The sequence below is a fragment of the Terrapene carolina genome, unplaced genomic scaffold (assembly GCF_002925995.2).
Source record: "Terrapene carolina triunguis isolate 2854851 unplaced genomic scaffold, T_m_triunguis-2.0 Scaffold102, whole genome shotgun sequence".
Classification (NCBI taxonomy): Eukaryota; Metazoa; Chordata; order Testudines; family Emydidae; genus Terrapene; species Terrapene triunguis.
Window position 1 is genome coordinate 591,625 of NW_020664453.1, and position 72,089 is coordinate 663,713.

Below are 72,089 nucleotides of genomic sequence, written 5' to 3' on the forward strand. Positions count from 1 at the left end.
ATATTCTGTTACCATAAGCAGGGAAGTTTTTCCAAAATTAGGTGCTCAAATTGTATTTCCCAGCATTTCCTGCAACCATTGCACATGCAGAATAAGTAAGTGCACAAGTAGCCCACTTGCACGTGTAATGTTTTGCACACAAATGTGTGCAAAACATGCTCATAAGTTCCTCAGGTGCAAATTTGCCCATTGTGTCATCCCTTAATATAAACATAATATTGCAATGTGAAGATAGGTCCTCTGAAGACTGTATTTGGGCATTCTCTGTTAATAATACACACATTTTCACAATATTTACTCTATGCACCTTCTCATTTCACCCTTCACGCCAAAGGCAGAAAGGGAAAAAAATCTTATTTTGGTGAAATTTTGCTTACCCAACCACAGTCTGTTTTCTGTTACTACACACAACCACATGCATGCATAACCAACAGTATCACACTTGGCATGCTCAGCCATGTGGACTTCAGGTGAGTTAAGGTACCTGGATACTTTTTGTGGTGAACAAATATTTAATGCCTTGAATCAATTGTCTTCTTGATTGGTCTGAAAGTGTTTAGAGCTTAGGAAATAGAACTAATTGGAATATGTAATAGCTTACTGCATGATGAAGTAGGAGCATAAATGAGTCTGTCAAACTTAGACTTCTACGTCGTCATCCATCATTAAGGCAAATCCTAAAGGGACATAGCCTTCTTACAGATTGAACACCTAGTATCAATCTCTAGCTAGGTTCTAGAGATAGTTTGGCTGGATGTTCAGTTTGTGCCCATCATTGCTGACATTGTGCTACTGAAGCTTTAGGTGATCACATGATTGCCCAGTATTCCTTGTTAAATATGCTTTTTATTTCATTGGTCTCCCATCCTAATAACATGTTTTTACCAAGAAAGCCACCAAACCCGAACCATTGTTGATGGAGGCAGTTGCTGGGTTCAGCTATGAATATCCTCATTGCTGATCTTGTCTTGCCTCTTGATATGGAGCAGTTGACAAATGATGAGAATTGAAAAGGTCAATCCTGTGTTCTTCAGCCTTCCTCAGTGCTCACGTTTCACTGCCGTGCAATAAAGTTGGTATGGTTCTGTAGATCTGCAGCTTTATTGAAAGCTTTTTGCCACATCGGCTCTACAGAGGCCATTGATGGATCTGGAACATGGAGATGACTGCTACCATACAAGCATCCACATTTTTTGAGCATCCTCCAGCACCGTCTATGATGCTTCCCAAGTATTTGACACTAGCCACCTGCTCAATATCCCATCTGGACAGGTTAATACTGAGCTGGTTGTAATGCAGAGGTCGAGGCCGCTTGATGTAAACTGCTAGCAACTTAGTTTTGTCTAATTTTAATCAAATCAGCGTTCGCTGCTTCTTGCCTGACCAGATCAGTTAGCAGCAGCAGCAGTGATTCCAAACTGATCCAGCAGGGTAGTCTCATTGGTGTATTCAAGGTCTTTGTGCAAAATGGCACTCAGCTCGATGCCACTGACAGCTGCCTTTTCAAGCTCATCTGTCAGCCAGTCAATGCCGATCAGACAACCTGGGTGACAAGGAGCAGCTGGGTCCAACTCTATGGAAACGGAAAACCATGCCATAGATTTATACTCAAAACTCAGCAAATTTGGGGCCTGATCCAAAGCCTGTGGAAATCAATGGGAGGCTTTCCTTTGACTGACCGACTTGAGTATTGGATCAGGTCCCTGATTGGGTATCCTTGCTGAGGAGCAAGATAAATCATCTGCAAGGCAGGAGAGTGAATTAGGTGGACCATTGATTGTGTCCAGCCAGCAAGTCCTTACTTATAGATTTATAAGTAATTGCATATGAAATAACACTTTTAGGGGTGTGTGGTATAGCAAGCGTGTTCTATACCTACCAGTTGCACATACAGGGCGTGTACAGTAGATTGTGCCTGCTAGATGCACACCTTGGCTTTTTTCATACAGCTAAGAGGGGTACAGCAATGCAATGGAAATCTTAAAAAGTAAAATTTCCATGTAGGCCTGCGAAGCGGGATTTGCAGAGTTTACAGTAAGTACCATGCAAGAAGACTCTGTATCTTAGTGCTTTGTCTCCTGCAGGAAGGCTGGACTGAACAGAAGTGGAAAGAGGAGAAAGGAGAGCATTGGGTAAATTTTTAGGACAGTCATGGTACTACATTAATTTATTTTGTCAATACAAATATGTAATATGGAGCTAAATAAACTATTTGGCTAAATAGTACTGGTATTGATGAGGGAAGAAATACAAATAAATTTGTTAGTCTCTAAGGTGCCACAAGGACCCCTCGTTCTTTTTGCTGATACGGACTAACACGGCTACCACTCTGAAACGTGGCTCCCTACTTACATAGTCTGGTGAGCTGCTACATGTCCAACTTTGCCAGTCCCTGACTGAAAGGGTCCAGTGTTCTGGTCAGTGTTCTTGTCTTAGAGAGCAGTGCACAGTCAGAGAATTTGCCCCCCGCCACCTGGAGAAATGGTAGCTCTTGGCTCCCCTTTACATCTCACTGGACTTTCATGTTTCTACTCTTAGTACAATTTGTTTCAGGACATGTTCCCTCTGTGGGAAGGTGGCAGCAGGTAGCAACGTGAGACCTGTTAATGATTCTAAGTACATTCAGGAAATCTGCCAGCCTGAGAGTCCTCCTTCCCTTGTCATTTGTGAGGAATTCATAAGGTAAAGAATATTTGTAGTGGAGGGATTCATCCCATCTGGCATAATAGCATGTTAATGGGGGGAACTGGTTGTTTGAATACCACTCACTGTCTTGAGCAACTTGTGACTTCTCTTTTTACCCTGAGAGTACACACAACCCTTCCTTTTTAAACTATTGGCTTTCATTCCCAGAGCTTATGCTATCACGAACACACACACCCTTGATTCTATACAATAAAACTTTTTTGCAGGTTGAAGAATATAACACACTTTTCTTGCCATTTCTTTGCCTTTTTGGACACATCTTTGCTCTATTAGGTCAGATCTTTTTGTGCCAGTGTCCAGTAAGATGCAATGGGTTTTATAAGTCACTACAAGTGCCAGTAGCTAGAAGTTGCACAGACCTATGATGTGCTTGGCATTTTGTAATATACAGCAGGACAATGGACGCTATTTCAGAAATAATGGCAACATTAATCGCTTATCTACAAGATGCATTAAAAATACATAAATCCATAGGAAAAAAAGGATTTGGGAAGTTAATAAATCAAGCCCCTTGGATAAATTGTCCTGGTATGATTGGATCTGAATTTGTAGAGTAAGAGTCTAGTTCCAACTCAGGCATTTTGGCATGAACTGCATTTCACATGCATTTTGGCATGATATTTTGCTGTGTTTTAAAAGTTTAATTCAATAAAAATATTGCAGATAAGAACTACTGTTTTTTGTTTTTTAATTTGCCTGATATTTGAAGTGGCGGATAACTTTACCCTGGTTTTACCCTGATGTTTGTGTTACAATCAGTCAAAACCAACAAAAATACCCCAAGTTGTTTTTATCCTGATGAAAGGGAAGGGAGGCAGAGACCTCAGGAAGACCACTAGGGGCTTCGCTGTTGTTTTTCCATGGAAGGCGCTCCGATGCGACAGTGATGGGTGGCAGTATAAAATTCTAAGGTGGGTAGATTTGCTTGAGTGGCGGTTATGTAATATCATGTATAGGGGGAAATCTTTTTTTATTGTATTTTTTAAAAGGAAATCTTTCCGGTAACTCAGTTTGCTTTCTTTTCTGAATTAATGGAGATGGTGTGTTTTGCAGTTATTTTATGCTCTATGAATGTGTGACACACAAAGGATGGCTATTGATGATAACCTGGTAAAGATTAGAATTCCGCTCTTTAAAAGGAATACAATAGAGCCTTTCTAATCCACATAGTTCATAAATCAGACAGTCTTTCCTCTCTTTTCAGCAAAGATTTAAGAGCAGATGAATTTAGTGAGCCCTCATATTACTGAGCTTTCATAACTTATAAAATATACTGTAGAACATGTGACAACAATAATAATAGTACTTCCTACTCTCCTAGCACTTTACAAGTACTTATGAATTTACCCTCACAACAGCCCTGCCAGATAGGTGGTGGTATCCCCTTTTTACAGATGGGGATACCCACTAAGGTTAAGGGACTTGCCCAAATGTTGCAAGACATCTCCGGTATGGCTGGGAATAAAACCCAGGTTCCCTGTCTTCCAGTCTCTCTGTAAGGTCATCCCCAACCCTCTTTTCTTCAAAATCATCATTCTTCCCCTACCTGTTTACTGTGAAGTATTAACTGAACTACACTTGTCAAATAAGTGAATGAAATAAGCTTTGTGGTGCATTATCATTGAGGTTTTTATTGTTTATTTGGTAACTTGCAAAATTCAGTAATACACCCGGGGGAGGCTCCCAGTCACTAGTGTGTATTAATGAAGGTCTGTTGTATCAGGTGTCTGCCTGCAAACCATACGATTTACTCCAGCTTTATTGTGAAACGATATGGGATGCTAATAGGTTACAAAGCAAACTATTTGGTTTCCCTTTATGATAAAAGAAATTACAAGGCAATGGCAAAATCTTTTTCTCTTTTGAAATCCCATAGTTCCTAATACACCATTGGCCACCTTCCTCATCAGTATCATAAGGGTGATATCTAGGGAATCCTTGTCCACGAGCATGAGGGAAACAGCCGATGAAGGAGGGATTCTTGAGTTCCCACCCTTTCTATTAGCCTGGAATGTGGTCACATAATAGTGGGGTTCCTGATTGTGGAGCTGACCCCATCTAGCTTTTCCTGTTGATGCCTTTCTCCAGGGAGCTGCTTGCCTTTTCAGAAGAGGGAGGAGAAGAAATTGGAGATGCTGAGAACATGGAGTAGAGGGTGCCAAAATGTTTGGTGACTGATGTGATTCTATTGCCTGTCCCTCTTCAGAAGGAGGAGGTTGTCCCCTCATATGTTCTTTTCTGTAACAGTTAAGAGAGAAAAATTATTTTTGCATTGAGAGCACTTCTCTGGATTGTCTGGCTCATACAGCAAAGAAAAGAGGAGGCCTGTTCTTTCTGTAGACAGTGACTCATGGCAGTTTGAGCAGAACTGATAGAAAATGGAAGGTTCCAAATAACCTCAGTGAGGACAGAGAAAAAAGACAAATGAATCCAGGTTAAAAATGTGGGAAGGAAATAACAAACCAATATTCATTTTGGTATAATGCAAGCTAATAATTCTGGAGAAACATAATTTGAAAATTCAGGTGGAGGCGATATTTGTAAAGCGGCCGTGCCTGCAGAGACCTTTGAGTGAGAGTGGATACCATACAAATGATGACCACCTCTTCTACCTTAACACACACATCACCGTGACATCTGAGCCCACAAGTCAATGTGATTTCAAGAAAAGCCAATGCAATGCAACATGTGCGGAGGCATCATGTCAAGAAGCCAGAGGTGTAATATTTCCCCCCCCCACACACACTTTGAATACAGTATTCAATATGCACCATTCGATAACAAAAAGGGGGGGGATTCATAAAAGAAGGAAAAATGACTAAGGCTCTGAAGGGGAAGTATTGAAAGACCATATATTCTATCGTGGTTAAATGACAGCAGGCCTGAGGGGAGGATATTTTAACAGTGTACACGTTTTTGAAGGGTATTTATGATATATGCAGGGCTTTTTTATTACAGCCAGATGCCTGTTAACCAGGAAAGGGAATAAAGGTTAAGTGTATTCTATAAAAGCCTGGATCTAGAACGTATCTGTCATTGTTGGCAATATCCTCAGTGGAGGCGGTAGAAGAATAGGGATGTATGGTGATCTGCCCCAGGGATTGCCCTGTCTGTCCAGGCAAAAGGCTGGTTTCTAAACTCGAAAAGATCTTCTGCATGGCTTGTGTGAATGCTTAAGGTAAAAAAAAAAAAAAAATCCTATGACATTCTGTCGGTTCCCCCTGGTGCCTCCACTCCTGACAATCCCCTCCCTGTATTTCCTCACTAAGTGCTTCCTTTTCTCTCTCAGTGCTTCCTTTTGAAAAAGAGCTCCTGCCAACTTTCCTTCACAATGGTTCCCATTGTGCTCTTCCTTCTGTTGTCTCCTTGCATCCTTTGCTAGAAAACACTCCCCTCTCTTTCCCTGCATGCTGGATAGCCTCTTTTCACTTAGGAAAACAAGGTGAAATCCTGGCTCCAATGCGGTAAAGGGGAGCTTTGCTATTGACTTCAATGAGGGTAGAATTTCACCCCTAGTATCTGCTTAGAATGGCCATTAGCTACAAGAGACAAACCGGGCCTTACCAGCTGCGTCCATCTTGTGTGTCTTGCACTGTAACAAACACAATTAAAAGCACAAGAGCAACTTTGGTGCCATTGAAAACACACATGCAAAATTATTTGATTGAATATGGACATGATTATAGAAAGGTGTTTTTTAAGCTTCTACCACTAAGCGGTACTAAGAGGATATTCCAGACAATTGAGAGGCATAAGAATTAGAACTTGAACTACACCGCTACCTGGATATAACGCGACCCGATATAACACAAATTCGGATATAACGCAGTAAAGCAGTGCTCCAGGGGTGCGGGGCTGCGCACTCCGGTGGATCAAAGCAAGTTCAATATAACGCGGTTTCACCTATAACAAGATAAGATTTTTTTGGCTCCCGAGGACAGCATTATATCGAGGTAGAAGTGTATTGAAAATCTCTCTTTGACATTGTCTCTTTAATTAGAAAGAATGAGTCTAACCAAGACGAATATTATCATTGATTTCTGTAAGCTTTTAGAGCAAACGTGCTGTGTCACCACACTATTTAAATGGTTATCACCTATATTATAATTCTGTTGTACAACAATTCACCAGTGCATGTATTTTCTCATTTTTCTGTATAATAAAAATAAAGATGAATCAATATCTATTATATGACACAGTTTCAAGGTTAAAAAGTACTAAATCTTTGGGGTAACATCTTTCCTTGTATGCATTAATTTAGGAGTAATATAGATTCAGTTCAAATGCATTCTCTACCTAAAATGATTAACACTAGTCCCTAAATCTAACAAATATTCTAACCATTCTGAAGCCAATATGAAGAACATCGGCAGTAGCCAGTGTATGTTAATAGTTTCTTTTAATTTGCCAGAAACCAAACTGTGGAAAAACTTTAAAACTGCTGCATGAACCAATTACATTGGAGCATAAGGTGCAAGAGTTTTGTGGCTCTGGGTATAGCTTTCAATCCAATAGAAACTAATGTGGCCTGAAGGCCCCATGCCAATTAGATGGTTTTATAAGGTCAAAATAAAAGTTGAGTCATTTTCCTTGGCTCTGTCGCTGGGAGTCGTTTAACAAAAATTACAGAGTAGAGTTGCTTTAATGATGAGACGCATCAGAACTGGGAAAGTGAAAATGGAAGTGTCAGAGCCATCAGAAGACTCATCTGTAACTAGGTTATGGCTGAATTATTTGAATGCCTGAGTGGTGGGAAGCAGCATGACAATATTACAGTCTATTACTTTACCCGTTGCCAGTGCTTCAAGATGACTAGGAGCATAAAAAAATTGCAGCTATCTCTTCTTATTAGGATTTAATCCTAGTTTTAACATGATTGCAATGGTATTTTTAAAAAATGGTCGCCCCCCCCCCTTTATTAAAAGAGTTAAGCTTTTGGATATCTGATGTAATAATCAGTAAGTGGCAGATGTAAAGCCAAGTGCTATTTGTTACTGATGTACACATACGAGTGTACTTAATATGTGTCTCACACAGTATTAAAATGAAAATGAATCCTATTCATTATTGCTATTTCACCATACAGCAATTAATTGCCAGTTGAGGTACTTATGCATATGCAATTATTCCTTCCTGCCTCTAAGCAGTCTATGTATGCATGTGAAGCAGTTGTAAAGCATAGTTAACTAAGTGATAGCCGAAACTCCCCATATATAACAACATCCATAACATGCAAAATGCAGCTGTTATGCTAGTGAAACGGCTTGTGGTTACTGGACAAAATTCTGCTCCTGGGCTATAACCATTGAAGTCTGTGATCCTACAGGATGCATCCCTAGGGAAGAATTCAGCCTATTGTCTTCTACTGTTCATGGTAAATGAAATAGTAAAGTCAGCATTGCACATATACATTATAAGGTTTTTGTATGGGTGTGTGTGTGTATACCTGCAGTGTGGCGTTAAACGATAAGATCTAGTAAATACTGAATTGAGGATGTCATTCTCCCTGAACACATTCTGTTAGAGATAAAAATACCCGGATGTCAGTGGGTACCTACAATTTTAAGATCCCTCTATGCTTGGAACTCCCTTTGACTTCAGTGGGTGCTTGCCTGAGGAAAGTTTGCAGCATCTGGCCCAAAGTGTTTTCAAACCATCCTTTCCATTTGGCTTCATATTGGTTTGCAAAAGCTTACAGTAACAGCAGCAACCTGCAAGTTTGACCTAGTTTTGGGTCAAAACTTTGTTAATGTGTGTGTGCTTTCCCCTAATATTTGGCCCTGCTTAGGGTTACCATACGTCCTCTTTTTCCCGGACATGTCCGGCTTTTCGGCACTCAAACCCCCGTCCGGGGGGAATTGCCAAAAAGCCGAACATGTCCGGGAAAATGGCGGCTCTGCTCCTCCCCTGACTCTTCGGCTCTGTTTAAGAGCCGAGCTGCCCGAGCGCTATGGGCTTCAGGCAGCCCCCTTGCCTCCGGACTCCAGCCGCTGGCCGGGCACTTCCCCTCCCGGGCTCCGGCTGCGCTGGGCAAGCGCCGGCCGGGGGCGCAGGGTCTGGGGGCTGCCCGGCAAACCGTGAAGCCGGTAGCGCTCGGGTAGCCCTTTCCCCGTGGCTGGGAATGGGAGGGAGGAGGGGGCGGAGTTAGGGCGGGGAAGGGGCGGAGTTGGGCGGGGCTGGGGTGGGGAAATGGGCGGGGCCAGGGCCCGTGGAGGGTCCTCTTTTTTTATTTTGTAGATATGGTAACCCCAGCCCTGCTCCACTTGAAATACTGCTCAGTTACACTGAATGTTTGCCTGCATTTGCTAAAATGTTTGTGAGCCACAGCAAACCTTCTAGCAAGCAATGCTTGAGTTTTGTGTGTGTTACCAATTCAGTGATTCTGCAAATTCTTTGTATTGTTTGGACAAAATAGTTGAAGACTTCCATTTTCTAGTGGAATGGAACTTTCGTTTGGGATCCCAGTACCAGGCTATCAGTTTCATAGTTCTTGTTGGGTTTCTTCAAACCATTCACTTAGCATTAAGTGAATTTTTATTGCCTGAAGAAGGAAGGAAAATCTTGCTGCTGTCAGGAAGTTTTGAACGGACTATTTTATATGTGTGTGAGTTATTTGTCAGCTATTGTTCAGTAATTTAAAATATAACTTATTAGAATTGCTGCTTTTTTTATTACTTTCAAGCTATTTTCACATTTCATTAGGAAAGTTTTTTGCTTAGCCCTACTTTAAATCATAACAGAATCTTGACGGAATTCAGCTCAGATGCCAGTAATTTGATACCAAACAAATGGTTTGATTTTTTTATTTTTATTTTTTTTTTAAACAGTTTGATTTAGAAAAAAATGTTTAGCTCCCAGGCTAAGGTCTTATGTGCCAAGTATAAGTCTAGAGAGAGATTTTACAAACAAATTATAAGCCCCTGGAAATAAAGAATTATAATGGAAGTGCTCACACAACCTTAATAATGTTGCAAACAGCAATGCTACAATGGAAGAAGGGTCTCATTGCAGTGATCTAAAGCCACTGCTGTTTTCTTTAAGGCAAACATTGTTTTTATGCCCTACAGATAAATCCCATTATAAGCTTTGATCAAAGCAAATACTTTCACTTTGAGGCTTTGGGCACATCTAAATTGCTTTGTTATACACAGGTATTTGCATATATTTGCAAGGAGACTCGGTCGTCCTGTGATGGTGGCTTTTATTTTTGTTGGTGTATCGAATTTAAAATATCTCGAATAGTTTTCTGCCAATGAGGCGGTAAAAATTCCTCTACCAAGAAGATCTATACCACAAGTAAACCTATGTAGTGTTGTATACAAAGCTCAGTTATTAACAGAAGCTGTGCAAAAGGGCCACTCTGGGGGCACCTAAGTATTTATTTGCTGTTCTTTGCACTGTCAAATGAAACATTTGTTGTATGGGGATGGCATCACTGTTCAGACACTCTTGGAATTATTGTGCATACCATATATAAAATTCACAGCTTGACAAATTATGGGATGTCTGTCCTGGTTGTATTCTTCCATTATTGTGTTCATATATATGCCTAGTTTTGGGAATTAAATTGGATTAACTTTCTCTCTTTCCCAATTAATGTCATTGACGATAATAACAATGTGTGAACATCTGGCATTTTAACAGACAGAAGACTTTAGAAATACCAGATATGAACGAACAAAATCTGTCTCTATAGTGATTATTTTTCAGTGTATAGATGAGACCGCGAATTTCTCTTTCCTTTCTCACTTCCCTTCATTATCAAGGCTTGTTAATTCTTCAGATGCCTGGGCTAGATAATTATGGTCTTATTTATTAAATACCCCTTTGTAATTAATGTGGCACCTGTGGGCTTGAGCCCTCTAGCTCATTAGGCAAGTATCCTGTACTTCTAAGATATTGAGGAAAATATTTTTTATCCCATCAAAGATCTCAATGGCAAATTAAGGTCACTGCTATCTCTTTGACTGGCTAACAGTGTAAGTAGGTTTTTCATTAGTTACCTTAAGAGCAGCTGATTTCAGAAACAGCTTTTTAGTTCCCAACTGTTACTCAGCAAATTGTTTAAAACTTCCTGTAACTATATAGGGTTTGTGTATTTAAAACAAATGTTGCATTTGATTTAGCTATGTTAAATCAAATCACTCTGAGGGTATGTCTACACTACGAAATTAGGTCGAATTTATAGAAGTCAATTTTTTTAGGAAGCGATTTTATACAGTCGATTGTGTGTGTCCCCACTAAGCGCATTAAGTTGCATTACGTCGGCGGAGTGCGTACACAGTACCGAGGCTAGCATAGACTTTCGGAGCGTTGCACTGTGGGTCGCTATCCCACAGTTCCCGCAGTCTCCGCCACCCATTGGAATTCTGGGTTGAGCTCCCACTGCCTGATGGGGCAAAAACATTGTCGCCGGTGGTTTTGGGTACATGCCATCAGTCGCCCCTCCCTCCATGAGAGCAATGTCAGACAATCGATTTGTGCCTTTTTTCCACGCAGACGCCATACCATGGCAAGTGTGCAGCCTGCCCAGCTCAGCCGTCGCTGTTGTGTCCTGGGTGCTGCTGGCAGCAGATGGTACAATAGGGCTGCAAACCATCATCACGCTTCCGCTGCCCCTCTGCTCTCCTGAAGACGCCATACCATGGCAAGCATGGAGCCCGCTCAGATCACCGCGGCAGTTATGAGCACTGAGAAGAGTGGGGGGGATTTGATAGCAGCCTGGAAGGGGGGGTTACAAAGAGGATGGAGCTAGGATGTTCTCAGTGGTGGCAGATGCCAGAACAAGGAGCAATGGTCTCAAGTTGCAGTGGGGGAGGTCTAGGTTGGGTATTAGGAAAAACTATTTCACTAGAAGGGTGGTGAAGCACTGGAATGGGTTAACTAGGGAGGTGGTGGAATCTCCATCCTTAGAGGTTTTTAAGGCCTGGCTTGACAGAGCCCAGGCTGGGATGATTTAGTTGGGGTTGGTCCTGCTTTGAGCAGGGGGTTGGACTAGATGACCTCCTGAGGTCTCTTCCAACCTTAATCTTCTATGAGTCTATGTTTTCTGTAATATGATGAATAGAGAGATTTTACAGGGTATTTCCATTCTTGTGCAAGCCATAGTCAATGGAAACATCTCCTCCTTTATCTACACAGTATTAGGGAAGGCCTACTATGTCTCCCTATTCTTCCATGAGCTAAAGAAAGGACTACAATGCCCCCCTTCTCCTCATCCCCTTACCCTTCTACTCAGCTTCTTAACAATGCCAGTGGGGAGAACTTAGCCAGCTTTCTAGATCCCTTCACATACCAAGAAGAAAGAGTGCATCAGGCTCACAATCAGCCACCCTCCATCAAAAGAGAGAGCTAGTTTTCAACCACAGGTGAATGACATGTAGCTTAGAATTGGGTGTATTGGTTATCCCTAGTGTATCTAATAGTTATTTCCAGACTCCTGTTCCTCTGCCTAATCTGTCTGTTTAGGTTTTCATACGGTACCCCTCTTCACTTTAATAGAGAGAGGTTAACGCACTACTGTCTTTATGGTTAAGGCATTACTAGTCTGGAACGTATGAGGCCAGGCTTCAGTTACCAACTCTGCCACAGACTTCTTTTGTGATCTCAGGTAAGTCACTAAAATCTCTCTATGCCTCAGTTAGGTGTGGGGAGAAAACACACTGAGTGTGGGGAGAAAAATATTTCCCTACCTCACTGGAGTGTTGTGTGCTACAGGGATGAGTGACTTGGAAAGGCTTGTGCTTTAAAATAAAGAAACACAAAGAAATGACTTAATACTAACATGGACCCCCGTGCACCCCTCCCCCCCCACCTACTTAAAAATTTAAATCAGCTGGTGTAATAGTGAGGAAATCTATTGCCGATTTTAGGAAGAGCACATACCCGGGTGAAGATGTAGCCTCTCCTGCTCTCTGCATTTCAGATGAGGATGATAGGAGTCAGTAAAAATTACATCAACAGACTGCCACAATAGTTGAGGGACTAGGGTGAGTGAAGAGCTATCAGAGCTACAGGATTAGATTTGGGATGGAAACGGGCATAATCTGAAATGCAGACAGACAGAAAAGCCTCTTCAGAATGCAGTGATGTGATGGGCGAGGATGACGGGCATATTAATGATGTCCGAATGATCAAATGTACTCCAGCTCTACGTAAAGCACTCCTCTGAAGTTACTGGGAAGAATTAAGAAGTTAAATTTAGATGTAGAGTGGATCCAAGACCTCTAGAGTAAAGCTGTGTTGAGGCTTGTTGTAAAAAGCTTTAGTGGCACAGTTAATGTACATGCGAGGCAGAAACCATGCTAACTGGCCTCCAGAAAGAGAACCCCAATATCTTTCCTTCCCCTTCAAACGTTAAGAGGGAATAGCAGTTTGCTAGTCCATTGTCTTGGGGCAAGTACTGGTAGGAATGGAGTTGGGAGCAGGTTACTATTCTAAATCTAGCAGCGCACAGTGGCAGAAGGGTGTCAACATAGATCTGCCAGATGGAGCATGCTAAAGGACAGCCTGCTGAGCAGACAGAGCAACAATCTTGCAAAGCCAAGCACACTGAGTGCACCAACTCCCTCAGGAAAAATGGAACAGCAAAGAGTATTATAGAATCATAGAAATGTAGGGCTAGAAGAGACCTCGAGAGGTCATCAAGTCCAGCCCTTGCGCTGAGGCAGGACCAAGTAAACTCTGATAGGTGTGTGCACAACCTGTTCTTAAAAACATCCAAGGATGTGGATTCCACAACCTCCCTTAGACGTCTATGTGACAGTGTACCCATAAGGCTTTATGGGGAGGGGGTGCTTATAAATGTATGTATGACATAACTGGAATATGTTTTGTGCTGCCTGTGCCATGTAATATATCTCCGTAAAGGTTATGGTCTACTACATCTGTTCATCCTATTTGTACATATATATATATCATTTTCTACTTGAGGTTAAGAATATGGGCTGTATGCTTGCTTGGTTTCTAAGTAAGCTTTGGGAGGCATTTGGTCAGCTTCTTTAGGAAGGAATTCGCCCGGTTAAGTACCTGATCAGGAAACACTTGGGGAACAATGCATCTTGGAATGCTCCAATCCACATAAGAAGTCTTCCTGGAGACATGCAAGATACCATGTGGACAATGGCTTCGGCCTGTAAAGACTGAGTCATGCAGGGACATGTGACTTGCCCAGGTGACTCCAGAACTCCATCTCGGAGCTGGACTTTGCATAAGAGGGAGGAGGGGGGTCTCCACCCACAAGAGAGAGTCTATTTAAACCCATGGGAGACCCCTCCATTTTGCCTTCAGCTGGCTAAAGAAGGAGCCTCTCCACCACCCCAGGATACTTGAAGGAAACTGAAACAAACGACAGTAACTACAGGGGGTGTGAGTGATTGCTGGACCCAGGCTAAAAGGAGATTGGCCTGTAAAAGGGAGCATTCGGGAACTGGTGAGGAACTTATCTGTATTTAGTTTGATTAGACATAGATTTGCGCATTTTATTTTATTTTACTTGGTGACTTACTTTGTTCTGTCTGTTACTACTTGGAACCACTTAAATCCTATTTTCTGTATTTAATAAAATCACTTTTTATTTAGTAATTTACTCAGAGTATGTATTAACACCTGGGGGAGCAAACAACTGTGCATATCTCTCTATCAGTGTTATAGAGGGCGAACAATTTATGAGTTTGCCCTGCATAAGCTTTATGCAGGGTAAAACGGATTTATCTGGGTTTAGACCCCATTGGGAGTTGGGCATCTGAGTGCTAAGGACAAGCACACTTCTGTGAGCTGTTTTCAGGTAAACTTGCAGCTTTGGGACAAGTGATTCAGACCCTGGGTCTGTGTTGGAGCAGACAGGAGTGTCTGGCTCAGCAAGACAGGGTGCTGGAGTCCTGAGCTGGCAGGGAAAACAGGAGCAGGGGTAGTCTTTGCACATCGGGTGGCAGTTCCCAAGGGGGTTTCTGTGATCCAACCCGTCACAGTCTATTCCAGGATTTAACGACACTTAGGCCTGATCTACACTGGGGGGGTGGGAGGCTCGATCTAAGTTGCACAACTTCAGCTATGTGAATAATGTAGCTGAAGTCGACATACTTAGATCGACTTACCGTGGCGTCTTCACCGTGGTGAGTCGATTGCTGTTGCTCCCCCGTCAACTCTGCCTGCGCCTCTCACCGAGCTGGAGAACAGGAGTCAATGGGAGAGTGCTCGGGGATCGATGTATTGCGTCTAGATCTGGATGGTAGTGAAGACATACTCTTATAGTTAGAAAGTTTTTCCTAATATCTAACCTAAACCTCCCTCACTGGAGATTAAGCCTATTATGTCTTGTCCTACCTTCAGTGAACACGGAGAATAATTGATCCCCCTCCTCTTTATAACAACCCTTAACATATTTGAAAGCTGTTATCAAGTTCTCAAGACTAACACACCCTGTTGTTTTTAACCTTTCCTCATTGGCCAAGTTTTCTAAACTTTTTATCTTTTTCCCCCCCTCTCCTCTGGACTCTCTCTCCAATTTTTCCACATTTTTCCTAATGTATCGTGCCCAGAATTGGACCCAGTACTCCATCTGAGGCTTCACCAATGCCAAGTAGAGTGGGACAATTGCTTCCTGTGTCTTACATGCAACACTCCTGCTAATACATCCCAAAATATTAGCCTTTTTCACAACTACCGTAACTCCTATTCAGTTTGTGATCCACTATAACCCTCAGATCCTTTTCAGCAGTACTACTGCCTAGTCATTTATTCCCCATTTTGTAATTTATCTATTTGATTTTTCCATCCTAAGTGTAGTACTTTGTATTAGTCTTTGATTAATTTTGTCTTGTTTATTTCAGACCAAATATCCAATTTATCAAGGTCATTTTGAATTCTAATCCTGTCCTCCAAAGTGCTTGCAACCTCTTACAGCTTGGTGTCATCTGTAGATTTTACAAGCATAGTCTCCACTCCATTAACCAAGTCAAAATATTGAACAGAACCAGATCCAGGACTGATTCCTGCAGGATCCCACTAGATAAGCCCTCCCAGTTTGACAGCAAACCATTGATAATTACTCCTTGAGTATGGTCTTTCGACCAGTTGTGCACCCACCTTTTGGTGGGTGCACATCTAGACCACATTTCTCTAGTTTACTTATGAGAATGTCATGTTCATAATTATAGTAAATTGATTCATCAAGGCAGTGCCTGGGGGTGCATATTCAGATTATTTGGCAGTATCAGTATGTAGCTGCATTTGATAAAGACCCAAACCAAAATTCCAGAATCTTCGGTGGATATGAATTGAAACCCCTCTTTAGAGACAATATTTGAAATCCTGGTCCCATTAAAGTTGATGGTAAATCTCCCAATGGCTTCGATGGAAGTAGAATTCCATCCAAGATGTTTCAATGGACAAGGCACCTAACAAGATACTAGAGAGCTATTGGTAGCATGGGCAATATAGCATAACAAAGTATGCCAACAATAAAGTAATAGTAATGGACAAAATTGCATAAGATCAGATATTTTATAATGGGCACAACATTCGCTTTTCTTTTCATGTTCTCCCTGATTTTCTTTTCTTCCTGTGACTCACAAGCCATTAGCGGTAGAAAGAGGCAAATTTGTGGCTATATTTCTATCTCAGTATTTTTCAGGGTCTTGGGTGGTCATCTTAGAGACTAATGCTGGTCATGGTTTGTGGTACTTTGCTTCCAGGAGTCTTAAAAGAACAGGTTCAGGAGCTTTTGCTGATACGGGAATTCGAGGACATAAATAATGCCGCTAAATTGCAAACTTTAAAGTTTTTATAGCTCCATGCACTATGGCATTATGAAGTCAATTTTAATAAATCTTCTCCTTTTATCTTCTGCATGACGACTTTCCTTTAAGCTCTTACCCTGATGGCAATTTTCCACTTTGCCAGCCAAAGGAGTGTATGCGGACAGAACGTCCATGGCCACGGAAAGGTCAATGGTAGGAAAATGTAGTGACATCGATGTAATTTTATTAGGTTGAAACTCAGAGATCTTCTCCTTTATTGACTCTTTTATATAACAAAAGTTAACAAATTTAAGTACAAAGTAAACTACATGAGTGCATGCAGCTCATTAAAAAATGAAGAGAAAGTGGAAAGGGCTACAGCAAGGAATGCTAATTTGTTGCACTTCTAAAGTGCCTTCTCTATAAGGATCTCAAAGTACTTTAACATTAATTAATTGAGTCTCAAGTATCCCTAGAGTTTAGGTGAGGATTAAATATCACTAGTTTACAAATAGGAAACTGAAGTACAGAAGGATAACGTTACTTATCCAAGGCTGATAGGAAGTCTAGAGTAAAACTCAGGTGCCTTGATTCCCAATCTTGTGCTCTAACTACAAGGCATTCTTTTTCTTTTAGACTGGACACTTTTTAAGACAGGGATTGTCTTCATTTTTTGCATTGTACTGAGCACATTGTCAGCACTAAGTAAACAAGTTAATAATAATCGGAGAGATTTATAGTCACACACAATTTATTTTAGAAAAGTCCTACCCCAGTCAAATACAGATTTCTTGGCTGAATGCCAACTGTGGGATAACTACCTTTTAGGGATATGGGGAGAGAGCCCATTGTTCTCAGAAAATCACGCACCTGAAAGAGGTCAACTTCCATTCCAGTAGGACAACTTCAGTTATCTTGACAGCTGCATAAACATAAAAAGAATGAAAGAAAGATCCTATAATGGTCTAAATTACAATTTCACCCATGTCTAATAACCTATATTAGCTGCTGTGGGTTCTGAAAATTCTTGGTAACGTTTGATTTCTTTATATATAAAAGCATATTTAGAGGAAGACAATTTACATCATGCTGGCACTGCTGTGCATTCCATTTTACAGACACACAGAAAGACCAAGATCCTTGCCCAGTGGAATTTACTGTCCAAATCAGACAGAAAACCAATAGTAACAGCTGATGGTAGGAAGAGGGATTGAGGAGTGAAAAGACAACGGCAATAAAGGAGATGGGAAAATAGATATTGGGAGTGTGTTTCGCCCTACCCCAAAGGAAAACGGGTCAGATTGGTAATAGAAGTGGTTGAAATTTTTCACACAAAGTGGTTCTTGTTTTGTTTTGTTTTTTGTTTTTGTTAGACTATGGCCATTTTTTCAAAATTAATACTTAAGAGTGAAAAATTGTGGACTGTATGGACATTTTCCATTTTTTGTGACTTTTTTTTTATGGATAACTTTTATCAAAATATTTGTTCACATTATTGAAATTTTAGTTTTCCTATAAGAAAGCATCATTTCTGGCAATATTAATTGGAACTTTTGATTTAAATTTTTGGTTAAAAATGTTGTGGACCCATTTTCTATTATTCATTTTAAATCCTGTGAAATACAAACCACTATTTTTAAAAAATAAATAAATTGCAATTATTATTCCTTTTATGTTTTTTGACCAGCTTTAATAGTAGTTTTAATTTGTATACAATAGGCACAATTTTCAAAAGTGCCTCTTTGACTTATGCCTGACCTACAGACAGTTTTCGTACTGGTATAATTATATTGGGTAAGACTGATTTTTTTTTTTGGTTAGTTTGTTTTTGTAGCCAGTATAATTATACTGATACAAATTATTAGTATGGATTCAATTATGTTGGATGTACTCACTCTGTCTTCTCTATTTATATGGTGCCTTATACCAGTATAGCTTATTCCTCTTAGCTTGTGGGAATAAGCTATATGAGTATAAGCACAATTACGCTGTTATAACTGTGTCTACACTAGGATGGTTGTACCACCTTAACTATACCAATATAGTGTAAATGTTACCCAATATTTCTTGTATATTGTTTTGTTTATGGCCAGGACCTTGTGTGCAGATTAGGAAGCTAGCTGAGCATAGCAAGTCTTAAGTGGGTCATTTGGCAGAGGATAACAAGACCACTATGGGGACATAAGAAAATGGAAGTTGCCCCGGGCACGAGGGAATGGTGTTAAAAGAGTGATGGAAATAAAGAAAAATAAAAGTGGGCAGAGGATAGGGCTCAAGGGAAGGGAGAGATGTGGAAGAGCACAGGAGGAAGAGAGTGTTGGTAGGAGTGACTGGAGGTCTGCAGGCTTCTGTGGTACAGAACTTCCATTGACTCTGTCAGCAGAGCAGTGACAGGGATATGCCCTTGGGATCTATCCAGACTGCGGGTTATGTTGGAAACCATTTTCAAAAACAATCCAGCAAAGTTTTAACATGGTTGGGATCCACAGCTTCCATATCTAAAGACTGTTATAGCCATCTTTAGAAGCAGTGCTGTTGACTACTTTGTGGCGAAGCAGAGTTCCAGCTATCCTATTTTCTTTTTTGTTAGAAATGAAATAAAACCACCACCACCCTATCCACAATGCAAATGGAAACTGACTTAGCAACAGCCATGTTGGGAAATAGTGGTTGAAAGCATAATTCATGCTGTAGTGTACACTAGGTCAAAAGGTCACTGAACCTAAGTTGCCTGGGGATGTTATCATCATAGGCTGGTAGAAATACTTCATATTGTCAGTGTTCAAAATGGATATTCCACAAACTCGTCCTATGAATGTTGTTTCCTTTGAAATTAAGGCAGTTTTTCTGGAAACAGGATGAAAGGAAAAATAATATGGAAATGCCTCCAATACACCACAGATATTGACTGGCAAAAATGCCCTATGATTGGCCTAGCCTATGATTTTATTTAAATTATTACTTCACTTTTACAATTTGTTTACTATCTTACTGTGAAAAGAATTCACCCAGTCATTTTGCACTTGCTTTTCAAAAAAGGATTCAATTGACCTGCAACATAATATATGTAAATAACATGATCAAACTAAGTGTGTATATGTTTGTGTGAATATCTGTTGTTCTTTGAGGCATGCAACCATCTTTTTGTTCTGTGTTTGTACCGGGCCTAGCACAACGGGGTCATGGTCCATGACTGGGACTGCTAGAGGCTATGGTAATGCAAATAATAATAATATAGTTGTACAGTTACACTATGTATTGTCCACTAATTCCAGTATCAGTTTTTTCAGCTCCCACGCGGTTCTAAAGTGTGTGGCATTATTTGAATGTCTTTCGATGATTTGGGGAGCTTCCCCTGCAGGATGATCTTGATGCAAGAGCATCTTATCTTTTTGAAACAGACATTACAGGAGATTTAAGTGTTACATAATTTTGTATGAAAATATTACCTCAGTGTCAGAAGAAACCTGCACTAACATGTTTAGTAAATACATGGTGCAGTTACATTAGTTGCAGGAGAGCCTCCAGCTTTTCTGCCACCCTAGGCGGCGGAAGGTTCCACCCCGAAATGCCACCCCCCACAGAGGTGGCGGAAGGTCCCGCCGCCGAAATACCGCCGCGGTCGCCGCCCCCCAAATTGTAGCACCCTAGGCGACTGCCTAGGTTGCCTAATGGGTTGCGCCGGCCCTGATTAGTTGTATATTATACAGCTTTTTAAGTGTCAGTTCTGCCATTGAATGTGTGCACACATCATCTACTGACTTAAATGGGAGCTGTGCATGTGCACTGAAGGGCAGGATTTTAGCCCTAAATGCCTTAATTCTCCGACTATGACTTTTATTTACCAGCTGACCTTTTAGAATTAGAACGGTTTGTTGAAATGTTAATGTTCGTGTAACGAGGACAGGAGGATGATGGGGCGATTTTCTATGTAACGGTACGTTTCCCTTCTTCCTGCACCTCCGTTTAACAGTTCGTTGAAGGATAGGCTGCAGTGCTTTCTTTCCAGGACTTTTCAAAAAGCATTACACAGCGTTAAACCTCAGGGCTGTGGTATCTAAAACCCTGATAAATGGATGTTAATTATTCCCTGTCAATTTCAAAGAGAGCGCACCATGCACTTTCTTCGCAAAACACACATTTAATACAAACAAAATTCATTGTAACTAGTAGAAAATGTTGTAAATAGTATTCAGAATACTATGAATAACTTTTAAACAAAGCTATGAAACTGTAACTCTACTGGTGTTCCTTATACAGACTCTCCCCCTTTTGTTGCTGTTACAAACATTTAAATGTAAGGTTTCGACATACATTTTTTTCCTATACTTTAGTGCACATATCAAAACACATTCCCCTCTGATATTCTCTTGGGGATGATTTCTCAGTTTGTATGGTGTGACAGTAGTATGTAGTGTGTGTCGCCTGGACTCTTCAGAGTTTGAGAAATGGTGGACCACACACTGGACCAAATATTATCATAATGAAGGGCTTCCCTGGTAAATAGAGCTGGAATAGCACTAACCTGTATCCAAAGTGCTCCAGGGAATGGGCACCAACACTCACCCCGGACACATCTCTTGGTCATGCGTGGATCAGCTGCTGAGTCCGCAGGGCTGTCTTTAATTGCTGTATGTATAACCTTCCCCCCCACACACAACCCCCCCGTGCTCTGATTGGTTCAGCTCTCAAAGGGTGACTAGGGTGTGCCTTGCCAACAATAAAAACTTCCTTCATAGCCTCAGAAGTAGCTACTGAGCAGATTGAGTAACTGCCACACCCTATTCTGAATGTTTCTGGACCCTTCTAGCCGAGTTTCCCTGCCCTGCTCTCTGAATGTGTGCAAGAGACGCATGATATCCAAGTAAGATCTATGTCTCCTTCCTTCCTCCTCCTCTCCCTCTCCCTGGGAGAAACAAAGTCAAATGCTGCAGTATAAAGCACGCAGGTTACATTTACACTGTGGTTAGAAAATGTAAGGCGCTAAATAAGTGCCAACAACCGGATTCCGCCCTAAATTTCAATTGTGCAGCTCCATTGAGTTCTGTCGATTCGCATTGATTTCTGCCCTGTGTAACTGAAGGGAAAATTTGGCTCTAGGTGGTGGTGTTGCTAGAATCCCAAGGACATCACGCTCTATCAGAGAACATAAAGGAGAGTTGCTCTGCACAGACTCCATCTATTTAATTCCAGTGATGATTTTCAAGAGAGAGGAGATTGTGGTGTCTGTCCAGACAGGGAGAGGGAAGAGAGAAATAATAGCTTTACTTCTAAACAAAATACTTATACATTCTGATGCCTTTGAGACCTACAGTAATCATACACAGTCTTGGAGTTGACTACAAGTCAACTTGGAGGAACTGAAAGCTCTACTTTTCCTAATGCACTTCCAGCTGCCGGGCTGAAAACAATTTAGTTATTTACAGGGTTTTTCTCCCCCCCTCCCCCCAAATAAAATATCACACCAATGCTCTGTGGGCCCATGGAAGTTTGATTAAATTGATTAGAGTTTGTTCAGAGTTAAGACTCTTGCAGAGCAGAGTTTTGTAAATAAATTAAAGTTTGCGAGATGTGTACTTAGCTTTTAGTCTGTACAAATGTCACTCTCTCAATGGGTTGGAATGTACTGAACAGGGATATTATATCAATATTACAGCCACATTGCTCAATGGATTTCTTCTTTTAAAAAGCCCCACCATATGGGACATAAAACAGGTCCTTGCCATTTGTGTTCATTAATGATCTTCTGGCACATTTGGCAAGAAATGGGTTGTTGGACCTCATGCCTTGGCCAAATTCCAGTTTGGGTAATTGTATTCTACATGCCTAAATTCCCCCAGTAGTTTCAATTAGCTGTGGTATTGTCCTTCATGGCTTGTCCTAAATTGTTTCATAGTGTTGCTGTGCTGTTAAATTGTTGTTGCATTCCATCCCAGGGATAGGTAAAGTGTTCCTGGCCTCACAACTTGTAAAGCATTTTCTTTGGGATGAAAGGACTAGATACAGGTAAGATATTAGCATTCTTTCTTTTAGAAATATTGAGGGCGAGTTTTCTGTTCTGTTTTTTGGGGGGTGGGTGGGGTGGAGGAGAGAGTGGCATTTAAAACACCGTTGTGACAAACATCACATGGTTGTGATCGCTTTATGTGTGGAGTGTTTTTAAAAATATCAAACATAGAATCAAGACCATATGGCTTCATTATGCTTGTATAAAGGACACGTTTCATGCCTAATTCACTGATTTTTAGTGTCTCTGACTTGGTCAACAATTTACTTGGGACTGGGAGCAAACGATCTGCTAGTGCCAAAAGGGAGAATTTAAACCGGATCTGGATGGAGTCCAGTATGTGAGCAGAGTCTAGATGAAGATGTATTTGTGTTCAGCGAACGGGGATGCAGCCATCCTTATTCAGATTGATCACATGGTCACATTTGGGATTTACCAAGTCCTTGATCTTCGAGACACTGTATGCGCTGATTCCATTTGGCTGCACTCTCAAGTCAAGCCTGAATTGCAGAAGATAAAACCTGCTGCAGAGCGCATACTGTTACTGTTCTTTCGATCCACTGTTCACCTAGCCACAAGACATCACACCTAAGGTTAAAAAGATTGAAGCTTTGATGACTAAGAAGCATAAATAATTTTACAAGAAGCACCTGTTGTCAACAGGGTCACTGAACAAGGGCAAATAACATGATTCGGGTGCCCAACCTGGGAACTATCCCTAAGGAATTGAGAATAAGTGCAAGTGCTATCCTATATCAACTGAGTTGGCATGCTGCCTTTCAGGCCTGCAAACCCTACCAGTCTCTGGCAGTGAAAGTCGGCCCTTGGGGGAGGAGGGGGGGAGGGAAGTCTTCCTTGCTCCAGAAAACATCCCTACTGTGTCACTAACTCTTCTTCACACAGCCTCAGTAAGTCTGGGGCAATCAACAGCTATGAATGAATTCTTTCTGTGGTGTTTAAATGTATCTTTCATATACCACAACTAAACCAAAAATACTGTGTGGCCTGGGCATTTTTGGAGGCAAAAGTTGGCTTGCCAGCCAGATAAAATGACAGCTTTAAACCTGAGCCCTTTTCAAGTGGCAAACAACCCCTAGCTGTATGTTTTGAGAAAGGTTATTCTCCCTGCTGTACCCTTGCTAATCTTTCTTTCAAAAACAGTGTCTTGCTGCTTTTTCTAAACTTCAAATATTTAAGACCCTTAGAGGGTTGCCACCCACCCTGTCTTTACCCACATAATCCGGTTTCTAGCTTGTGTGTCCAGGTGTCATTTAGTGTTGCCAGGCACCTGGTTTTTGGGGGAACTCGCAACCCTAAATGACATGTGAACCAAAAGCCTGGTTACAGCGGGGCAAGGGGAGGGGCTGGGTCATTAACCTGCACCAGCCCCTGCTCAACCAGGGCTGTCTCCTACCTGTAGGCAGCCTCCTTGAGATGATCCAGGGAGGGGGAGAGAGGAGCGAGTGATGGGGCGGGGCTTCAGGGGAAGAGGCAGAGAAGCGGGCGGGACCTCAGGGGCAGTGAAGGGGACAGAGCCTTGGGGAAAAGTGTGGGGCAGAGGGTGAGGCCTCAGGGGTCTGGTTACCAGGAATTAGAAAAGTGGCAATCCTAAATCCTTACTCAAGCAAAGCTCCCAATTGAGGTTCCTTTTTTTTTTTTTTTTTTTTTTTGTGCTTGAGTAAGGTCGGTCTTGGCCCTGAAGTGGAAAGAAACTTGCTCTTGAAATGCTTGAAAACAACCTATCAAAGAAATATCACTGAGAAATATTTGTATTAATAAACTTTACATCCTTTCAACCAGGGCAATAATTGCAAGTGTTCATACAGCTCTCTGATGTGCATGTTTTTTTGAACATTTAATATGTTTTGATGATGGTGGTGGTGGTATAGCTCTGAGAATTACCTCAGAGCGATACCACCTGCCTCAATATCTTAGGACCCAATTCTGCCACCCTTATTCATGTTGAGTAATCTTCACTCCAAGGGCAGTTTGATTAGTTGATTTCTATTAGATTACACCTCTACCCCGATATAACGCGACCCGATATAACACGAATTCGGATATAACGCAATAAAGCAGTGCTCCGGGGGGGCGGGGCTGCGCACTCCGGCGGATCAAACCAAGTTCGATATAACGTGGTTTCACCTATAACGCAGTAAGATTTTTTTTGGCTCCCGAAGACGGCGTTATATCGAGGTGGAGGTGTACTTGTGGTGGAAGGCATGACTCAACACAGAAAAGCAGGCAAAGATTGGGCAGGACCATGGCTGAACTGAAAGAAATTCAGAATCCCAAATGTGTATTTTTTTCACTATATGTCTAGTTCTAGTGAGCACAAACCAAGAGTTTCATGAACAGCAAAACCACTGGACTTATTTGTAGTGTATATTGGCAAAAGCAGTGATGGTTTACATAATCTTCTTGTGAAGATTCATTTTGGAGCCCATAGTCAGAGGTAGTTCAGATCGAAGTCCCATTTTATTTCAACTCCCATCTTTCTCTTATGGTTGGTGGGAAGTGGTAGCATTTTGTGGATTTGGCCCTCCTCTAGTTTTTGGTGTGTCCAGTGCTTTTTCTGAAGGGGGTCTTTAATAAATCCTATTGTTTATAAGTTCAGCCCGTTGCACTGTTTATGGTTAAATCATCTCACTGGAAGCTTTAACAGTTCGAATGTAATACGTTATTGTCACAACTTCCGTTTCAAAAGTGACTTGCACAGAGTGCATGCTCTGATTTGTTGTTTGGTGGTAAATAGTGTGTAACTTACTGAATCTAAACAAATTAACTTTTTGCAATATTGACATGTCTGCATAGCTGTTAAACAAAGCAAGGATTAATAAAGTACAGGCTAGCACTATAAAGCACAGGACCAGATCCTGTGTACCTTCAACTCCAACAGAGGGAGTTGAGGGCGCTTAGCACTTGGCAAGATCAGGCTTGTGATTAGAGGTGTACGCTATGCGGGCATTTCTGGGCTTCCAAGTACAACCGACTTCTAAAAATCTTGTGTTGACCTAATGAGAAAGTGAGTTCTTTCCACTTATACACCTTGAAATAAATACAGTAATATCTCATTTGCCTATTTTGTGCAATCTGTTTTGTTTCCAAGTTTGACATCATTAAATCAGCTGCAAGCAAGTCTTTGAAACGAGAGAAGTTTTAAAAAGTGTGATGAAAGCTTAAATTGCCTTTCTCTCTTGGCCCTGAATTCCATAGCTTCTAAGTACAGAATGTCAGAGTAACTGCTAAAAATCCCTACCACCCTGAAGAGTAAATTGAATTAATGGTGTACATAATAAATCAACATCTGTATGCTGCAGCTATGAATTGTCAGAGGAGTGAGAAGATAAAGCAGGTTGCCATCAATAGGACCAGATCTTAGATGACATAATTTGCATAAGAACAAAAGACAATTATTATACCACAGACTTTTTTTGAAAGCCCACATGATTCACCTTCAAAATCATGTTGATATATAAGGAAAGGCAACGTGTACAGTGGTACTGATGTTTCATCTTGGGCATGTCAGGTTGACCTTCAATCATGGTAAATGATTTCCCCCAACCATCTCCACTGGAAATAATGGCAACCATACGTGATAATTCATGACAAGTCAGCACAACATGATTATTTTACACACATTAGCATCTATCACCCCTGCAAATCCTGGTCTTTGCTCTGTTTAGTATAAATGAGAGACTGAAGTGCAGGGGTATGTAAACTATTTCTGATTATAGCATTTAAACTAAGGCATGGAAACGCTAGCCCCCAAGTGTTGCCTGAAACTATTTGGTAGAAGGGACACAGATGCCTATGAAGTACAAGGACGTAAACTGGACACCAAATGACTTGTTGAAAAGTTGCTTGTAAAGCTTGAATGGTAGAATGAGCAGCAGTGACATAAACCAGAGCAGTGCTTCTCAAAGCCGGTCCGCCACTTGTTCAGGGAAAGCCCCTGGCGGTCCGGGCCAGTTTGTTTACCTGCCGCGTCCGCAGGTTCGGCCGATCGCAGCTCCCACTGGCTGCGGTTCACCGCTCCAGGCCAATGGGGGCTGCAGGAAGGGCGGCCAGCACATCCCTCGGCCCACACCGCTTCCCGCAGCCCCCGTTGGCCTGGAGCAGTGAACTGCAGCCAGTGGGAGCCGCGATCGGCTGAACCTGCGGACGTGGCAGGTAAACAAACCGGCCTGGACCGCCAGGGGCTTTCCCTGAACAAGCGGTGGCCCAACTTTGAGAAGCACTGGACTAGAGTCAAATAGGCATGTCTGGATCCATTCCAGTTTAAACCAATCCAGTTTTGTGTTACTGAATGCAGAATAAAAAAACTAGCCTGATTCTGACCTGGGATTTCCCTCTGTCCTGCCAGGTAAAGTGTGTTTATCCCAGTCTCTGTTTTCCACTGAGGGAACCTCTTAAACCCATAGCACTCTCCTCAGGATGGATTTCTTGATGAAAGTGTATTGCTGGTGATATGCCACCCCACTGAAGTGAGTGACAGTGACTCTATTTCCCAGACCTCTTTCTTCCCAATACCCCTTGACTTGACCCCAGCTGGCAGACTTGCACTAGAGGTGGCACCTCTTGGTGCCATTGCTACCCAACAGCACAGCATATATTTGGCTGTATCCTATCTGCCTTCTGCCATATCTCAACAGTCATGAATGTGACCCCAGCTCTGGTCTTCAGTGTGAGATTAAACAGGAGTGTTGGACCTTCTGATGGAACCCAACAGTTATCTCACAGAGCTGTAGGTATTAGTTGCATCCAGCTTCAGCATTATCCTCAGGCCACACCTGTTTGTCTTCCAGCTTTGTGACTCGCTTCCCAGTTTCCTTGTTAGGTTCTCCAGCCTTCCTGGCCTGTCACCAGGATGGGCAAGGATAGTTGCTGAGACTTCCTCACCACCATCTCCTCCTGCCAGTCAGTCGGCTCCCTCCCTCCCCTGAGCTTGTTTTCCGCATCCAATGAGAGAACCCAAGGTAGTTGGATCAGGTGCTATGGGGATGTAGGGCTGAGCAGCCAGAAGGGAAAGGTGGAAGTCTCCACTGCTGACCAAGCAGGACCACCACCAGCAGTAGTTTCAAACTGCTCCGTTGGAGAAGGGATGCTGAGGAGAGGAGCCCGACCTGGACCTGTGGGGAACAAAGAAGCCAGTTCTATAAGATGCTGAGAGACTAGGGAAGAACAGATGGACTGTAGGTATTTATTTGGCACATGCAACCCAATAAAGCCAAGCCACAGTGTTCTTATCAACAATGTTCAAGGCATGTAGACCTCCAGGGAGCTGAGTCATTTTGCAGTCCTCAACAGTGTTTGTACTGGTTTATGGTTGCCCACATTGACATAATGGACTGTCTCTAAAACACTACTGAAATTCTGCTGCAGCAAGACTCTAGGTGAGGGAGAGGGAATAGATGGACTTGGGGCAATGGAGAGCTGTTGGGTAGAATTGCTGTTCTGGTGGATGGGTGGCAGCAGCTGTCGAATTTGGAAGGAATTGTTTAGTGAGAACCTACTTTGAAGTCTCTTGTAAATGTCATTCAGATTCCTTCTTGGGTTTTTGGTTGAGCTATTTAAGGCAGGTCTGACTCAGACTCACTTTTGCTTCCCTACAGCTATGCAAGAACTCAACCTTAGGAGCCAGTCTCTGCCTTCCCACCCTCTCTCACCCATCAGTAGCTGATGCTTCTTTTATTGTTCAGCAGAAACATCTGTTTCTCTCACGCCCTTTGGGTTAGGGCACAGCTCACCCTCTTATCCAAGTACTTATATGACCCCTATTAATAAGTATCCAAGCACCTCCCACACACTAATTTACCCTCATGGCACTCCTGTGCAGTAGGGAAGAATTATTATCCCTATTTACTGTGTCTGCAAGCACCATAGAGATGTCTCAGAGCTACTTAAATCTCTCTCTCGGATGCTTTGTCATCCCTGCTATCTGCCTGCAAAGAGAGCAGGCTGCCCAGTCACACTTACATTCTGCCTTTCTCCTGCACAAGTAGTTCCCTTTTCTTCTGAAAATTCAGGTGCCTAATATTACCTGCACAACTTTAGGCACCCAGCTTTTGAAAACTTTGGCTTTAACTTCGCTCTGTCTCAATGTACACATCTGTAAATTGGATATAGCAAAGCCTATCTCACAGACTTACTTCAGATCTGTAAAGTGCTTTGAGGTCCTTAGATGAAAGGTTCAAAGGATTATTAGTATTTATCTTTAATAGTGTCTTATTTCCAAAAAGGACTGTGAAAATAAGTCAACACAAACATTCTGCTGTATTTTAAATTACAGCACAGATCAAAAGGATTTTCTCTGTATAAATTACATATTTTCAAGCTAAATCTTCATAACAAATTCTGCTGTAGTGGGGAAAATAACTAGATTAAGGACTCTGTGTCATATCCCAGATCAATGGGAGCCTGGAATTAATACACTAAGACTCAGTATTAATTTAAAGCACTGCCAGCCAGCTTTATTGAATAGATTCAGACAGCCTGGAATCAGCTAAACACCCCCAAGTAGCCTGTCCCAGCATGTACTTATGTAAAACTTGGAGTGCTTATTGAGGAGCCTTTCTCTGCTCGTTCCAAAGTTCTGGTCAAGAGCACAGAGAGGATCTTTTGAGGTCATTTTCTTTTGCTTGCAGCGGAACATATCCCAAGTATATCCATTTGGAACTAGTGCTTTTAACCCTTAGGGAGCTGGCCAGGTGGCTGTCACCAGTGGCTATGTCCCTGAGTTATTCTGGGGCTACTGACTACTGTGGTTGCTACGAAGCAGGGCCAGTTCAGGACTTCTGCCTGAAGTGACCTCCAGTTCTGTTTCAAGCCCTACCATTAACTCACTGTGAAACTGAGCTAATCATTTAACTTTTCTCTGCTTCATTTTTCTTATCTGTAAAATGGGGGTACTAATCCCTTACTACCTCACGGAGGGCTGTGAAGCTTAGCTGATGGGTGTTTGTAAAGCTCTTTGAGATCCTGGGATGGAAAATGCTATGCAAGATAAATGTAAAGTATCTGTGTGTGCTCGCTCACACTCTCTATTTCTCTCTCTATTTTTGTCTCTGGGTACCCTCCCTTCATGGGAACTCACCCATATCAGTCATCATTCTCTGTATATTGTGATGTTACAGTCCCAGGCTCCCCATCTGTTCTAATGTCAGTCCCACCATGCAACAATGGGCTGTATTATAAAGCATATATTTACACACACACTTTCTTATCTTCCTTTCCCTCTTGTACCTTGGCTGCGGATTCCGTCCAAGGTCTGGCTTTTGGACAGATATTGTCCATATAAGACAACTGCCTGTTTGCTGGAGTTTCTCTCTTGTCTATTACAGCAGTTTGCTTCATCTTGAGCTAATTAACCAGTTCAAACATTTCACCCATTTTAGCTGTTGGCTGAGCAGCACGATTCACTCTCTCAGATGTTGTAATGCATTTCCCATCATTAAACTTCCAATTATTATTTTAATTTTTTATCCGCTTGTATTTCTCAATGTTCAGTTTTAGCCCAGTTTCACCCCAGGGGATCTGAATCCCCTTTGAAATTTCCTTGCTGCTCTGTTTTGTTTTGACGAACCCCCAGAGTTTGGTATTATCAGCAAATCTGACCCATTCAGAGCTGGTTTCTCCGTCTTAGGGCTCGTCTATACTCAAAAACCTGTAGTGGCGCGGTTGTAGTGCTTCAGTGAAGACACTACCTCTGCCGACAGGAGGGGCTTTCCCATCTGCGTAGGTAATCCAAGAGACAGTAGCTGGGTTGACTGGACGATTCTCCCATCAACCTAGTGCTGTCTGCACTGGGGGTTAGGTCAGTGTAGCTGTGTCGTTCAGGGGTGTGGATTTTTCACCAGTTATACGGGCCTAATTGCTTAGTGTAGAGCAGCCCTAAACCTCTGCAAATTAGAAGCAGTAAGAGGCCTTCCACCATCCCTGTTGAACAACCCCCCTACTCCTGAGCCCAGTTCCTCATAGCTTCTATTGCCAGGGTTCTTTGCCAAAACAGGCTTGCTGCCTGCACTCTTCATGATTAGAGAGGCCATAGATAGCCCTATGAAACCGCTTCAAACACAGAAATGCCCATCGCTTTAGGTCGGGTGGGCACTCCCCCCCACCCCCTAATTTGACAACTCCTGCAGGACAGATGCCAGGTCCTATCTTCATCACCAGGCTGTAATGTTAATTATGGAATTGGAAGTCCTGGAAGCATTTGTGTGAATAATATTACAGTCTGGGGTGGGGGCACAAAAAGAGGGGGCCACACTGGATATGTAGGCAGTGGATTTTGTTTTCATGTTTATGGTCCTGTCTAGTCTTTATGTTCCAAATTGCTGTCTGGGCTCAACTGATTATGGAGCTACTTTCAGAAGGGAATTTGCTGCCTTGAAGGCACCACCTAAGGGCTTCTTTACATGTGGAGTAATACACTGTGCAGAGGGGTGATTGCTAACGTGCACTAATGGGTTGCACATTAATTTGTCCTGCTGGTGCACTTTCACATAGTGCTGTTTTAAACAGTATTATGTTAACGCAGACCAAGGAATTTTTAGTGCACACCAGCAGGGTCTACACAGACGAATTAATGAGCAACACATTCATGCACCTTAGAAATCACAGCCCCATAGAGTGTGTTACGCGAACGTGTGGACAAGCCCTACGTTTCCCATGTATCCATAGAAGTCTAGCATGGGCAGTGGAAATGCTTTAGTCCTGTCATGGAAGGGATTCTTAGGGCAAAAGGGTATGCCACTTTCCATGCCTCTTCACTCCTTAGCTGCTTTGTTGAAACTGTCCATAAGGTACCATCCGTACTGCTGCTTTGTGATTGCAAATACCTGTCCAAGTGGAACCAGAAAAAGATCCTTCACATTCATTTCAGTCCGAACATCATTCAGCCACCATCTCCCTTCCTGAGCTGTATTTAAACCAGTGATCTAGATGCAAAAGGTTTTGTATCTCCTTTCTCATCTCCTAAACATCTAATCACTGCCCTATAATTTAGCTATTTTGGAGTTTTAATTACTATTCTGATTATACAGTACCCACTTTTGTCATGTCTGTTGCTGTGGCAGCTAGACATTTTAATCACAGAGTTTAAAACCCAAAACAAGGAGTATATAGAATAATTATAATAATAAAATAATAGAAATGTAAGATTGGAAAGGACCTTGATAGGTCATCTAGTCTAGCCCATTTCACTGAGGCAGGACTAAGTATTATCCAGATCAGTGGTTCTTAACCTTTACTGCAGTCAGCACCCCTTTTGGTTCTCAAAATATGTTCCCGCACCCCTGATCAAAAATCGTTGAAGTAGGTCAGTTCTTTAAACTTAGATATATTTTTTTTGTTTGTATATTACAGTAATCGTTAAAAATGTATAATGTTAATAACTACATAGGTTTGATGAAACAAAGTAGTTGTACTTACGTGCCTGTGCTTGCTTTGTGTTTTCGATTATTTACCTTCTAAAAAAATCTGGTATGTCTCACCCCCCCAGAAAGGGCATCTCGCACCCCTAGGAGGGGGTGTGCACCCCAGGTTAAGAACCACTGATCTAGATGATCCCTGTTTGGTGTTTGTCTAACAGGTTCTTAAAAACCTCCAATGACCGAGATTCCACAGCCTCCCTACGTAATTTGGATCCAGCACTGCACCCTTACAGTTCGGAAGTTTTTCCTAATGTCCAACCTAAATCTCCATTACTACTTCTCCTGTCTTCAGTGGTTAGGGAGACCAATTGATCGCTCTCTTCTTTTACGTAATTGAAGACTCTTATCATGTCCCCACTCTATCTTCTCTTCTCCAGACTAAACAACCCCAATTTTTCAATCCTCCCTTATAGGCCATGTTTTCTAGACCTTTAATCATTTTTGTTGCTCTCTTCTGGACTTTCTCCAGATTGTCCACATCTTTCCTGAAGTGTGGTGCCCAGAACAGGACACAGAACTCAGTCTGAGGCCTTATCAGTGCTGAGTAGAGTGGAAGAATTATTTCTTGTGTCTTGCTTATGATGATCCTGCTAATACATCCCAGAATGATGTTCACTTTTTTGCAACAGTATTACATTGCTGACTCTCATTTAGTTTGTGATCCACTATAACCCCCAGATCCTTTTCTACAGTACTCCTTGCTATGCAGCCATTTCCCATTTTGTGTTTGTACAATTGATTATTCCTTCCTAGGTGTAGTACTTTACATTTGTCCTTGTTGAATTTCATCCTATTTATTTCAGACCATTTCTCCAGTTTGTCAAGATCAATTTGAATTCATGACCTCTCGGCTTGATACCATTACCAAACTTTATAAGTGTACTCTCTGTGCCATTTTCCAAACCATTTATGAACATATTGAATAAAACCGGACCCAAGACAGATCCCTGTGAGACCCACACAATATCCCCTTCTACCTTGACTGTGAATCATTGGAAAACTGTACTCAGAGTAGTTATCAACTAATTGTGCACTCACCTTATAGTAGGTTTATCAAGGTTATATTTCTCTAGTTTGTTTGAGACTATCATGTGAGACAGTATCAAAAGCTTTACTAATGTTGAAATATAGCACATCTATTGCTTCCCCGCTATCCACAAAGCATGTTACCCTGTCAAAGAAGGATATTATGTTGGTTTGACAAATCCATGTTGACTGTTACTTATCACCTTATTTTCTTCTACATGCTTACACAAATTGATTATTTGCTCCGTTTTCTATCTGGGTGCCGAAGTTAAGCTGACTGGTCTCTAATTCCCTGGGTTGTCCTTATTCCCCTTTTTATAGAGGTACTATATTTACCTTTTCCAGTCCTCTGGGATCTCTCCTGTCCTCCATGACTTCTCAAAGATAATCACTAATGGCTCACAGATCTCTTCAGCCAGTTCCTTAAGTATTCTAGGAGGTATTTCATCAGGCCCTGCTGACTTGAAGATATCTAACTTGTCTAAGTAATTCTTTAAATTGTGTTTTCCCTATTTTACCCTCAGATCCTTCCTCTTCCCCATTTACACAATCGTCTGATCACTGCTCATCTTCTTGTTGAAAACTAAAACAAAAAAGGCATTTAACACTTTGGCCATTGTTGTTTTCTTGTTATTGTCTTCCCCAGTCATTGAGTAATGGGCCTATCTTTCCTTGGTCTTCCTCTTGCTTCTCATGTATTTGTAAAATGTTTTCTTGTTATCCTTTCTGTCCCTAGCCAGTTGAATCACATTTTGTGCCTTCGCCTTTCTAATTTTGTCCCTACATGCTTGTGTTTTTTATTATTATTTATTATTTATCATTTGTAATTTGATCTAGTTTCTGCTTTTTGTATGACTCTTTTCAGTTTCAGATCACTGAAGATCTCCTGGGTAAAGCCTGAGTTGTCTCTTACCATACTTCCTATCTTTCGTATGCACTGGGATAGTTTGCTCTTGTCCCTTAGTAATATCTATTTAAAAAACTGCCTGCTCTCCTGAACTAATAATGATATTACCAAACAAGAATGTTTGTAGAAAATTGGCCACTTCAACCATTGAGGTTTGTGCACAAGTAACCCACACACCTCCTGGGTGTGGTGTTCTGTCCCATCTAGTGGCACCGAATAGGGTGACCAGACAGCAAGTGTGAAAAATCGGGACGGGGGTGTGGGGATAATAGGTGCCTATATAAGAGAAAGCTCCAACTATCGGGACTGTCCCTATGAAATTGGGACATCTGGTCACTGTAGCACTGAGAACACTTAGAGAAAGAGAGAAAATGAGTCTGCTCTATAGCCTTAGCTAACAGCCAATTGGCTTTTAGCTCATGCGGTCGAGGCTCATGCACTGAGCTCCAGAGGTCCTAGGTTTGATCCCGCCCACCGATGACTGGGGTCTGTCAGCATTACACACACAAAACACAACTCAATATCCTTTTGACTCCTGTGTTCAAGTGGTTCCTTAGGTCACAAGTGAGAGTGAGTGTGATGATCTTATATTAAGTAGAGCTGGTCAGAATTTTTTTGTCAAAATGCTTTTTTTCTAAGTTGGAATGTTTCAAGAAACTTGTAAATTTTGACAAACTTTTATTGAGAAAAATAAAAACAAAGCATTTTGCTAATGTTGAAAAATCCCATTTTGACATTTCTGGAAAGGAACATTTCAATTTTCTGTTTCAAAATGAAATTAATTGGTTTTTGTATATCAATACAAACATTCTAAAAAAAGATTGATATAATTTGATTTTTACAAACAAAATGTATGGATTGACCCAAACCAATTTTTTTTTTTTTTCAAAATTTCATTTAACTGAAAATGTCAAAGTTCTTTATTTTGTTCCATTTTGGAATGGAAAATGTTAGAAATTGTGGAATTTCCCACAAAATGGAAAATGTTTCTTGCCTAGCTCTAATAGCCCTTTTTTGTCCACATTACAAAAGCACGGTGTACTTTAGCACAGTGGCTATTTCTGTTTGAGAGAGACCATGAGTTAAAATTGCAAATCCAGACTGAACTGCTTTCACAGAGCTGGGTGTGCAGATTTTAGAAATTTACCTGCCAAGCTCAAACCAGGGCTGCTATTCTCTCACTTTGAGTTTTATTTAAATATTTAAATGCAAATCTTGGTTTTTATCAACAAATGTGCTTTTTTCCCCCTACTAACATGGCAATTAGGCAACTTGCAACTCTGTCTTAATTGGGGTTTATACTTTTTCAATAGTGTACAGTGTACATGCTGTTAAGTAGGAACTTCAGAATTTGCAAGTTCACATTAGCATGTGCATGTGCAAAGTAGACACATGCAAAAGCGTGCACACTTTGAAAATCTAGGCCGGAAAGTCAACGAATAATGATCCTTTTTTTTAAAAAAAAAAAGGGAAAACAAAAAATAATATATTATTATTGGCTCATAGCACTATAAACAAAGTCTGCGGATGTCTTGCAGTTTGTGGTTGTCACAACGCTGAGTGCCATGGTCACTTGGAAGACAGGACGTGAGTCCTTTTGCGCCAAAAGCATAGACTCCTCAACACTTTAATTATGTGGCTCCCTTAGTCAGACAAAACTCATCCTCCATGCATATGTGGCTCAGAGAAGTTCAAATCACACTTTTAACATTAGTGCTTCATACTACCACTGTAACTTGGAATTGTGAGTCTTTAGCTCATTCACAACGTTTTAGATTAGAGTCAAGAATAAGAAGGAACCCCCCTAGAAATACGTCTGGCTGGTGAGAGAGTCAGTATTGCCTGACACCTGACTATTCCTCTACCACACTACGGATGACAACAAACTGTTTTCTTTTTAACCTTTTAAAATTAAATTACAGTTTTATCATCCTCTGGCTGGGGGGAAGTAAGAGGCTACCAGCACCAGCCACCCATAACCCCACAAAGGACAAAAAACAGAAGCAACCAATTAGCATGTGATAGTTTTCCCATTCATTTCAGTGGAAACCTGCCCTGCTGCATTCCTAGTACCAGCTGTGTGAGGGGATAAACAGCAGCTCTCACAAGGCTTCCTTGTCCCTTCTCCATTGCATGACCTAAAGTGTAGGGTGTTAGGGTGTAGGATGTTAGGGTGGACCTAATCTGAGTGACTGCCATCTGTCTGTTACGGTTATCTGTTCACAGAGAGCTGTTTATAAGTGCAATACAACTTTATTTTATATAGCCTGTTTCATCATAATGGTGCTCCAAAATGCTCTTGAGAATTCAACACCAGACAGCAAGTGGCATCAATTATAGAAAAGAGTGGTCTAAAAGCAATGTTTAATGATTAAAGCATTCAGTCGTAAAACCAACAATGAAGGGTGAGGGAAACTGAGGCAAAGGCAAGGGAGAAGACGTGCTTTCAGATGAACTTTGAAAAGAGATGGCATCATTGACTAGAGAGATAAAAGGAGGCCAGTCCATATGGCTGGAGCTGAGGAGCCGGATGTGTCATGACTCGGACATGGGCAGTCTGACCTAGTGGTTAGAGTAGGAGTCAGGAGTCAGATGCCAGAAGTTCTTCATCAGAGTTCAGCTTCTATTCTGACAACTGTATGCAGGTCACTGAGTGGCAGGTTGGAACGTACTAACTCTGAATTGGTCCTGCTTTGAGCAGGGGGTTGGACTAGATGACCTCCTGAGGTCCCTTCCAACCCTGATATTCTATGATTCTATGAATGGTCCTGTGGACCAAGGGTTCAAGACCTGCAGTCCTTGATAGGCTATTGCATTTACAGTAGCAAGATTGTGGAAAACACAAAAAGATGAGGCAAGTGCTAGGCGATTATCAGGAGGAGGAAATGGTCTAGGGAGAGAAGAGTTGAGATTTTTTTTTTTTTCAAAAATGACTGAGCCGCACAACTCTTATTATTTTTCAGTGAGGGGGTCTGTAGTCACCTTGCCAAATCTCAGCCAAGATCCATGAGGATGGGCTGGTCCATGAAGAGTTTTTTTTTTTTTTTTTAAACAGAGAGAATAGTTTTGAACTGGACCCTGAAAAGCATGAGAACCCCATGGATTTGTGTTGAGGATGGAGTAACGATGGACTTCTTGGTATATGTGGGCAAGCAGCAGAGCAGGGATGAGATGAGGCCCCTGAAGGGGAGATACGACAGTCAAGTCAAAATGAGACATAGAGAGGAGAGATTCAGCAGAGGTGCAGTCAAAACAATTGCATACAGGGCTCTGCAATTTACTGCTATGAAAGGTGACTTTTCCTTTGTTTTGTGGTTTTCCATGACAGGCTAGCCTTCCTACTGAATAAATTTACCTGCTGGGATCCCCAGATCCATGACTCTCTGGGGCTCATGTGTCCTAGAAGTGCACTGATATTTTCCCCTTGGTAGGTACCGTTATATATTATGTGTCAGTAAAACATACTGAATAATCCTCAAGGGACAGATCTTTAGATTATATGATCTTCGGGATAGGATTTGTCTTTACATTTTAGTATTGCATATCACCAAGGACATTGCTGATGTTAAAGAAACCAATGAACAAATAATAATAGAAATAAAATAATTAAAAATCCTGGTCCCACTAAAGTCAATGGGAACAGTGCCAATAATTTCAATCAGTATTTGGTCTTTAATGTTTAAATAACATATAAAACATCTGAATTAGGATAACTATTGTATCAATTAAATGCCTGGTTATTTCTCCAAACATTTATTGAGGATTAAAAACGATATAATATGTTAACAATCAATTGACACTTATTTGGGTAGCTTAATTGAAAGTATTACCGTTTTTTTTCTTTTGACTTGTTAATTTTGGGGGAATTTAAATAATAAATTACTGTTGTTTTAATATAATCTATTTAATATGCTTGCGGTGATTTCTCAGAGTGGTTGGACTTTCTCCCATCTGAAACACCAGCCTCTCTTGTCTTGTGTCTCATGTTGAGTCATGAGTCTGTACAAGTTGATGTGTTTCTTCATTCCTCCTTAAAAACCGAGTTGCTCATTCAGCTGTGTCACATCATTGGCCCATATTACACTTATGGCGTGTGATACATAGAAATGACTAAATCTGAACCTGAATGGTCTCCAAGACTTTTCGCTTTGAGGAACTGAAAGACTGCAGTCCCGACTGACATTTACTAGCCACGTTTGAATACTGAAAATCAATCCCACTGCCATTGAAATGGAGTGCACATCTTCACTATGCACGCAGAGAAACTAGGCAAACCTTTTAGTCCAGAGGCACATCCTGCTATTGCTAGCAGCAGTGATCATAGAGACATGGCATATGCATCTATTTCATTAAGATCCCCTCAGTCTTTTAATAGTGAATTTCACTGAAAGTGTGTCATTTCTTCAGTGCTTTGGGAGTTTGAATCTAGGACAAGAGTATCAGCAGAATGCAGCAGGTACAGGCCGTGTATCTTATCAGATATTAAGAATGCAGTAAGAAATGTCACGGGGAGCTTTCCACAAAATATTTAATTAACAGCAACAGCTACAGAAATGAAAAACAACATCCAGGCAATTACAGTGTTCAATAAAGCAGCTCTCGGAGGATGGAGTAGCAACGGATTAGTGACTGACTGGCATTTAAATATGTTATCAACAAGTTAGGGAGACCAGAGTAAATTTGCTGCCCTGGGGATTAGGCTAGTGAAAGTATTATAGCGATATTATTGGTTTTGGGGGCAATAAATTGAATTATTAGCCAGTAAATTCAATAGCCAGTTGTGGGCTGTTTCACCAGACTTACGGTACAGTATACGAGGCCATGTACTTCCAGTGCCTTGAAAAGCCAGCATCTGTCATATTTAAAATCAATGGCTATATAAATTCTAGTTGTGGGCTTTAAATGCAGGAAATGCTGGAAACTGTATAATTTATAAACGTGGTGAAATATGCTAATCTTTGGACATTGAAATACAGCACAATAAAGAATTCATGTTATCTTTACCTCAAGGGGCAAGTATATGCTGAGAAGGCATAATTAGAGTCTACCACTGTAATACCTTCCTGTCTAAGATTTGACAAAGATACAGATGGAATTTTACTGACTGGTGATCTTTGCTGTTATATTTTTATATAAAAACTAGAATAAATAACTGCTTTCAGTATGATGAATGAGATAAAATTACCCTAACTGTATCTTGTTATCCAGTACTTCTGCACAAAATAATACATTTGCTTTCTTTACACATACACTCTCTCTCATAACAAAAAACCCCATTTCATAATGGAGCTGTACTGTGCATATGCACAATCAGATATATGTTGAGATATGTTTGCTTTAATTTTCCATCACGAAGGGACAGACATGTTTGCAGAACCCCTCAGCTCCCTCTGTCTTCAGGGGTGGTAGGGAACACATAGCAGCTTGTAAGAGATGCTCAGTATCTTGCAAGGTTGGGCCCTAATTAAATGATGAGGGGGTTAGTGTACAGTATATTTTGGACACCTTAGTAGGTAATAATTCAGTCTCTTTGCCAGAAAATAACTGATATAAAGAGTACAGCAGGTTAGACTGAGCATAATGAGCTAAAATGAGTCAGCAAGGGACTTACATTTCCTTGGTACTTTTCAATCTTCCTCTGAACTGAAGATTTGTGAGTTCTGAGGTGATTCTGTTACTCCTGAATAATAATCTCTTCCGCTTCGCTGAAGAGTGAGACAGCAGAGGACACCCCAACACTTTTTATTTTTCATTGAAGTTATTTAAAGCTCTTTTCCTCCATTTCCCCCCTTCTCCCTTTAAAATTCCTTTTCTACGGTGGGCAGCATTGGCAAGAGGGGTCCCTCTGAAAGTACACCCGCTGTGATGGCATAAGGCGGGCCTTCCTCACAGGTTCCTTCTGCTTCCATTGTGACACTGCCCCAGGCATGGCAGCAGAGCAGCAGCTTCTGGAGGCAGATCAAAGTGCTAGGCTGCGTCTCCACTGCTACTTGCCAGCACAGCCTAGGGGAAGTCTACAGTCTAAGGCAGAGCATCTGCCATGAAGGAGCCCTTCAGATACAGTTCCTTTGGCAGAACATGGGGGCCTGGTCATAGCAGAAAATGACTTCAGAACCTCTTCCCTTGAGTGGCTTCAGGTCTGGTGAGGATCATCTTGCCCAGCCAGTCATTGTACGGCTCAACAAGATGGTTTGTTTTAACCTCACTCTAAGTCTTGGTTCCCCACTAGGAGTTTCCTTGTCCTGATGTTTGAAAAGCAACTTGCGGACCTGTGCCAAGTAGTTTCCAGGGAGCGGTAGGCCATTGCTTCTACTCCTGTCTCTTCTTTCCTTTCTCCCAGAATTATCCGGGAAGGTTGCATCAAAGGAGTGGAACTCCCATATTAAGGGTATGGCAGAGTTCTTAATCTACAGCCTGTGGTAAAATGGGAGAAGGCTGCCTTGCTCTGTTTCAAGAAGGTTCAAGAGGGAGAAAACATTTGCTGGCTCCTCTCCAGTATGATAGTTAATGTTTTAATGCTTCCTGGGAGATCCTGCTTGTACAGATGATGCTACGAATAAGCAAATTAGCTAAAGCAGCCCAGGGTACTTGTTTAGCTGTCCCCAAACTGACTGCTCTGTAATAGCATGCATGGAACTGTCATCCATTCCATTAGAGGCCAACGTCTCTCCAAAAGGGTATCTTTGAGTGGAAGACTCAGGGGCTTGCCAAGGGAATTTTGAACGGGCTGTGACTCAGTTGGGCAGTACTGTGTATACCCTATGCAACACGCACATCCTTAATAATAGAAGCATCGGGGGATGAGTCTCAGATAAAATCTGATCATGTATTGCAAACCCAACTCTCCTAGGAGTCCCCAAAGCTGCTGAACAACTCTTTCAGCAATTATGGTTCTTAGGGTATGTCTATACTGCAGTTAGACACCCGCAGCTGGCCTGGGCCTGCTACAGACCGCCATTAAACAGCCCCTTAGCCCAAGCCCATGCCTGTTGACTTGGGCTCGGGCTATGGGGCTGTTTAATTACTATGTAGATATTTGGGCTTATGCTGCAGCCTGAGCTCTGGGACTCTCCAAAGCCACAGGATCCTAGAGCCCAGACCCCAGCCTGAGCACCCATGTCTACACTGCAGTTGAACAGCCCATTAGGCCAAGTCCTGGAGCGTGAGTCAGCTTTCATGGGTCAGCGACGGATTTTTTAACTGCAGCGTAGGCATCCCCTCTGTGACAGTGCAGGGAGCTGGCTCTTCACTCGATCCTCCTTCTCTCTTATTTAAAATCTGTGAGGCGCTAGTGAGGTAAAAAGGGCTTAGGTGTCTGCAATAAATGGATAGCTGCAGCATCATCCTATCTATCCCTGAGCCTAGCAGAAATCAGCACCTGGATGAAGAACAACTGACTGAAGCTGAACCCAGAAGATAGAGGTGGTACTGGCAGGAAGTGCGAAGCTCTTTCTCTGTAACAACCCCCTCTGTTGAGAGCATCTGCTCATATATTGGTTTTCTGTCTTGGGTTACTGTTGGTCTCCTTAATTCTGTTGAACACTCACATAGCTATGGCACCAAGAAACATCTAAGTTCATCTGTGTCTGGTCAGAAAACTGTACTCTGTCTTATCAGATTCAGACCTGACCACGTCCATGACTTCCCAGCTCATTTACTGCAACTCATCATAGTTAAGAATAAAGCCACGTGCCCTTAAAAAGCTCCAGCTGGTACAGAACAGAGCAGTCCATTTACTAAGCTGCCCTGGTGCTCTGCACTGACCCTCCACCCTTTGTGCACCGTGTAGCTGCATTCACCAGAGCTTGTTGATAGGCCCTTTCTCGCTTTTGTCAAGGATACGGCAGGGTAGGCATTGTACTCCCCCCCCCACCCCCCTGAGCTCTTGTAGTTTGATGGCAGAGATGGGTCTCAGTACTTTGGATCAGGTCTATTAGGATGGCTCTTTTGTTGCCGCCTCTCCCCCCACAGACACACTTGCAAGGTGTGTTTTGTCTCTCAGGGACTGCTGTGCGGATCCCATTAATCCTATACTGGTGGAAAACAGCATGCCAAAAATAGGATTTCTTACCAATAAGGGCTTTCCTGTACCCTGATTTCACCAGCAGAGCAGCCTAACATTTTGTGTAGTGCCATTATTTATTTAGATTTAATATAGTGCCTACCAAACTCTAGTATTAAAATATGTAATGGAATAAATCCCTCAGTGCAATTAAAATACATAATAGAAAGACTCTCAGGTGAACTGTGATACAATCCAACCCACAAAATAATATATCAAAATCCCAGGCACCAGCATATCACAAAACATGCATTACTACGTCCAGACAGCCCACCCAGGAGTAAAGTCCCTCTACTCTTTATTTCCTAATGCAATACTGTGTTTCCTCCCTGAAAATCCTGGGGTGACAATAGAAGAGGCCTGACCTGTCTGGCTAGAGAGAGCCCAAACTGGAGACGTTCATTGGCTGCTGAGCTGCCTGTCAAAGAGAGGAAGAGAGGTTGCTCGTTTGTCCTGCATAAAAAGAAATGACAAAGTAAGCAATTCTTCTATTTGTGCAGTAATGGAGAAATCTTACCCCATTTGCATCATGGGGGAAAAAAAGACTACATCCTTTATTTTCAAGTTGGGTAATGTCTAATGAGGACTAAATATGGGACACGCTGCCCTGCAATACTGCTGCTGGAATGAAATTTTGGATGAAATTAAGTACAGTCTGGGGGGCGGGGGGGGGGGGAAGCATTTTGCATTTCCATTCTTATTGTACTAACTGCTGAGACATTTTGAAAGCTCACATGCACCCTACAGCAATATCTGATAATCCCACATCAGAGCAAGTAGGGAAGGTGAGAAACCTATGGAAAAGCTGTCTGTATGCTGCTCAGTTATGCAGAATATCTTTTAAAAGGAGAAGTGTATATCCACTCTGGTATCTTGGAAAAACCCCTGAGGTAAATTTGTCAAAAGTAGGACTGCTTCTCACACTGAAAATTATAAACACACTCCCCACAAAGTAAAATATTCAGCATCAAATTGCTTCAAGCTCATATTTTTTCTCCTTGTTACCCTATAATACAGAGAATGGGGAAAGCAGACTGAAAAAGAGAAAGGCATTCTAAATATCAGAAGATGACTTTAATTAATGCTTGTAAAGCTGTTTGAAGTTAAAAAGCATTCTATAAGTGCTAAGTGTTATTAATAGTATAATAACCCTGATGTTAATTATAAATAATACTACTACTGCGGAGCGCCCTTTATGCAACAATCTCAATATGTTTGTCAAATGTGGGTCACTGATTTATTCTAATTTTTATGAATGGGGAAACTGAGGAGTGGGGAGTTCTAGTAACTTGTTCAAAGCCATAAAGCAAGTGAGTAGAAGAGATGGGGATAGAACCCAGGTCTCCTGATCTTTGAACACTGGAGACCCTGCCTCTCTAACAATTTAACATAAAGCAAGGTTTAAATCTTTTAGTTTATCTGAGAAATGTAGGTACTTTTGATTGCAAAAAAGCATGCCCAGTGAGTTCCATGGACATAGAATCATAGAAATGTAGGACTGGAAGGGACCTCAATGGGTCATTTAGATTCTAGCGCCTAGGACAGTCCCCTACACTGATGCAGGGTTAAGTATTATGTAGACTATTCCTGACAGGTGTCTGTCTAACTCAGAAGTTCCCAAACTGTGTGGCATGCTCCCCTATGGGGGCATGGAGGAGTGCCTGGTGCGGCGCAGGCAAGCCCCCATGGGGGGCAGAGAAGGAGCACCACCCAGCCTCTCCCCACCCCCAGCCGTGTCCGGCCTGCTCCTAGCCCTGTCCCCAGCCTTGGCATGGCTCCGCTCCTGGCCCCGCCCCTAGCCTTGGTTGCTGGCTATGGCTCCGTTCCCAGCCTGGGACGGAGGCTGGGAGCGGGCCCAGGAGTAGAGCTGCAACCTCTCCCAGCTGCAGCCCCAGCCTCAACCCCTTTACTCCTTTCTGCGTCCCCCTGGAGCCATGGCCCAGCCCTTGGTCCTGGTTCGGGGGGTGGGGGGGCAACGGGGTAAGAGGGGGCACAACCCTCAAAAGTTTGGGGACCGCTGGTCTAACCTGTTCTTAAAAATCTCCAATGACAGAGATTCCACAGCCTTCCTACATAATGTGTTCCAGTGCTTAACTACCTGTACAGTTAGGAAGTTTTCCTGATGTCTAACCTAAATCTCCTTTGCTGAAATTTAAGCCCATTACTCCTTGTCTTGTCCTCAGTGGTTAAGGAGAACAATTTATCAACCTCCCATTTATAACAACCTATTATGTACTTGAAGACTATTATCATGTCCCCCCTCAGTCTTCTCTTCTCCAAACTAAACAACCCCACTTTTTTTCAATCTTTCCTCATAGATTGTTTTCTAGACTTTAAATAATTTTTGTTGCTCTCCTCTGGACTGTCTGCAATTTGTCCACATCTTTCCTGAGGTGTGGTGCCCAGAACTGGACACAATACTGCTGTTGAGGCCTTATCAGTTCTAAGTAGAGTGGAAAAATTACTACTTCTGTCTTGCTTATAACGCTCCAGCTAATACGTCTCAGAATGACATTTGCTTTTTCACAACAGTATTACATTGTCAGCTCATATTTAGTTTGTGATCCGCTATAACCTCCAGATCCTTTTCTGCAGTACTCCCTTTCTAGGTAGTCATTTCCCATTTTGGATTTGTGGAATTGATTTACTCTTTCCTAAGTGTAAAATGTTGCAGTTGTCCTTGTGGAATTTCATCCTATTTAATATGGACCATTGCGCCAGTTTGTCAAGATCAATTTTGAATTCTAATCCAGTCATCAAAAGCACTTGCAACCCCTCTCAGCTTGGTATAATCCACAAACTTTATAAGTGTACACTCTGTGCCATTTATGAAGATAGAACCAGACCCAGGACAGATCTCTTGGGACCACACTAAGTATGCCCTTCCAGCTCGATTTGTGTACCATTGATAACTACTCTGAGTATGGTTTTCCAACCAGTTATGCACCCACTTTACAGTAGATTCATCTAGGCTATATTTCTCTAGTGTGTTTTTGAGAAAGTTACATGAGACCGTATCAAAAGCCTTACTAAAGTTGAAATATAGACATCTACTGCATCCCCCCATCCACAAGGCTTGCTAGCCTTTCAAAGAAGGTTATTAGGTTGGTTTGACATGATTTTTTTTCTCATCAAATCCATGTTGACTCTTACTTATCAACTTATTTTCTTCTAGGTGCTTATAAATTTATTTTGTGTTATTTGCTCCATTATCTTTCTGGGTACCAAAGTTAAGCTGACTGCTTTATAATTCCCTAGGTTGTCCTTATCCCCCTTTTTACAGAGAGGTACTTTATTGGCCCTTTTCAAGTCTTCTGGAATCTCTCTTGTCCTCCATGAATTCTCAAACATAAACGCTAATGGCTCACAGATCTCTTCAGCCAGTTCCTTAAGTGTTTCATCGGGTCCTTCTGACCTGAAGACATCTAACTTGTCTAAGTAATTCTTAAGTTGTTCTTTTCCTCTATTAGCCTCAGATCCTAGCCCATTTACACTGATGTTCACTATGTTAGTTGTCCGATTACTGCTAGCTTTTTTTGGTGAAAACTGAAACAAAAAAGGCATTCGACACTTTGGCCATCACTGCACTTTCTGTTGGGTTCGCTCCTCATTTAGTAATGGGCCTACTCTTTTTCCCTTCGTTGTCTTCTTGCGTCTCATGTATTTGTAAAATGTTTTCTTGTTACCCTTTATATTCCTAGCTAGTTTAACCTCATTTTGTGCCTTGGCCTTTCTAATTTTCTCCCTATGTGCTTGTGAGCTTGCGTGTGTGTGTGTGTGTGTGTGTGTGTGTGTGTGTGTGTGTACATCCTTTGTAATTTACCTAGTTTCCACTTCTCGTACAGCTCTTTTTTTTGAGTTTCAAGTCATTGAAGATCTCCTAATTATGCCAGTGTGTCCCCTTACCATACTTCCTGTCTTTCCTGTGTGCTGAGATAGTTTGCTCTTGTGCCCTTAATAATCTCTTTAAAAAAACTACCAGCTCTTCTGAACTCTTTTTTTCCCCTTAGACTTGCTTCCCGCAGGATCTTACCTACCAATTTTCTGAGTTTGCTAAGTTTTGCCTTCTTGAAGTCTATTGCCTTTATTCTGCTGTTTTCACCTTGTACGACTCCTTAGAATCATGAACTCTTCATTTCATGATTACTTTCACCCAAGCTGCCTTCCACCTTCAGATTCTCAGCTAGTGTCCTCCCTAGTTGTTAGAATCAAATCCAGAGTAGCCTTTCCTCTGGTCGTTTACTTCACCTTCTGTAAAAGGCGGTCTCTAATGCATTCCAGGAACTTGTTGGATAATCTGTGCCCTGTTGTATTATTTTCCCAACAACTGTCTGGGTAGTTGAAGTATCCCATGCCCACCAACGTGTTTTGCGTGATTTTGTTAGTTGAGTTTAAAAAAAAAAAAAGCCTCACCCACCTCTTCTTCCTGCTTAGACGGTCTATAGTAGACCCCTACCATGACATCACCCTTGTTTTTTACCCCTTTTGTCCTTACCCAGAAACTTTCAACAGGTCTGCCTTCCGCTTCTATTCAACCTTAGTATCAAGTGTTTACATCTTTGGTATACAAGGCAACAGCTCCTCCCTTTTTTCCCTGCCTGTCCTTCCTAAGCAAGCTGTACTGTTTTATGCCAATATTCCAGTCACATGAATTATCCCACCAAATTTCTGTGATGCCAGTTATGTCGTAATTGTGATTATTCACTAATATTTCTAGTTCTTCCTGTTTATTCCCCATGCGTCTTGCATTAGTATACAGCAGTGATGCTCAGACAGAGGCTCGGGAGCTCCAAGCAGCTCTTTAATATGTCTGCTGTGGCTCTTTGCAGCATGTGATATTAAAAAACGGTGTGATTTAAATTATTAACCAATCAGAATGGTTTTGCTATGTTATTAACCAATTATAGAATACTTGGTCAGTCATTTGCATATATATATAAATAGTAAATGAAACAATGAATGCATACTGCTGTGGTGCTTTTGGGTAATGTTGATCGGTAATTTGGTTCCTGAACCACTGAGGTCTGATTATCAATGGTATACAGGCATCTACGGTGTTTACTAGATTTCCCTTCTGTGTTTCCTCTTGTCTCTCTTTTGTCCATGCTGAGATTTCTCATGTTCTCCCAAGATTCTAACCCTTCATCCAAGTCTCCATGATTTGGACTTGCCTGTGGGTTTAGAATTTTGTCTCCTGTCAAACCCAGTTTAAAGCCCACCTCAGTAGGTTAGCCAGTCTGTACTGGAAGATATTCTTCACTTCTTAGACTGGTGGAGCCCATCTCTGCTCAGCAGTCCTTCTCAGAACAGGATCCCATGGCTGAGGAAGCCAAAGCCCTCCTGACAACACCATCCATGCAACCCTGTATTTATTTCCAGGCTGTCTGTCTCTACCTGGACCCTTACCCTTCACTGGAAGGATCAATGAGAATGCCACCTGTACCCCCAATGCCTTCATCCTCACTCCCAGAGCCCTGATCTGCTCAGGGTCATACCTTGCAGTATCATTAGTGCCCACATGAATGAGCAGCATGGGGTAGTAGTCCGAGGGCCGGATGGTCCGTAGCAATCCTTCCATAATATCTTGGATATCGGCCTGGCAGGCAACACACTTCCCAGGATGCTAGTTCAGGCTGATAGATGGATACTCCAGCCCCCTTAGAAGGGACTCACTGACAACCACCACCCTTCATTTCCTTTTGGGAGTGGTGGCTGCGATCCTCCTGGCCTTCGGGGTACAGAGCTTCCCCTCCTCTACCTTTTTGGAGGAGATTCCACATCCCTCATTCCCAGGGCAGCATACCATTTTTTTATCATTGTGAATGGTGGGTTGAGAGCAGGGGTGGAGCACTGCTTGCTGCCAGAAGTAATCAGCGTCCAGTTCCTCCCTGTGAAGGGACTGGTGGTGCTACTGCAGTCCTCCCAGCTGGGTTTCTTCCTCAAACTTGGTGGCTTGCATGTTTTCAATAAATTCCTCCTGTGCACGGATGCTCCTCAGCCTAGCCACCTGTCTCCAGAGAGATTCTACCAGTAGGCAGCTCTCACACTGGATGGTCCCGCCCTGCCTGGCTTTCTGTGACCGGGAAGTGCAGGCCACAGCCTCTGCAAATCCACACCAGGACCTGGGTAGAGGCATCCATGGTTGAGTTCACTGGAAACAGGTGCAGGTGGATGAGCCAGGAGCAGTGCTGGCACGAGCAATGCGGCCTTTCCAAACCATACTGATTTTATGCTGTCTCCAATTGCTGCCCTCTGTTTGCTAGCTCCACTTGGTTGTTTAGAATCTGCCTTTTTAAGCCCTGCTCTCCCAGGTCAGCCCTGCCCCCTCGTTAACACACAGGAAGGATGATCACAGGGGTGAGCAATGGTGATCCTAAGGATCAATGGAACAAAGGACAGGAGACTAGAGCCACTCAACTAGCAGTGAGCAGGCTTCTGGCCCCCACTCCCAAACAGTCCCCAGACACACAGTCCCCAACAGACAACACTATAAACTTTAAGCAAGCTACAAGAAAACCGAAACAGACAAGCTCTCCCCCTCACCCAAGAATTAGTGCTCACTCCTCCTTCAGCAGGGGATCTCCCGCTCAAAATCCCCTGTTTGCCGTTTAGCCAACTCTGAGCTCTATACTCTGGGCTTGGCAGAATTCAATTTTGATTTTCTTATATCGGCAGATAGTATCAGGTTATTTTAAAGTATTTTTTCCCAATTTTTATTTACATTTTCACCGTTGTGGGAAATTATGGAGGTGAGGTCCAGACAATAATTATTTAATGACAATAGACGTTGGGATTTAGAAAGTTAAAGCTTGATAACCATTAAAACACATTGTCAGCATCGCATGCCAAAATATACAAAGTATATATCCTTAAATCAATCCCTAATAAGTTCTCAAGTAGTATTTTTCTTTCTTTGCCTATCTGTAAATTTTGATTATTGATGGAAATAATTGTTGGTTTGTGTGTGTACAGTGAAATCGGTGTTTACTGGCATTTATCAATACAAATCTAATCCTTCCAAGCCTATTTATAGTAATAGGAACTTCAAGATACTCAGTGTTTGGGGTTGTGAAAACTCAACAAAGAAAACTAGAGCATACAGTAACTCCACCAGAGCCACCTCTTAAAATTCCAGCCTCTCTGCTCATAAAAAATCCCATAATGCATGTAATTCTCTCTCCTTGCCACTTGTTTGTTTTTGCTATGGAGCGATGTTAGACTAACCTCCCAAACAGAGATTTAGTAACTCAAGAGCTGCAACTTATTCCCAGAGTTCTCAAAAACTAAACCAAAAAGCTTCTCTGCATTAGAGTGCACGGATTTGAACATAAAATAAAAAGATACATCTGTAGTGTAAGAAGAGTATCTCAAACATTCTTTATCTCTGTCTCTTCCTCTCTTTCTGGGGCTAATAGCCATATACTGTCACATTAGTTTGCCTCTCATTCTCATCAATCCCCTTCTAAATGAGGATTTTTAGGTCTCAAACTAATCTTTTCCTGTGAAGCAGGGTTCAGTGTAATCAGCCATTTGTATGCAGTTATTGTCATCAACAGCATAATCTTCAGTCTTAATGTTAGTGTGTCTATCCTGTGCTTCCTTAGGGTAGCCATGAAGCACTTCTCCGCTAACCCATGAGTGGTTGCATTTTCACATCTTAGCTGGGACTATTGTGTTCAGTGCTCATCTGCTAATAGCGGATATTAGCTGATGCACAGCGGTCTTCCAAGGAAGAGATGAATATTTTTTTCAGTTGAGTGCAACAGGCTTCTCATTTTATACTGGGAATAATCACAGTGTGCCACTTTTTTCATTGTCACTGTCATTTTCTTATTAAGAATTTTTTTAAAAGATTTTTAATTGCAGAATCTTAAAGCAATTCCTTGTTTCACCTTCAGGACTATGGAATATGTGCCATTGGTTTATGGGAAAAACAAAGGGCTTCAACTTTCTCATGTGGGACTCCCATTGAAGTCAATCTACCTACAGACCTGGGAGCACAGCTTGTTGAGTGTATGCAACCTTTTAAGCCGTGATCCTTGGTACACTCGACCAAATTTACTTTGTAAATAACATCTGGGTGATCAGAATTATTAACACACAGTTCAGAAAAATGTTGACAGAACACAAAGCATAAAGCACCTTGCAGTCGAAACTGCAAACCCAATTAAATGGGCTAATTCACCTACTGCTTAATTGGCTGGAAGCCATATGAGTAATTTATGCTACTGACATCTTCTAAAATTATATTCTTAATTGTTACATTTATTTGCATCACAATGAAATAACCATGTCTCAGTTCGGCGTAGCTCAGCTCCTCTTGTAGTAACAGCTTCACTGGGGTAAGGCAAGAATGTGTTTTACATTTCACGGGCTTGCCTGCATGAAAATGTCAATTGGCGAGCTAGCAAAACAAGGCCACCAGGGAGGTGGAGCAGAAAATGTAAAGTTGTTTTTATTTTTTTTAACATAAGTAAGCAGCTATTGTAGTACAGTGGCTGCTGCTATTGTAACTCAATGCAGATGACTTATGACTTTTCCCCCCTTGATTGGTCACTAAAATGTATAAGCGTTTACCAGGGCAGTGCTGAATTGGTTGTGCTGGCAAACTGCAATATAATATCACACTCCAGAGATGTAGCTTATCTATTTGTCATGGTAAAAATTGTGTTTTTTTTTAATTAAAAACAAACACTTTTTAAAATACAAATAATGCCATTCCAAGGAAAATATACATGGAACCATTTTACAGAATACCTCTATAAACATAGTTTGGTCTTGCTGTGTAGATCTACTTTCTAATTGCTTTGGATTTACTTGATTGCAAGGCTGAGGATTGCTTTGAAGTGATTATGAAAGAGTAAGTAGGCATCTGCAAGGAGAATTTAGAAAAAGCTTTTAAGAAATCCTATTTTGTAGTTCCAGTTCTAGCATTTCTCCTGGTACTAAAATGTAATGCCAACACATTTACTCCCTCTCTCTCTAACGATGGGCGTTTTTTCATTAGTGGTTCTTATACTGGCATAAAAAGTGCTGCTTAAGCTTCACACACCCCTCCCCCCATCTATATCATTTTGTTGAACGGAGCCACAATATTATGTTGTTTCTTGGCATCCAGAAAGCGCTCTCTGGAATTTATTTTTATATGCATGCACATTACCCCCTACTTCCATCCTCGCATATCCTACACAGCATGAGATGGGTTCTTTGGCTGCATGGTATTTAGATTGAAACAGCCTTTGAAACATACACAGTCATGGACAAAGTTAGACAAAAACAGGTTGATTTCAGTTTTACAAAATAATCCTAGTAAAGAATAATACAAAGTAGAAATTCACCAAACCAGGGTTGTGTTGGACCTGAGTTCTATTTTATCTGAACCATCAACATTCAGGGGATTTGGATAAAAGCTTCTAGGTTTGGTCAGTCTCTGTATGGATAAAATGAGAAGATTTTTTATTTTTTAAAAACAACATTGATTGCAGATTTGTTACTACAAACCCTTCAGGGAAAGTTCAACTCCAGTTGCCATTTTATCTTAACTCCATTCAGGTGGGGAGGAAGTGGGAAAGGGAGCAGAATCCAGAAGAATATTTCTTCTTTAGGCCTAGGTCTAATGACCAGATATTGCCAGATATTGTCTTTGAAGGAGAACTGTTTGTGTTCGTACAAGAACTATTTGTTCAGCAACAAAGTCAGAGCCTCATCAGTGCATAGGGAACAGGAACAGGTTGGCTTTGTAGCATGGTGCTAATAAAGCCGGCTTTAAATTAAATATTAATAATATCAAATGCATGTCTGCCAGATTTTTATACTATCCCCATCACTGTCATATCTGAATGCCTTGTAAAACACACATTCTCCTGATTTTATATAAATTGTGATGCTCTGAAGGCTGTGCCCACAAAATCATCATATTTGCATATATAATTACTTTGTATTTACACAAACACAGCTGTTTGGGGTGAAACACACGTGTGTGTGTGTGTGTGTGTGTGTGTGTGTGTGTGTGTGTGTATCCTGCACATGCCTTGGTTGCATCTGCAGATGCTCACTTCTGTGTACAAGCCTCCCTTCCCCACAGCTGTTGTGCATGTGAATGTGACAGGTTAGTGGGTGCAAGAGGTCACAGGTGGGTGGTACTGTGAATTGAATGCTGAACTGGGAATAAGAAGAGCTGGGCTTATCCTGGCTTTTCCACTGACCTACTGTGTGACTTGGGCAAATCACTTCTATCTGTGCCTTTTTTTTCACGTCCTACCTTTTTGTATGTCATGTCCATGTAGACTGTAAGTTCTTCAGTACAGGGACTGTCCCTTACTATGTGTTTGTACAGCACCTAGCCGACTGTGGTTTTGATCTCCGTATGGGCCTGTAGGCACTACAGCGACACATACATAATAATCAGTTCATGTTCATTGTCTTTTTATATAAAATACTGTTGTATTGATGGTTGGGCAAAGAAGTAGAACATAATCCATTGAGAGAGAGTGAGTGAGACCGTAATAAAAAATGCTAAGCACCATTAAAATTCCAACCTCATACCTAACTAGACGATTCTTATGCAAAAAGGAAAGAAACATTTTTTTTACAGTGCAACAGGTCAAATGTTCAACGAAATTCTAAATCTTGATCACGGTGCGTGAATTTTATTCCTATGCGAAAGGCCAGAGCAAGGTTTAAGTGTGATGTGTACGTGGTGCATAAGCTTTTTGCTAGATCTGTGCGTGGCGATGAATTTCAGCCTCAGTCTCTGATTCGGGGGCTCTTGTCAGCTTGAGATGGGCTCTCCTTAATCAGCGCTTTATCAATGATTATATGACATACAATTATATAATAGGGAGGAACTCGTTGAGAATTTGAAAGTAGAAGGCAGCTTGGGTGAAAGTGATCATGAAATCATAGAGTTTGCAATTCTAAGGAAGGGTAGAAGGGAGAACAGCAAAATAGAGACAATGGATTTCAGGAAGGCGGATTTTGGTAAGCTCAGAGAGCTGATAGGTAAGGTCCCATGGGAATCAAGACTGAGGGGAAAAACAACTGAGGAGAGTTGGCAGTTTTTCAAAGGGACACTATTAAGGGCCCAAAAGCAAGCTATTCCGCTGGTTAGGAAAGATAGAAAATGTGGCAAAAGACCACCTTGGCTTAACCACGAGATCTTGAATGATCTAAAAAATAAAAAGGAGTCATATAAAAAATGGAAACTAGGACAGATTACAAAGGATGAATATAGGCAAACAACACAGGAATGCAGGGGCAAGATTAGAAAGGCAAAGGCACAAAATGAGCTCAAACTAGCTATGGGAATAAAGGGAAACAAGAAGACTTTTTATCAATACATTAGAAGCAAGAGGAAGACCAAAGACAGGGTAGGCCCACTGCTTAGTGAAGAGGGAGAAACAGTAACAGGAAACTTGGAAATGGCAGAGATGCTTAATGACTTCTTTGTTTCGGTCTTCACCGAGAAGTCTGAAGGAATGCCTATCCTAGTGAATGCTAATGGGAAGGGGGTAGGTTTAGCAGATAAAATAAAAAAAGAACAAGTTAAAAATCACTTAGAAAAGTTAGATGCCTGCAAGTCACCAGGGCCTGATGAAATGCATCCTAGAATACTCAAGGAGCTAATAGAGGAGGTATCTGAGCCTCTAGCTATTATCTTTGGAAAATTATGGGAGACGGGAGAGATTCCAGAAGACTGGAAAAGGGCAAATATAGTGCCCATCTATAAAAAGGGAAATAAAAACAACCCAGGAAACTACAGACCAGTTAGTTTAACTTCTGTGCCAGGGAAGATAATGGAGCAAGTAATTAAGGAAATCATCTGCAAACACTTGGAAGGTGGTAAGGTGATAGGAAACAGCCAGCATGGATTTGTAAAGAACAAATCATGTCAAACCAATCTGATAACTTTCTTCGATAGGATAACGAGTCTTGTGGATAAGGGAGAAGCTGTGGATGTGGTATACCTAGACTTTAGTAAGGCATTTGATACGGTCTCGCATGATATTCTTATCGACAAACTAGGCAAATACAATTTAGATGGGGCCACTATAAGGTGGGTGCATAACTGGCTGGATAACCGTACTCAGAGAGTTGTTATTAATGGTTCCCAATCCTGCTGGAAAGGCATAACGAGTGGGGTTCCGCAGGGGTCTGTTTTGGGACCGGCTCTGTTCAATATCTTCATTAACGACTTAGATATTGGTATAGAAAGTACGATTATTAAGTTTGCGGATGATACCAAACTGGGAGGGATTGCAACTGCTTTGGAGGACAGGGTCATAATTCAAAATGATCTGGACAAATTGGAGAAATGGTCTGAGTTAAACAGGATGAAGTTTAACAAAGACAAATGCAAAGTGCTCCACTTAGGAAGAAAAAATCAGTTTCACACATACAGAATGGGAAGAGACTGTCTAGGAAGGAGTACGGCAGAAAGGGATCTAGGGGTTATAGTGGACCACAAGCTAAATATGAGTCAACAGTGTGATGCTGTTGCAAAAAAAGCAAACGTGATTCTGGGATGTATTAACAGGTGTGTTGTGAGCAAGACACGAGAAGTCATTCTTCCGCTCTACTCTGCTCTGGTTAGGCCTCAGCTGGAGTATTGTGTCCAGTTCTGGGCACCGCATTTCAAGAAAGGTGTGGAGAAATTGGAAAGGGTCCAGAGAAGAGCAACAAGAATGATTAAAGGTCTTGAGAACATGACCTATGAAGGAAGGCTGAAAGAATTGGGTTTGTTTAGTTTGGAAAAGAGAAGACTGAGAGGGGACATGATAGCAGTTTTCAGGTATCTAAAAGGGTGTCATAAGGAGGAGGGAGAAAACTTGTTCACCTTAGCCTCTGAGGATAGAACAAGAAGCAATGGGCTTAAACTGCAGCAAGGGAGGTCTAGGTTGGACATTAGGAAAAAGTTCCTAACTGTCAGAGTGGTTAAACACTGGAATAAATTGCCTAGGGAGGTTGTGGAATCTCCATCTCTGGAGATATTTAAGAGTAGGTTAGATAAATGTCTATCAGGGATGGTCTAGACAGTATTTGGTCCTGCCATGCGGGCAGGGGACTGGACTCGATGACCTCTCGAGGTCCCTTCCAGTCCTAGAATCTATGAATCTATGGGGTTACTTGCAATAGGACACACTGACCCATAAAGTCCCTTCTAGTCCTGCGTCCGTTGTCCATTACTCTTACTCGTCCATAACAAAGAACCTTTGCTCTTCTCTCCTGCTCATTTACAATCAGTCAGTCTGCACACATGACAATCAGCTGGTCTTCCGTGTAACGCTCACTTCAAATGTTCACTGACATCCAAAAGTCTAGTTCAAAGAATTGAGTTTTAACAACTGTTCTTGCTGCAGTTAGCCCTAACGATTAGCTAATACCCTTTAAACATGTCTCTTACATACCTTTATTGGTACAGTAGCTAGCCATTTACTTACATTGAGCCAGATATTCTCCCTCTCTTTCATGGAGCAAAGGACCCTCGCAGAGCCATCCCTACCCATACGCAAAGTACACAGCTGCATAGGGCACCCGGAAATTTGCCCTACGCAGCTGCGTGCTGCTCCAGCCCCTGCTCTGCCTCTTCCACATGGTCCCCAGCCCCGCCCCTTCCCCAAAGCCTCCGCCCCGCCTCTTCCCTCCCCAGCCCCGCCTCCACTCCAGCCAGCCCTTTCCCTGAGGACTGCAGCAGGGGTCAAGCTCCCTGCACTCACCGGCTGCGGTAAGTAGAGCAACCCGGCCCCAGCCTGCTCCGCTCCCCTGGCACTCAGCCGTGCCGCTGGTGAGTGCTGGGGGGTGGGTCCGCCCTGCCCCCCAAGCCTGGGAGCAGAGCAGGCGGGGGCTGGGTCACTCCACTTCCCACAGGAAGTGGCCAGTCCACCCCCCCACCCGCGGAGGCCTGGGACCCCATACAGCCGCCCCCTCCCCCTCGCGGGTGGGCTGTGTAGGGACGGCCCTAGACCCTAGATCAGCAATGGGAGGGGAGCAGAGCCTAAACAGCTTCATTTCCCTGAGCCTTGATGTTTTCTTTGTGTTACCCTAGCAATCTGCACATTTCCCAGTGGAGACTGATATAGCTCCTAGCAGTGTTATCTCCCTCTCCGTGGACTTGGAGTTTCTTCCTTCCCCCACAACATGTTTTTGCTTTTTATATCACCAGACAAGTGTGACAGAGTAAAGAATCCAGATTGGAGAATGCCAGTGTCATGTAACCTGATGGGAGATTTAAATGTATATTAAAAAATCACCCTTAAAGGCATGTCACTCAAAATACTGCCTGACACAATTGACAACATCTGTGTCACATCATCTCTGGAGTCAAGGGAAGACCTGACAGTTGGAATCTGTTTGTAAGGCATCTCTGGGGGGGGAAGGGGTTTCCCCTTGGTTGATCATTTTGAGGGACTTGACAATATCTTTTTATTATTTTATAATCTCTGACTCAGACAGCAGTGGCAAAAATAGATTCAACAAAAACATTTGGTATATACGCAAACTAGCACCCACCCTTTCTACTTTCAAATACTCACGTCTTCTACAAAGCCTACAAATGTTATCCCACATTGACAAAACACACCCACACCCACCCATAAAAAACTAGAACATTCTTTTTGGTCTCCAGTGTATTTTTTGTTTTCTCACTATTTGTATTGTAAACACCTCTGTATAGGGACTGTGTCATCGTCTTTGTCTTGCACCAAGCAGAGAACATGTGAGCATTTTAAATATTAATAATAGGTCACTACTCAAATCTGGTCTTGGCTGGCAGAGACTTTTAGTTATTAATTAGTTATATGTTTGTGTAGTGCCTTTCATCCATGAGAATCCTAAAGCACTATGCAAACTGTATTCTGTATATAAAATTGTTTCACCCACCACTGAAATGCAGTCACCTCTGAGTTGAAATGTAGCAGTTGTTTAACAGAGTAGGCAGTGAGGAAGAATACATGAGTATGGTATCCAAATAAGACCATAATGGGGGGACTTTAGAGAGGCAGAATAAGATTACCTAAACTGGAATTGAAGTAGTACAGCATGTCTAAGAAGCATTCCTGTGAAAAGAGCTGTGGGATCTGAAATGATCCATGTGGTCAGGATCTCAGATGTACATCTCATCTAAAAGACTGACTAACAGCTGTGTGGTGGCATGTGTGAAATCAATTGGTGGTTTAAGTCCAATGCACAGTAGACAGGCATCTATATAGCAAATGAACTGGCATCCTTATTGGCAACCTCAGCATGGAAGGCAAGTGTTGACTTGACTGTTGACATGGAGATAAACCTACCATTTACCTGAGCACTGGCCATGATCCCTCCAGGACAAGATTGAGGCATGTTTGCAATGCAATGTAAGATGCTTCTGCCAGCGTCGTTGCTGGAATAAGCACATACACCTTCAGTGCTGTTAATGCAGCATCTTCCATAAGAACCAAGGTTCCGAGCATTTTGAAATAAATCTAAAATAATTATTTAAAAAAAATATTTTGTGGAATTGTAGCTAAAAGGTTTTAAAAACAAAGACCTGTCATAAAATAAAACACCTGTTGGGATGCTTAGGTATCTGTTTTCAATGTGAGGTAAATTGTTGCTGAAACTTGCAAATACACTTAACTGACGACTGGTTTTGAAGGAGAAGAGCTTAAAAGAAGATGGTTAAGACAGTAATTGAGCCAAAGTGTAATGAATCTAAGATCTTAGTTTGCTGTCATAGGGCTAATCCAAAGTCCATCGTATTCCTTGGGACTCTTTCCATTTACTTCATTAGACTTTGGATCAGAAATGTATAATTTGTTCAAAGGGAGCTTGGGTTATGTAGGCTTTGTGTATAGGGTAGAACTCCAATAGTGAGTGCCTCTGCATAGTGAGGATTCTGGAATTCTTTGTTCTCTGTAATTTCCCCAAATCTAACCTCTCTGTATACCAAACATTGCATATCAGGCATGAAAAATAAAAATATGGGTGTTCAATATACAACTTCTCTACATTTATCTAGGGAGACAAGGCGGATGAGGTCATATGTTTTATTTTACTAACTTCTTGTCTCTCTCACCAAGTGAAGTTGGTCCAATAAGAGAGAATAGTCTTGCTAATATCCTGGGACCAACACGGCTACAACTACACTGTATAGAACATTTATCTGTCATTGTATGTAACTCTGTATTATACAGAATAGCTGTGTTGTGATGCCATGATACCGTGCAAGGATTTCTGTATCAATGCATGAGATCATGTTGCATTATTATGTACTGTTGTATGGTACTGAATCAAGCACTGTAATTTATATGCAGCCCATACAGTGATTTTGTTGTTGTTCATCCTCCAATCCACTTTCAAGATGTGGGATAGACCTAAAGCTCCTGAAAATCTTCCCTGCCCTTGGCTGAAGTGTTAATCAGCAATCTGTTCCATGAGGGCCAGCTCTTAGCTTTCCTTGACAGTGTCCCGCATATCAAATAAAGAATCTCTACTGCATTCTCCGCAGTCCTGCTTCTTCTCTACCATGCAGGACATACCAGTGCAAAGAAGAGAGGGGAAAAATCAAGTGTATATTTGACCACTCTTATGGAATTATATAATTTAATAAAGCATTCAGATACCGTGGTGATGGACAAGATATGAATGCCTAGTTTTATAGGTAGCCTTATGCAACTAGGGCTGCATTCCATCTCAAAGTGTACATGGCTTTGGTGATTGCTATGGGTCTATTTATCCTGTAGTGTGTGTTAGAGTTTAGTGAAGATTGAAACCATCTTTTATAAAGAAACTGCAAATGTCCTTTGTTTCAGTTCATATTTGTCCTATTTTTGTAGTCTGGACTTTATCCCTTAGTTAAGATCTTGTCTACACTGGAACACTACATCACGATAGAACATGTGTTAACTAATGCAATGTTAAACACTCAAGGTGAAATGCTTGTTCCAATACAGTAAATAGCAAAAATACCACTGACAGTAAAGCCAGGATTTCATTCTCCCTCTGGACAAGAACTGTTGTGCTTAACATTAACTATAGGGTTAACCACAGCCAGCTGACACAATGTTAAACACACCAGTCCTTGTCAGCGCTATTTAATATCATGTCAGTTAATGTGTTCTAACACAATATGGTTTCCCGGTATAGTCAAGGACTTTGTATGCTGCTGGCATCTCAGCAGAGATGGACCCAAACTGCAGTTTTCTCTAAAGCGCATGGTGTTGGATATTTAATTGTGTCCCTGTCCTGTTTCTAATTCCGAATGTGAATGTTAGGGTTAGGAGACTCTGGAGGAATGAGAATGATCAGTACTTATAGTATAAAGGCCAAACAAATAATTTATTTAATTTTAGTGCATTTGCAGATTAACAATACTATATAGTCTCATGCGGGCACATTGCAACACTTTACTTTAGATTGATGACGTACTGGAGAGTGCCTAGTCTGCCTTTTTCTCTTTTCTTTTTTGAAAGAACTATTCTATACAAGAAGAGAAGAAAGAGCAGGAAGATTTAGGGATGGTGTCAAGACAACAGCCAGACGGGTCCAGATTCTGAGCTGAGTTAAACTGGCACAAATCCAAAGTAACTCCATTGAAAACAATGGCGCATTTGTATTGGGGTAACTCAACTCAGATCAGAATATGGCCCTAGGTTTCCTAGTCTTAGATTATATAATCTATGAAATAATGACATTTTTTTACTTTATAACTTAATTTAGTATTCTATATCATAGTAATATTGAAAGGTACCCATCAGAATCAGGTGCCTGTTGTGTTTGGGGTATACAAATAAATATGAAGAAGCAGTCCAAGGAGATAATGTGCTGTACTCTAGCTATACCAGGCTAGGAAAGATTTGCAATTTTTAAACCTGGCAAGATAATTTATTATATTTCTCTGATCAGCCTTATCAATACGTGAGGGTGGCTTTTAAAGCATACACAATTCAGACTCTGAAAATTAATATTTTACTGATGGACTTGCTTGAACAAACACAATAAAAATGTGCTCGATGTCATTGCAAGCCAAAAAAGCAGATGGCAGTCGGAAGCTGAGCAGCATACAGCAGTTTGAAATTTTAAATTAAATCAATTTGAAGCTCTGTTTGTGCCTTAGGCAAGCTTTCCCCTCAGATGAAGGAGACGGGGTATCTGAACTCTTCGTACGTGGGCTCTGGTTTTGAAGAGACTGCTGAAGGATTCTAAATCCTTTAATGCCTGTACCATCACTTATTATGGGTTAAAAGCAGAGAAGAAATTTGAAATTCAGGTTTGTCCAAAACATGAAACATTTCCAAAATATAAGCTTAATGTAGTGAGATGGGTACAGAAGAAGGGTCTCTGCTTTTAGACAACATGAAGCAACTGTTCAGGTTTCATCATGAATTTCATCTGTTCTGTAACATTTTTTTTTTTCTATTTTAGGATTCCTCTTCAAATGAGATGCATGATGATAAAATCACTTTCTGTCGTGACTTATACTCCATACAGCCCTATTGACTTCTATGCAAGCCCACAGGAGATAATGGAATTGCGTGAGCTGTAAATTAGGGCAGAATTTTGCCCTACAGCCACAAGATCTGATCAGTAAGCCAGGATGGGCCCGATCCTGAAGTCCATAGTCCTTACTTAGGCAAAGCTCCCATTGAGATTTTTAATGGGAACTCTACCTGAATAAAAACTGCAAGACTGTTGTTCTGTGCCAATGACAAGATCATTGCCCTCTTCCATCCAATCATAAGCTTCTTTCTGCTGTGTCTCAGCACCTTGGTAATTGTACCTGCCCTGCATAGTAGTCAACATCCACTGATTCGATCCACACCTCCATGAGTTCTCTCAATCCATTGATTGCTGCATCAGCTCAGTGGTGAAAGGATGCTTTATTATTACTGTTAATTATTATTTATTACTACCTTTTTCTGCTCTCCCTTTCCCCTTTTGGAAATAATCACTTCAAAGTGCAGCTCTACTCATCTGTTGCCTTGAGCTCTGGAAATCTGCTGCTGTTTGCTCTTGTAATTCCTGCCCTGATCAGCAGTACTAACATCAAACCGTGGTCCTTAAGAACCTGTTAACTCCTTGGACTGCTGTGCTGTCAGTTCCTGCCTCAAGGGCGATTGTGTAGCTGTTTCCAAAGGGGACGTACACGTGTATGCAGACTTGGGAGCCTTCATGATAGAAAAGCAGCAGAGTCGAGGGATATTGAGGAAAAAGTGGCTAATGTGTTTTAATTTCCCAGTGAGGAACAAAAGGTCAATTTATTTTAACCGTATCTGGATTCCCAGCCCCACGCCTCTCAGAATGAGACAGTTTGTTCTCCCAGGTGTATGAATTCATACTCCAGTGATGGGCAAGATGTGGGATATAACCATTCACCTGGAGTGCACTGCCGTTTCAACTATACTCCTGTTTAAGAAAGCACCTAAGCTCGTGTTTAAATCAAAGGGATTTAAGCACATCAGATTAGGCACACGCACTTTTCTGAATTGGGGCCTACATTGAAAATGCCAACCCTAAAGTTATGTGCCCGCATGGAGCAAAAAGCGTGTGGAGGAGAACAAATCATGCCCAGTTCCATTGTGTTCTCAAGCAGGGGGCATAGAATGAATAGGGGGTTGAGTCCAAAGAGACAGTGGAAGCAGGGGAACTGGGCACCTACCCCAGCAGCTCCTGCTTGACTGCGCCAAGTACCTGTCGTTTTGTGCTTGGTCTGTCCGAACATGTAATTCCTGAATAACAAATGGGCCGACAGCCTTAAATGCTTACATTTTTAATGAAGGAGGTTGATCTCATGGAGTCCAATGCTGAAGCTTGTTTGTGACCTTTCTGGCTGCGTGCAGCATGTGTTTTCTAGCAGTCGTACATAGCTGCCCTCTTTGGTGTCATTGCTGGCGCATCGATCTGCACTGAAGTGTTTGATGCAGTCGATAGGTCACTGTTGTTGTTAATATTTCTCTGTTTAACCCCCTCATTTGTTGTTGTGGTACACAGTTTCTTTCATATCCTGCCTCTTAGAGAGCACATTACAAAGTGCATTGGAAATATTTCTGAGGGATGTTAGCATATGCACTAGGTGATTATTATTCATATTATGCTAGTGCTCAGGGCCCCATTGTAATGATGTGGTTGGTAGAGTAAGGAGGGGTGAAGGGAGCTGAAAAAGGAAGAACGGCTGCAATGAAAAGGGGCAGCAGATGGACGAGTCAAGCATTGTTGACCACAGTTGATAAATCTAAGCCTTGGTCTACACTGGGGGGGATCGATCTAAGTTAAGCAACTTCAGCTACGTGAATAACGTAGCTGAAGTCGACGTACTTAGATCGACTTACTGTGGCGTCTTCACCGGGGTGAGTTGACTGCTGATGCTCCCCCGCGGCACTGGAGTACAGGAGTCGACGGGAGAGGGCTCGGGGATCAATTTATCGCGTATAGACTAGATGCAATAAGTCTATCCCCGCTGGATCGATCGCTGCCCGCCGATCCGGCGGGTAGTGTAGACATACCCTTGGTGTAGATGTCTGATGTCCTCTGATAGAGGATGTGAAGGTGGCTCCTTGTATAGAGACCAAGTATGGTCTGTTACGTACGTTCAGCGTGGAGAGCTCTAGTTTTGTTGATGAAGCCTCATAATCAAAACAGAAACTAGTCCCAGCTTCCCCTTTATGGTTACATTTCCATTACTGAGATTGAGTATTAGTGCTCTAGCTTTTTTTTGCCTTTTTTTTTTTCCAGAGGAGTTACTATTGAAATCGCTCAGTTAAATATGGATGGAAGAAAATGATTTTTCAGTGTGTGTTTCAATCTCTATGAATCAGCTTCCCAGTCTGAAGCACAGCAATAGAGCGAAGAGCATAGGCACAGAATACAGCAGCACTTTACTCTGAATACTCAAGCTGTGCACGCACTCAGACTGAGCTTCTACTGGTCCTGGTGGGGTCCGTGTAGCTGCTGCTGCTTAATTAACTTCTTTTGTAGTTCCAGATGTTTAAAAGTCATGCTGATTCAGGAGATGTACTGAACAGGAAACTGAGGAGGAGGAAGAGGATGGATCAGCCTCCCTGATGATCTGCGTGATCATCCAATGATCTATGTTTATATTACAGGTTGGCCCAAACTGGTACATCCTATTCTGCACTGCAGACACTGAAAACTTTGGGACATTTGGATTTTCTGTTCTGGTCAGGACCATTATAAGTATAGGAGCCATATGCAAAATGGATACACAGACATAGATTTTGAATACCCCTCCTTCCTGTGTCCAAACAAACAAACAAAGTTTATGGCTATCTGAATCTGGAATTTTGGTGTGAGCCCATCTCCAGTCTGTATACTGTCAATGTTGTCATGCATTAATCTGCCAGTGGTACCATTTCATCATAATCTTCCCTGTCAAAATACAGGTTTCTGAGTACATGATAGGTTGTCCTTCCTGCTCTTCCCCCGTAGTCCCCGTCTCTAAAGCATCTAATATAGGTCACTATCATCAGATACCTATCAGACTAGAGCAGTGGCTCTCAACCTCTCCAGACTACTGTACCCCTTTCAGAAGTCTGCTTTGTCTTGCGTACCCCAAGTTTCACCTCATTTAAAAACTACTTGCTTACAAAATCAGACATAAAAATACAAGTGTCACAGCACACTATTACTGCAAACTGCTTAATTTCTCATTTTTACCATATAATTATAAAATAAATCAATTGGAATATAAATATTGTACTTACATTTCAGTGTATAGTATATAGAGCAGTATAAACAAGTCATTGTCTGTACGAAATTTTAGTTTGTACTGACTTCGCTAGTGCTGTGTGTGTGTGTGTATGTGTGTGTGTAGTCCATCGGATCGATGATGACGTTTTCATGCTCTCTCTTTTTGTGGATTCTGGAGTGACTCTGAAGTCCAAAGCATGACGCGCATACTCATGAGCAGATTGGGCAGACAAAGTCATTGGTAGAGATGTGCATGAATGACATGTGCATGAAGTCGATTAAAATGGGAGAGTCGTTGCTCTGGGACAATCCCATTCTCTCGGCTGCTGAAGCTTCGCCCAGTGGCACAAAGATTGATACAACTGGAGGCTTCTTTAGCTGCAGTGGAGAGCCAGGACTTCCATAGTGCCCCATCATGCCTTTCGCCTTCCACAATACTTTGCTGCACTGCTTTTCAAGCCGTTGGACCAATATACGGTCTCTTTCGCCTTGGCTAGCAGAACAGTCTTCATATGCTTGGCAGGGCAATCCCTATCACCATCAGTTTCCTCACTGCCGGTTACCCTCACCTGGTTTAGGCCGCCTGCCGAGGTGGTTTACCAGGATGTGGCTGCTGTCGCACGCTTACAACTATTTGGAGCCAAAGATGAGAGCTGGGTGTACAGTGAGGACCAGAGAGGAAAAGAACCACTCAAGGAGTGTGGCAGTTCAGATCACGCAAAGGTACTATCTCTTCCGTACACCCCTCTTTTTATGTAGCCTGTTGTAAAAGTAGGCAAATAACTAGATGAGTTGATGTACCCCTTGGAAGACATGGTTGAGAACCACTGGACTAGAAGACCATCAATCTGGGCAGGCACTGCTTAAGTGTCTATAGAATGTGCATACATAGTCGTTTACAGTGTGGATTAAAATTAGAAAGAGACACGGGGGCAGATATCCAGGTGATGTAAATTGTTCACTGATTCCACTGGGGCTCTGCACCCCTGAACAGTAGTTTAGCTCTGACTCTGACTTTTCCAAAGATCAAGGGTGTTCTCAGGCAGGGCTTCGATTTAGTTTCATCTTTATTGTAAAGAATCATAAAATTAGCTCTGTCATTTAGCTGGATGTTACAATGCCACTGCTAGTGGGCATCTCAATAATGAATTAACCAGACTAATGTAGCATCAGAAGCAGGCCCTTGTGCAACATGGTCTGCATGTCAGAACTTAAAATATGTACTGCCAAATGTAGTAGGCTAATGATTAAAATTTCAATACATGCTTGCATCAGGAATCCTCAGACCTTTTTAGAAAAAAATATTAAATATAAATTCCTTCTGTAACACTGCAATGTGAATGTAAATTATAGGAAATTAACAAGCCTTTAACTGAAATGTGCTCTTTGTGTCTTGACAATATAGATGCTACACTGGTTCATGTATGCATCGAAACAACTGCTACATACCCATATTATATTTATCATGTTTCCCTTAGAGCAACTCCACTTTCCCTGTCCTTTCTCCAAAATATGTTAACTATTTCTTCTTTCCTTTGTCTGTCAGAGATATGTGATTTTGCTGTCAGCAGGGTTTGTGTAATGAAAGGCAAATTGTGTCCAATGTGTCTTAAAGAAAACATGCAAATAACAGCAAAATTACATGTTGTTAGAGAAGAAATGTGACTTGTTTGCTGTCAATACAGATCTTAATGACAGTACAATGAAACTGTACTGAACATTCATTGCCTGTGTACAGTAATATGTATGTACGGTAGTATATGTATTGAAATCTATAGCTGCATATGTATATCGTCTGGGTATATGTAACAATTCTTAGTGTTAAGGGTGTGTGCTGACTCTGTGGAATCAGGGCCACATGCTGTAAATGGTGTATGAAATGAAAAATCCCAGGACAGCTAGTGCACAGAGAGAACACAGACAGCTCTTTGAAATTACAGCTCTACAATTTGCTGTAATTTTAAATGTAAATGTAAATGTAGACAGATAAGTTCAAAACCCAAAGTCTCAACATGGAAAATTAAAAATAAAACCAGAGTATACAACAATATATATAATATGTATTTTGATAGGGTGTTTATGTGTATCCTAATCTAATCAGTATAAAATAGGTATGCATTTTGATAAGGGAATTTCTTCCCCACAACATCCCTGCAGGAATAGTACTATGCAAGGCAAAGAACAACTTACTCTCCTTTATGTGGTTGTGAATTATCTTTGAACAGGTGTTGATTTTTACAAATGTCTTTGTTATGCAAAGTTATCTGGGAAGTGTTTTATGCAAACCTATTTCATCTATAGAGTGTTTGCAAGCTATTTGCTACAACTATTGCTATGAGCATTAGACATTCTCGTTATGTAATAGGTTACTTAAAATACATGGAGTGACATCTTGACCCTGTTGAAATCCAGGGTAAAATTGTCATGGACTTCAATAGGGTCAGATTTCATCAATATTGTTTGTGTGTGCTCCCCAACTGGGAGTCTTCCATATGCACAAGATGGCTGTGTGAACACTTTCCGCTTGAAAGCCTATGTTAGTATATATTTGCATGATCATCTATGACATTTTGTCTTTCCACTAAGATTTCTGCAAACAAAAAATCACTTGTGAGGTCTGAATGTTTGCCAACAATGAATAAAAAAGGGGAGTGGATCCTGTTAAAGTTAATGCACAGATTTTATTTGAACAAATGCCCACAGTTATTTGTGGAAGTATTTGCTCTTCTCTAGTTAGGAATCTTACTGGGTACATCTGCACAGCAAATGAAGGTGTGATTGCAGAGAGGGTAGGCATATTCACATGTGCTTTCACCTAGCTAAGGTGAGTAACAGTTGTAGTGAAGACATGGTAGCACAGGCGTCCGAGTGGGCTAGCAATCTGAGTACGTACCCAGGGTCTCTGGCGGGCTGGTATTGAGGTCGCTAAACTACTCTGGGGTCTGTGCCACCATACCTTGACTACTATTGCTAACTGTGCTACATTTACAACTTAATTTGCTGTGTAGTGTACCCAAAGAGAGAGCCTTTCTTTCTCCTTCCTCCCAACAGTTTGTTTGGCAACTACAGCTGCCCTCTTTCCTTTTCCAACTGTGGAAAAAAATAATTCTCAAATGTACCATTTACTTACAAATCCAGAAAAGAGTCCCCTGAACATTTTTTTTAAAATAGAGGCTGCTAATCACTCAGCATTTGTCCAACACACAACCCCATGTGTGTCCTTGACATTAGCTTGCCTGGCTAGTTTTGAGTTTATTACCAAAAATGCTCCATTTCTGCACAAATCTATAAGCTCCTTGATGATATATTTTAATTCCTTTGTACAGAAAAGCATAAAGAAGATTTTTTCTGATGATTGCTCCCCTCCTACCACCACCTGGTGGTGAAGCAGAGCTCTTTACAAATGCTTTCCCTAGGTAACGCCTCCACAGACAGTTTAGATGGTTGGATCTACACAGGTAGACTGTAGATATCTGAACTTTTCTAAACCTGTTTTACCCATATCTTTTGGCCTTCACAGCCTCCCTTGGCAATGAGTTCCACAGGTTGACTGTTTGTTGTGTGAAGATGTATTTCCTTATGTTTGTTTTAAATCTGCTGCTTATTAATTTCATCAAGCCCCTGGTTCTTGTGTTACGTGAAGGGGGAAATAACACTTCCTTATTCACTTTCTCCACACTATTCATGACTTTATAGACCTCTATCATATCCCCCCTTTGTCATCTTTTTTCCAAGCTGAACAGTCCCAGTCTTTTTAATCTCTCCTCAGATGAAGCTGTTCCATAACCCTAATAATTGTTGTTACCCTTCTCTGTACTTTTTCCACTTGTAATATATCTTTTTTGAGATGGGGCGACCAGATCTGCATGCGGTATTCAAGATGAGGGTGTATAATGTATTTATATTGTGGCATTATGATACTTCCTTATTATTATTATTTATTTCTGTCTTATTATCTATCCCTTTCCTAATGGTTCTTAACATCGTTAGCGTTTTTGACTGTCATTGCTCAGGAGATGTTTTCAGAGAACTATCTGTGATTATTCACAGATCTTTCTTGAGTGATAACAGCTGATTTAGACCCCATCACTTTGAATGTATAGTTAGGATTATGTTTTCCAATGTGCATTCCCTTGCATTTAACAACATTGAAATTAATCTGACATTTTGTCACCCCTTCAGAGATCCTTTTCTAACTCTTTGCAGTCAGCTTTGGAGTTTACTATTTTGAATAATTTTGTACTGTCTCCATACTTTGCCACCTCACTGTTTACCCCTTTTTCCAGATCATTTATGAATATGTTGAGGATCACAGATTTTAGTACATATCCTTGGAGGACCCTACTATTTGCCTCTCTCCACTGTGAAAACTGATCATTTATTCCTACCCTTTGCTTCCTATCTTTTAACCAGTTACTGATCCATGAGAGAACCTTTCCCTCTTATCCCATGTCTGTTTACTTTTCTTAATAGTCTTTGGTGAGAGACCTTGTCAAAGTCTTTCTGAAAGTCTAAATACACTATACCCATGGGATCACCCTTGTACACCTAAATCATAGAACTGGAAGGGACCTCGAAAGGTCATCTAGTCCAGTCCCCTGCACTCGTGGCAGGACTAATTATCTAGACCACTCCTGACAGGTGTTTGTCTAACTTGCTCTTAAAAATCTCCAATGATGGAGATTCCACAACCTCCCTAGGCAATTTATTCCAGCGCTTAACCACCCTGACAGTTAGGAAGTTTTTCCTAATGTCCAACCTAAACCTCCCTTGCTGCAATTTAAGCCCATTGCTTCTTGTCCTACCTCAGAGATTAAGAAAAACAATTTTTCTTCCTCCTCCTTGTAACAACCTTTTACATACTTGAAAACTGTTATCGTGTCCCCACTCAGTCTTCTCTTTTCCAGACTAAACAAACCCAGTTTTTTCCATCTTCCCTCATAGGTCATGTTTTCTAGACCTTTAATCATTTTTGTTCTACTCTGGACTCTCTCCAATTTGTCCATCTCCTTCTTGAAATGTGGCACCCAGAACTGGACACAATACTCCAGTTGTGGCCTGAGTAGAGCAGAAGAATTACTTCTCATGCCTGGCTTACAACACTCCTGCTAATACATCCCAGAATGATGTTCACTTTTTTTGCAACAGCGTTACACTGTTGACTCACTATGACCCCCCAGATCCCTTTCCGCAGTACTCCTTTCTAGGCAGTCATTTCCCATTTTGTATGTGTGCAACTGATTGTTCCTTCCTAAGTGGAGTACTTTGCAATTGTCCTTATTGAATTTCATCCTGTTTACTTCAGACCATTTCTCCAGTTTGTCCACATCATTTTGAAATTTAATCCTATCCTCCAAAGCACTTGCAAACCCTGCCAGCTTGGTATCATCTGCAAACTTTATAAGTGTACTCTGTATGCCATTATCTAAATCATTGATGAAGATATTGAACAGAACCGGACCCAGAACTGATCCCTGCGGGACCCAACTCGTTATGCCCTTCCAGCATGACTGTGAACCACTGATGATAACTTGCTGGGAATGATTTTCCAACCAGTTTTGCACCCACCATATAGTAGCTCCATCTAGGTTGCATTTCCCTAGGTTTGTTTATGAGAAGGTCATGCGAGACAGTATCAAAAGCTTTACAAAAGTCAAGATATACCATGTCTACTGCTTCCCCCCCATCCACAAGGCTTGTTACCCTGTCAAAGAAAGCTATCAGGTTGGTTTGACATGATTTGTTTTTGACAAATCCATGCTGACTGTTCCTTACCACCTTATTTTCTTCTAGATGTTTGCAAATTGATTGCTTAATTATTTGCTCCATTATCTTTCTGGGTACAGAAGTTAAGCTGACTGGTCTGTAATTTCCTGGGTTGTCCTCATTTCCCTTTTTATAGATTGGCACTATGTTTGCCCTTTTCCAGTCATCTGGAATCTCTCCCGTCTTCCATGACTTTTCAAAGAGAATCGCTAATGGCTCAGATATTTCCTCAGACAGCTCCTTGAGTATTCTAGGATGGATTTCATCAGGCCCTGGTGACTTGAAGACATCTACTTTGTCCAAGTAATTTTTAACTTGTTCTTTCCCTATTTTAGCCTCTTCTGATCCTACCTCATTTTCACTGGCATTCACTACATTAGACGTCCAGTCACCACCAACCTTCTTGGTGAAAACTGAAACAAAGAAGTCCTTAAGCACCTCTGCCATTTCCACATTTTCTGTTATTATTTTCCCTCCCTTATTGAGTAACGGGTGTACCCTTTCCTTGATCTTCCTCTTGCTTCTAATGAGCAAGAGCACAATGTTCAATCCAATAAAGATTTAAGGGCTGCCTAGTCTCTCTGTCTCTGTGTTTACACCATTATAACTCATTTGACTGCAGTGGTATCACTCCTGATTGATAGCAGTGTTGGTGAGATCCAATCCAGGCACAAAATATGGAAGGTGGAACAATATGCTGTTCTTCTTTACTGCTGGAACAAAAGACTTAAACAGAAAGTGCAGCAAAATATGAGCATGACAGCAGCTCGCAGTGATGATCTTCCTGTTTTAGCTTGTATGCATTAATATGTTATTTAGTAAAGCCTGTTGAGATTTTACATACAGCATTATGTAGATGAAATAAATAATTTCTCAAGTGTAGTTAATTTTTTTATAGCCATAAAATAGCAGCACGGTGGGACAACCGGGGTACATTCTCAACTCAGATGTGGCAAGTATTAGTCTCACAGCTCCCATTAATGCTAATGGGAGTTGCACACCTAACTGTTCATACCCCTTAATTTGTAAAAGACAGAGGGAATTTGGATCCAGAATATACAGCATGATTGCTTTCATTAAGCAAAGGATTATTGTTATGTGTCCTAGCTGAAAAATGACTGGGCTTTTCAGTGAGGGCTGCACATGAGAAACATTTAAAAAGTTATATACATTTTAACAAGGTCTTTTTACTATTGATGGGGTTTCTAATCATTACTGGTGTTCTCCGCATTTTTCAAAGAGATGAATGTTCTCTCTCTAGAAATATATACCGTGGCAATACAGAAATGTAAAAATTAATTCAGAATATCCTTGTGCTCATTTTCGAATAATTTAAAAACTCCATAGAAGGCCCTTTTATTTCCCAATTCAATAATTATGAACAATTTTTCCAGGGTAAATTGCACAGAGCCCTTTATTTATGATATTAAAAGAACAGACTTTAAATGTTAAATTAAAATAATAATAAAAAAGACTCTACAGTTTTTTTCCCCATTCTTTTTGCTTCAGGCATTCCTTGCATAAAAATATCCATTCACCAACTGTTCACCAACTGTTCCTCCCATCAGTGCCATACCTTGGTTCTTGGTTTTAAGACAGTGAATATTTGCACTTCATCCTGAAAGACTTTGAGGTTTTCTTCAGTTCTTAAAGGTAACGGTCTGATCTACCAAGAAGAGAGAGCAAGCCCAGGAGCTTCTGGGAAAGGGAACTACATGTTACCAGGGTTAAACTGTTCGGAAGCAGTTACTAAAAAATTACACAGAGGTAATCAAAGCACAGGGAGTTGTTCCGCATATCTGAATCACTCACAACATAAGTGAAATAAATAAAACCCAGGTACAGATTTATCTCCATGAAAACATCATAGAACATTCCATTCAAGAAGCAGCTTTGTACGAGACTGTTTTTCCCCTCAAACTTGTCAATCACTTTTTACAGCAAAAGGGAAAATTACACTTCAAGCCTGCTAAATTCTCAGTTGGGGATGTCAGTGGAGCTATTCCAGTTCACATCAGCTGATGATCTTACCCTTTGTTTTAAATTATGTCTCTCCTATTCATGGTATAGAGGAACATGAATGGTTTTGTGGATTAAGCACAGGACTGTGTGTCCAAAGTTCTGGGTTCTACTCCTGACTCTTCCTGCGTGATCTTGGACAAAGAGCTCGATCTTCAGGTGATCTAAATTTGTGTTTCTCCACTGAATTTAGTAAAGTGACACCAATTTTCACTAGCTGAGGATCTGCCCCATGGCTTCTGCCTCACAGGAGTGTTGTGAGAAATAGTATTTGTAAATCACTGAGATTTTTCAGTGGAAGGTACTACATATATACAAGTTCTTGTCATTCCAATTGGAACATTTCTTGTATATGAATCATGCACAACTTTAATATATAGAGATACTGCACTAAGTGTGTACAAGTTTACAGCACATAGGACAAGCATCACTGGCAGTGCTCTGAGAAACCATTCAGGAGTCTATGCACATGGTTGGGATGTTTTGTTCTGGAGGAGCATGATCAGTTTTAGGAGGACCTCATGGGGTTTAGGAGTACCTCATGGTTCATCCACTTTATTTTAAAGCCAGAAGAGACCCTTCGATCATCTAGTCTGATCTTCTTTACATAACACAGGCCATAGAATTTCACCCAGTTACCCCTGTATCGAGCCCACTAACTTGGGTTTCACTAAACCATAACTACTAGAAAGGCATTCGGTCTTGATTCAAAGACATCAAGAGATGGAGAACCCACCATTTC